Source organism: Benincasa hispida, chromosome 3 (genome assembly GCF_009727055.1).
Source record: "Benincasa hispida cultivar B227 chromosome 3, ASM972705v1, whole genome shotgun sequence".
Lineage (NCBI taxonomy): Eukaryota > Viridiplantae > Streptophyta > Magnoliopsida > Cucurbitales > Cucurbitaceae > Benincasa > Benincasa hispida.
In genome coordinates, this window is record NC_052351.1 from 49,421,289 (window position 1) to 49,493,377 (window position 72,089).

General features: G+C 33.9%; 5 protein-coding genes and 1 pseudogene across 7 annotated transcripts; 3 read left to right on the forward strand and 3 right to left on the reverse strand.

Annotated features, from left to right (window-relative positions):
* Positions 1 to 11,736: 11,736 nt before the first annotated feature.
* Positions 11,737 to 20,264, forward strand: LOC120073180 (RING finger and transmembrane domain-containing protein 2). Its single transcript, XM_039025848.1, has 9 exons — positions 11,737 to 12,298; positions 12,490 to 13,133; positions 14,507 to 14,583; positions 16,277 to 16,445; positions 17,148 to 17,236; positions 17,470 to 17,634; positions 17,757 to 17,834; positions 18,867 to 18,970; positions 19,695 to 20,264. Exons 2-9 carry the CDS (start codon positions 12,509 to 12,511, stop codon positions 19,798 to 19,800), a joined length of 1,413 nt encoding a protein of 470 aa, XP_038881776.1. The 5' UTR covers positions 11,737 to 12,298; positions 12,490 to 12,508; the 3' UTR covers positions 19,801 to 20,264.
* Positions 20,265 to 29,052: 8,788 nt separating this feature from the next.
* LOC120073602 lies at positions 29,053 to 30,430 on the forward strand (annotated as a pseudogene).
* A 1,386-nt stretch (positions 30,431 to 31,816) lies between these two features.
* On the reverse strand, positions 31,817 to 35,630 carry LOC120074073. Its single transcript, XM_039027058.1, has 6 exons — positions 35,145 to 35,630; positions 34,525 to 34,683; positions 34,096 to 34,218; positions 33,685 to 33,879; positions 33,116 to 33,280; positions 31,817 to 32,555 (listed from the first exon to the last, which is right to left on the reverse strand). Exons 1-6 carry the CDS (start codon positions 35,370 to 35,372, stop codon positions 32,127 to 32,129), a joined length of 1,299 nt encoding a protein of 432 aa, XP_038882986.1. The 5' UTR covers positions 35,373 to 35,630; the 3' UTR covers positions 31,817 to 32,126.
* Positions 35,631 to 37,135: 1,505 nt separating this feature from the next.
* On the reverse strand, positions 37,136 to 40,693 carry LOC120074094. Its single transcript, XM_039027089.1, has 6 exons — positions 40,208 to 40,693; positions 39,588 to 39,746; positions 39,159 to 39,281; positions 38,748 to 38,942; positions 38,179 to 38,343; positions 37,136 to 37,618 (listed from the first exon to the last, which is right to left on the reverse strand). The coding sequence occupies exons 1-6, from the start codon at positions 40,433 to 40,435 to the stop codon at positions 37,190 to 37,192; spliced, it is 1,299 nt and encodes a 432-aa protein (XP_038883017.1). The 5' UTR covers positions 40,436 to 40,693; the 3' UTR covers positions 37,136 to 37,189.
* Positions 40,694 to 53,418: 12,725 nt separating this feature from the next.
* On the forward strand, positions 53,419 to 57,414 carry LOC120073372 (E3 ubiquitin-protein ligase Praja-2). 2 transcript variants are annotated; one of them, XM_039026191.1, is made up of 2 exons: positions 53,419 to 53,987; positions 55,371 to 57,414. In XM_039026191.1, exon 2 carries the CDS (start codon positions 55,371 to 55,373, stop codon positions 57,048 to 57,050), a length of 1,680 nt encoding a protein of 559 aa, XP_038882119.1. In that variant the 5' UTR covers positions 53,419 to 53,987; the 3' UTR covers positions 57,051 to 57,414. The 2 variants fall into 2 exon arrangements, with proteins under 2 accessions (XP_038882119.1, XP_038882118.1); XM_039026190.1 differs by having other exon boundaries at positions 53,420 to 53,967.
* A 328-nt stretch (positions 57,415 to 57,742) lies between these two features.
* On the reverse strand, positions 57,743 to 66,333 carry LOC120073373 (protein PIN-LIKES 6). Of its 2 annotated transcripts, none has more exons than XM_039026192.1 (11): positions 65,973 to 66,333; positions 65,265 to 65,598; positions 65,040 to 65,119; positions 64,815 to 64,939; positions 63,606 to 63,727; positions 62,908 to 63,093; positions 61,440 to 61,514; positions 60,920 to 61,020; positions 58,920 to 58,972; positions 58,303 to 58,491; positions 57,743 to 58,146 (listed from the first exon to the last, which is right to left on the reverse strand). In XM_039026192.1, the coding sequence occupies exons 2-11, from the start codon at positions 65,445 to 65,447 to the stop codon at positions 58,025 to 58,027; spliced, it is 1,236 nt and encodes a 411-aa protein (XP_038882120.1). In that variant the 5' UTR covers positions 65,448 to 65,598; positions 65,973 to 66,333; the 3' UTR covers positions 57,743 to 58,024. The 2 variants fall into 2 exon arrangements, with proteins under 2 accessions (XP_038882120.1, XP_038882121.1); XM_039026193.1 differs by having other exon boundaries at positions 65,265 to 65,622.
* Positions 66,334 to 72,089: the final 5,756 nt, after the last annotated feature.

The window sequence follows — 72,089 nt, forward strand, 5'->3', positions numbered from 1 at the left end:
TGCAAATAAAATAATGAGATTTGGGTACATTATTACTTTGCTAAAATCTGATTGGGTTTAAAAGAAATTTACTAATTAGAATTTGTTTATAATTTTAGCATGTTGAATTCTTCAAATTTACTCGTTTCCAACACTTTTAACGGTAAATCAACATGGAAATCGAATATACTCGCAATTGATGATTTAAACTATGTTTTAACATATGAATGTCCTCAATCTCCCCTGTTTTTTTTTTTTTTTTTGCAAAGGCACTTTTCAATGAGACATGCTTAGTAGAAAATGATAAGTTATCCTGGATAATGATTCATGAGTAACTAATCATATCTGAACTTTTGCTTAAGAAACTAGTTCCTGGAGATAACTTACAGAAGGCGAAGCAACCTTTAAGATAGGGATTGGGGAGGTTGTTTTGGCTAAAGTAATGGGAGATATAAAGTTATTTGTTGGAGATAGACACATGTTACTTGAAAATGTTTATTACATTCCTTCTAAGAAATTTAATTTATATTTCATGTTTGCTAGAACAAAATTACAAAGTTTCTTTTGAATATAATGAAATGTTCATTCTTTCAAAAGGTAATAAAGTATGTTTTGCAAATTTAGAGAATCTGTTAAAACTGACTGAGGTAGAGGTTGTTTTGAATGTAGAGATGTTTAAAACAGCTAAAACTCAAAATAAGAAAAAAAAAATTTCTCAAAATGCCTATCTTTGGCACCTAAGACTAGGTCGCATTGATCTCAATAGGATTGGGAGATTGGTTAAGAGAGGACTTCTAAACCAGTTAGAAGATAGCTTTTTACCGCCATGTGAATCTTATCTTGAGGGCATGATGACCAAAAGATCTTTTATTGGAAAAGGTCTTAGAGCCAAAAAACCCTTAGAGCTGGTACATCAGACATTTATGGTCCGATGAATATTAAAGCGAGAGGAGGGTATGAATATTTCATCAGTTTCATCGATTATTATTCAAGGTATGACTACATTTACCTAATGCATCATAAGTCTGATACACTTGAAAAGTTCAAGGATAAGGCAGAGGTTGAGAATCAATTAGGTAGAAATATTTAAACGCTTCGATCAGATCGAGGTGGTGAGTACATGGACTTAAAATTCCATGACTATTTGATAGAACACGGAATTCAGTCACAACTCACAGCACCTGGCACACCTCAACAAAATGGTGTTGCAGAAAGGAGAAATAGAACACTGTTGGACATGGTTTATTCTATGATAGGTTATGCTTAGTTGCCAAGTTCTTTTTGGGGTCATGCAATAAGGATTGTGGTGTATATATTGAACATTGTTCCCTCGAAAAGTGTTTGAGAAACATTTTACAGGTTATGGAGATGACATAAAGGTAGTTTATGTCACTTCAGGATTTTGGGTTGTCCAGCTCATGTGTTGGTACAAAACCCAAAGAAATTAGAACGTCATTCAAAGGTATGTCTATTTATAGGTTATCCCAAAGAGACAAAATGTGGTTACTTTTGTTGGGTTTCATGTCCTAAAACTCGTGGTTTGTAAACAATAAACTTATTCTTAAAATTCAATAAGTTGTTATTGAATATATGAATTGCTTATTTTGTTTTAGAAATAAATCCAATAAAACAAAAGATCCATGACTATTATATGAGTACTTGAACTTTATGTGGAGACATAAAAGTGGATCAGATTCGAGTAAATAGTCAAAATGATCTATAGTATATGAATAAGGTTGGGTGCCTTATTCTGGTAACACTATTGGATGCGACCCACTCTGTAGTTGTTACAAGGAGTTGTAAAATGCTACAGACGAAGTGATCCTAATTCGTACATGTGATGATATGAGAAGTGAGGTGTCTTGTGCAATGAATTTGCATAAGATCGGACCACGAAATAAGTTACTCTTACTTTATAATCTTGTTTACTGTTTAAGACTGACTATTTCAAAATGATGACCTAGGTAACTTGACCTTAATCCTGAGCTAACTATGAAATCCTGTTTATTTGGGATTATCCTTAGATTTGCATAGGTGAGGGTTGGCTTAATAGGGCCGACTCAATAAGCCTCCCATTTCAGGGGTAAGATCGGGTAGATAGCTGGGGACATAGGGTGTAAGATGAAATTCACTCCTACCCGCTTTCAGGGATAGTAGAGAGATTGTTCTCTTAATTTTTGACTTCAGGTCTTGAACAAGGGGCGTCACCTTCTCATTGGCCCGAAAAAGACTCGGTTTGATGATTGGATCACAAACCAATTGTTCATTAGAGGATCAGTGGGACTTAAGAAACAAAAGGTAATCTCGGGGGTAAAACAACCTTTTGACCTAGTCGTTATTACGAACAACCTGTGAAAGGTTAACTTACTAATCATGGTTATATCAAGTGGACACAATATATCTACAGTGATGGGAGTTGACCCAGTATTTAACGAATGGGGGTTAATGTGGTATAAAGAGTTTAACCAATTAATCTCGGATCGTTGGAGCCCATGATCTGTAGGTCCACTAGGTCCTCCTACTAGCTCACAAATGAATTAGTCTTAGAGTAGCATGATAAGTTGATTTGAAACATTCAAATTAGAATTAAGGGAATTAGTAATTATATGTGATATAATTACACGTTTAATTTTGGAATTAAATGGAATTGGAGAATCGATTAATATTTAAATATGATTTAAATATTAATTTCATGAATAGGAATTCATAAAGGTGAAATTGGTGTTAAATTAATTTAATATTTGATATTAAATTAGTTAAGTTAATTAATTATTAATTTTATTAGAAAATTAATTTTGTAAAATTAATAAAATTTCATTTTTTAATTAAGGAATTAAAAAATGAATTGTTTTTTTTTTAATTTTGGAAATCAAAATTAAAAGGGAATTTGAAAATGGAAAAAATCCCAAAAGTGGGAATTTTCCACTTTCAAATTGTAGCAGCTCACACATAATTCCATTTTTCTTCAGCTCAATTATTCAAGCATGAGTTGTGATTCATGCAAGGCTATTAATTGCATGAAATTCATGCAATATAAAACTGGAATTTTTAGTGGAATGGAGGTAGAGCAATCATTGCTGAATACTGAGAATTTGTGTTTGAAGAAGTGTTCTTCACACTGTATAAAACTAATAACCTCCTTTCCAATTCCCTTCAATTCAAGCTTATTTTGAGTCCCACAACTCAATCTAAGACATCAAGAGAATAGTAGGAAAGACCTTGTGGTGGTTCACATCTAAAGAAGAAAGAGATTGCAGCCGAAGGTCGTGATTCAAGAGGTACTTCAAAGGTTAGTGTTGAAACTCTGTTTTTAGTTTATGAGCATGCTAAATTTGAAGCCAAAATTAATGAATTAGAATGCTTATGATCTTGTTTAGCTTCAGCTACTTGCTTCTTGATTCCAACAACTTTTATGATCCTCGGGAAGATAAAGTATTGGTGTCAAAAAATGCAACATCTCTAAAGGAAGACCACATTAAAAATCATCAACCTCGCAGTAAGCTAGTATTAAGTGATATAACTAGAGATATTATAGGTAGGTCAACAAGAGTTGTTGATCGAACAAGTCCATCAACAAGAGTTGTTGATGGAATTGGTATTTCACATTCTTCTCGAGAGTTGAGAATGCCTCGACGTAGTGAGAGGGTTGTGCAACAGCCTGACCGGTACATGGATTTTATCAAAACTCAGATCGTCATACTTGATGATGGCTTAGAGGATCCATTGACTTTTAAACAAACAATGGGTGATATGGATAAGAACCAGTGGATAAAAGTCATGGACCTCTAAATGGAGTCAATGTACTTCAATTCAGTCTGGGATCTTGTAGATCAACCAGAAGGGGTAAAACCCATTGGTTGCAAATGGATCTACAAGAGAAAACGAGACCAAACTGGTAAGTTATAGACCTATAAAGCTAGACTCATGGCAAAAGGGTTTACCTAAAGAGAGGAGGTGGACTGTGAAGAAACCTTTTCTCCAGTTGTCGTGATCAAGTCTACTTTTTATGATTATGAAATCTGGCAAATGAATGTCAAAACAGCTTTTCTGAATAACTATCTTGAAGAGAGTATCTATATGTCTCAACCAAAAAGGTTTTTTACATAGGGTCAAGAGCAAAAGATTTACAAGCTTAATAGATCCATTTATGGACTAAAACAAGCATCTCAATCTTGGAACATGAGATTTGATACTGCGATCAAATCTTAGGGCTTTGAACAGAATGTGACGAACCTTGTGTTTACAAGAAGATTTTCAATAAAACTATATCTTTTCTGGTTCTATATGTTGATGATATTCTACTAATTGGGAAAAAAAGTAGAATTTCTAGCTGATATTAAGACATGGATAGCCACACAATTCCAAATGAAAGATTTGGGAGAAGCACAGTATGTTCTTGAGATTCAAATTGTTCAGAACCGCAAGAATAGAATGATAACCTTATCTCATACATCTTATATGAACAAGATGTTGTCTCGATATAAAATGCAAGATTCCAAGAAATGTATGTTGCCTTTCAGGCGTGGAATTCATCTGTCTAAGGAATAGTGTCCTAAGACATCTCAAGAGGTTGAGGTTATGAAATAAATTTCATATGCATCGGCAGTAGGGAGTTTAATGTATGACATGTTGTGTACTCATCCCAACATATGTTTTGCAGTTGAAATTGTCAGCAGATATCAGTCCAATCCTAGATATGATCCTTGGACTGCCGTTAAAAACATCCTTAAGTATCTTCGGAGAATGAGAGACTATATGCTCGTGTATGGTGCTAAGGATCTGATCCTTACTGGAGAATGATTCTGACTTTCAGACCGATATAAATTCTAGAAAATCTACTTCAGGGCCAGTATTCACTCTGAATAGAGGAGCTATAGTATGAAGGAGTATCAAGCAAAGTTGTATTGCTGACTCCACTATGGAAGTTGAGTATGTAGCTATCAGTGAAGCAGCTAAAGAAACGGTATGACTAAGAAAGTTCTTGACCAATTTGGAAGTCGTTCCAAATATGAATCTGCCTATCACTCTGTATTGTGATAATAGTAGAGCAGTTGCTAACTCAAAGAAACCTAGAAGCCATAAGTGCAGAAAACACATTTGGCACAAGTATCATCTCATCAGAGAGATCGTACATCGAGGAGACGTGATTGTCTCTAAAGACAACTTGATCGGTCCATTTACAAAAGCCCTCTCAGCTAAAGTGTTCGAGGGTCGCATAGTGGGACTAGAACTGCGAATTATATAGAACTAGGGTAAGTGAGAGAAGTACTGGGTATCTAATGCCCTAGTTTATTGTATTTATTCTCTCATTATTCAACATTGTATATATATTTGTATATATGTGTAAAATTCACTGGAGTTTTAGTCCAAGTGGAAGTTTGTTGGGTTGTATGTCCAAAAACTCACAATTTGTAATGTTAAACATATTCTATTATCAATAAAGATGTTATCGACGTTTATTCAATAAAACTGTTGCTAAATATGTGAATTGCACTCGTAAAGACTAAATCCAATAAACTAAAGATCCATGGCTATTATTTGAATACATGAACTTTACATGGAGACATAAGAGTGGATCAAGTTCAGTAAATAGCCAAAATGGTCTATAATATATGAATAAGGCTGGGTATCTTTTTCTGATAACATTATCAGTTGCAGTTCACTTTGTAGTTGTTACAATTTGTTGTAAAGTGCTATAAACGAAGTGATCCTGATTCGTTCATGTATTAACATGAGATGTGAGGGTGTCCTATGCAATGAGTTTGCATAAGATCGGACTAACAAATAAGTCACTTTTACTTTATAACGCTGTTTACTATTTAAGACTGACTATTTCAAAGCGATGACCTAGGTAACTTGACCTTAATCCTAAGCTAACTATGAACTCTTGTTTATTCCTTAGATTTGCATGGGTGAGGGTTGGCTTAACAACGCCGGCTCAATAAGCCTCCCATTTTTAAAGGTAAGATTGGCTAGATAGCTGAGGACATAGGGTGCAAGAAGGAATTCACTCCTACCCGCTTTTAGGGATAGTAGAGAGGTTGTTCCCTTAAGTTCTGACTCCAGGTCTTGAATAAGGGGCCCTACCCTCTTATTTTCCAAAATGGGACTCGATTTAGTGATTGGATCACAAATCAATTGTTCATTAGAGGATTAGTGGGACTTAAGAAGCAAGATATAATCTTAGAGGTAAAACAACTTTTGATCTAGTCGTTATTACGAACAATTTGTGAAGGGTTGACTTACTAATTATGGTTATATCAGGTGGACATAATATATCTACAGTGAGGGGAGTGCAACTACTGGGCTTTAATGGAATGACCCGATAGTTGACGAATGGTGGTTAATTAGGTTAAAGAGTTTAGCCAGTTAATCTCGGATCGTTGGAGTCCATGATCTGTAGGTCCATGGGATCCCACTACTAGCTCATATCGGACTAAACCTTAGAACAGTGTGACGCACAAATTTGAAGTATTCAAATTCGGTTTTTAGAGCAAAGCATTAAATATATATGTTATATTTAACCTAATGTTTAATTGTTAATTAAACATAAAGAGAGAGAAAATAGGAGATATTTAAATAAGATTTAAATATCAAGATCATGAATAGGGATTCATATTAATTAGGATTAGTGTTGGATTTAATATTAAATTAATTAAATTGTTTAATTAATTATTTAATACTAATTTACTTTTAAAATTGATTATTATAATTAATTTTGAAATTAAATAGAATTGGTCAAAATTGCATTAAAAGTCAAAATTATTGACTAGGTAAAAAATGCAATAATTGTTGACTTTTGACTTTGAAAGTCAAAAAGTCAAATTTGTTGACTTAAACATTTTATAAATAAAGAGTAAGTGGTGTTTTCGTTATTTTAATAAAGTGAATTCTTCTTAGTCTTAGAAAGAAAGGTACGATTCTATCGTGAAGAGGCCGTCCTCTGTCCCTGAAGATCTATTTAACGATCTCATACAGGTATGTCTAGATTTGGTTGAAAGGTATGTCCCCTGGGCTCTTAAGATTCCTTATGGATCTTGGACTGGACCTCGGTGGCTACCGAAATGGTCATCGTCACCTATTAAGGATTCGACATTCGGTGTATCAGGAGCTAAGAAAACTCCCTTTCACCTGGAGCTTTTTGCAGCCTCTCTATAGGATAAGGCTTATTTATTTGGTGCTGATGGTAACAGCCCGAGCCCGAGTAAGAACTCTAGACTATGACCATTTTCAGCCAATTTCGATTTCGATTTTCTTTCTCCGATCCAGTTCGTTTTGTCTTCTTTCCGATGGATCAACCCTATGAGATCGAGAAGGGATTCCAATTCTGTATGACAACAAAACGAACATTCGCTGGACGACCAAATATTGAATGAAATGTTGGCATGGGGTTTCGAAAATTTCAATTCCATTTCCAGTCTTTTTCAATTGAAATTGATCTTGTATACACCGATTGAAGCAGATGCTGGAGCATCCAAACAAACCAATAGAGGCAGTAGTGGCAGAGACAATAGCAAAAGCACTAGTCTCCGTTGATCAACTATCAACAGGGGAAGCTGCATAGGTGGCAGGAACTTACTAGGGTTTAGATACCAATTCGAAGAGCATTCGTTTACCTCTCCTTAGGGGTAGAGAGCTAATAATTTCTCTTTATATATATGACAACCAAAGATGTAAAGAGCATAATCACTCAACCAAAGGCGCTGAAGGAGGATATTGCAAGTGGTCCACTCTCTCATCTACAACAGTGGATCAACCCGTTGTCCAAACTGAAAAGTCTTTTACAAAATAAAGCGTGCTAGCTCATGCCCATGTCTAATTATTAGATGAAGATGAAGTGTGCTCTAACCCGATGTCAGAATAACAACTGTTAATGAAAATGTGGGATAAAGGGTCCAAAGCCTTTCTTCCAGAACCTTGATTACCCTAGTAAAGATATCACACGCAAGGAAGAAATCCCCTTAGGAGAAATGGAAAAAATCGATGTTATTTCATCTAGCTTGATAACATCCAATTCCACTCAAAAAAAGGAAGGGGATTAGATTGTTCTAACCGCCTGTGTTACGCGAATATCTATTTTTTTGGGGGTACCCGAAACGCGTCCTTAATCAGATGCCACTTTTCAGGAATAAAGAAAGCAATAGCTGAGAGAGACGATGTATCTTCCCTCGTTGTAAGATTACTTAAGGCTTCCTTCAATCCATTCGATAGCCTCTTGTCTTCTTACCTTAGGAAAGCGAAAGACATAGGCTTGAAAGAAAGAAAAGTGAAGACCAATGAAAATGGCTATCCATATAGTTCCATGGCAGTCTTAAATACAGGAGAGTCAGAGGCAAAAGGATTTGACACAAGTTGAAGCTAAGGATCGACAGAAAGCTAGGTGTGCTTCTCCCTTCTTATCCTAAGGAACTCGCAGAGTTAACGAGATCTCGCTTAAGGAGATATATAGCCAAGCGATTCACCACGCCAATAGGTGGGTTTGAGGATAGTAAGTAAGAAATTCACATAGAAGGCACCGCTGGAACTTGTGCATGCTTATACTAGGGAAAGAGCTATGAAATGCATTCCCTGCTCTCCTGAGGTCGAAAGAACCTTACCTGCGCTTTGGTGCTTTTGGCTATGCCATGTATTCAAAACCTTAGCTACTTTACTCGAAGTCGAAAGAGAATCGCTACATTAACATCAGCCGCTGCCACTGGCACTAACATAAGATCTAGCAAAGCACTTTTGTGAGGTGGGTAGCTTGTAACGTAAGCATTGTAGTGGAGCGAAGGGCTTTGGTTTAGAGGGATAGAGGGGATATGGGTGAGCTTGAAGCAGGGAGTCAATTAACAATACAACGAGGCCATAGTTTACTAATAAGAACTATTGTGACTAATATAGCTACCCGGCCACAAACAAGAGCATCTTTATTAGATATCCCCACAATGAGAGCTATTAGCTTAGCTGGAGTTTTGCTTGCGAGTCTCATGATATGCCGGGCCTTGATAGGGACCTTGTTGTGGAACATCGGCTACCCATTAAGGAGGGATACAAGCCATATAAACTACCACCGAGGAGAGTTCTTTACTGTGAACCTGTTATTCCTTCTTATTGATACTTAGTAAAGTAAAGCTCCATCTCATTTTTTAAATCCTATAAGCCAGAAGAAAGGCTATCTATTTAAATGACTCCTGCATTTTATGTGAAAGAGTGTTCTATGAAAAGTCTTTCCATTCGATATCTAGCGAGCCAATAGATAGGTAGGTTGCATAGTTTATTAGAGTTCCAACTGAGTTATCTTACCCAGCCTCTTAGCTTCCTTTTCAAAATAGCGCTTCTTGATACCTTTGGCCTAGGCCGAAGATCATTGGGAAGGAAAGATATTGGTTGGGAGGGGGCGCATTCCATTATTCTTCTGGTTCAATTCCATCTGCTTGCGAACCAGAGACTGAAATATTTTTTTTGATGAAGAATACTAGAATAAGGAGTTTGCTTAATCTAGGGGGAGTTCCCTGTAAGCTTCTTCACTATATGGAGATGAAGATGGAGAGAAATACAACTATTTACAGTGTAGGAGTATCTGATAGTGGCATTCAACACGTCTAGGAGAAAGGCTTAGCCTAACGTTATTGGCGGGATTTATGTTACAAGTTAGTTTCCTAGGAATTAATATATTTCTAGTCTCATGTGAAGTGTCAGATTTGCCTTCCCTTTTTTCTAGTCAAGTGAGGTAGTCCTCTCCTAGTCCTTCAATTATCATCCTTCATAGCAGCCCTTGTAGTTAGCAATCTTAATAGTAATAGTGAATAATGCCATGTCTTGATATTCTCACTCCTGAAAGCAAGTCAAGCCTACACCGAGCGGGTCGAAGACCTAGCTAATTTTCTTACTACAGGGATAAGAAAAACCTTTACCCTAGTAAGCTTCCTTTCTACCCAAGAGAGTCTCTTACTTATCTCACCTTAAGGCAGGAAAGAATAGGCAAGATAATGTGTACCCCCGTAGAGGTAGAAAGTCAAACTCTTCTTCTAGCATCAAAGTAAACAGTATAATAAAAAAGCAAAAACCATTCATATTCCTTCCCGAATCTGGAAAATGAAATACTAACAGTTACTCAAATAGCTTTAAGTAAATGCTTGAACTCTTTTCCTAAAGGTTATTCCTCACATACGAGGCTTAGGTTTTTTTTTCCTTAACTGGGAATCTTGCCCAACCCCGAGCAAGGGCCTAATTCACGTACGTAAAGGGAAGGGTGGGGTAGGTCTTTCACTCTTTTTTTTTGACGTCAATAGATGAGTGAAGAGAAGGGACGAGACACCGATAGGCACGAGAGGAGTTCCTTCCAGGAAAACATGTAATTGAAGAAAATCAAAACCATGTCTGGACTTTTTTCTTGTAAAGCTTGGCTAAAAGCCTGATTTTCTTAAATATTGGCTAGCTCAGATAAACATTCTAGCTATTCAAAGAAGGCGGTCCTGAGCGGATCATCTTCAGATTCCATAACAGCACGTCGGGCGGCTATTCAAATGGATCCAGTTCCTACCCGCCCGCAACCCTTCTTGGGAATGGAATCCTATCGACTAGGTACTTTTAGACCAAAAAGATTTAAGCAACTTTCACTATACTGGTCTGCTTCCTTCTTTTCTTTTGAATCAAGGAAATGATTCAATCTCGAACTGGGCCTGACTATTCAGTTGAAGTGAGAGTTGGTTCAACTATCGAGGATAGAAATTTTGAGGAATTCTGAAGTTGCTCGAACCTGGTGAGAGGAATTTTTTCAAGACTATTGTCTTTGTTAGTAAGTGGATCGGAATGCTAACGGCGAGGTGCCAACTAACCTTTGACCATTGACCAAGTGAGTGGAAAATGCTAACTATTACATTGCTAAGTGTTGTCTTCATTTGAAGACACTTGCCTCACTAAATCCCACGTTGAGTTAGTGGATTTTTTAGTGTTAAGTTCTCATCAAACTCAAAATTGCATGTTTTGCATGTAATGGCCTTTAAAAGGAAGAGTTTCTTGGCCATAGTAGAAATTGATGAGATTATTTGGTAATCTCATTACAATTTTATCTCAAATACTTAACCTTTTCCTCTCCAAATTAGTCATTCACCGGATTCTACCATCCCGTTCTAAGGCCAGAGAATAGTCAAGAGGACTCTCGTGGTGGTATACAAATTGTTTGTGAGGAGATTGAAGCTAATCTGGAGAAGTTTTGGAACTACAAAGGTTGTATTTCTTCTTCCCCTTTTATTTATTTTTGATTGCATGTTTATCCTTTGTAATTAACCTAATTAGAGTACTTTAGATCCGTTTTTCTTCCGCTGTACACATGTTCATTCCATCAAATCATGTGGTTTCATTAAGGCTTGTGATTGAATTAAATTTTTTGTTTTTCCTAAATTTTCATATTTGGAGGAAAGACGAGAGCGATGAAAATGGTAGGATCAAGAGGGAAGATAGAGAAAAAGAGAGAAGAGGGAGAAACCATAGATATCTACAAAATAAAAAATAATTTAATAAAAGGGACCGATTGCATCAATTAGTAAACCACATTGGTATAACTAATCAAATTAAAACATCATGGATGTAATTGTAACTAATCTTATAATTTAGGACGATTTTTGCAATTTTTCCTAAAAGAAAAAATAAAAATCAATCTAAGTATTTAACTTTTGAATACGATGGGAATGATACCTAAATTAGATTAAATTGGACCAACCAAACATGTATTGCTCATATAAACCGAACCAAGTGAGTTCTACAAATTTCAGAAAGAAAAATTTCCACTCTTTTGATTTTTCTAGCTTGTATTCCACGTATGATTGGCAACAACAAATTGATTGTAATAGAAATAAAGGTATCGAATTCAAGCCTGTTTGAAAATTGCGATCGGATATTGATAATGGAGAGCTGACCTCCTTTCTCCCTTTACCCTTTGTTTTTCCCCTTTCTCTCTTGTTCGCTCTCTTCCTCTTCTTCCTTCGAGCTTCATAGGGCTCAAATTTCCGCCATTTTTGTATATTATCATCACCATCGAAACCCCATTAAAACATTTTTTCCATATTCTTTCATCTTCTTTTTTACTGCCACCATTTTCATCCATTTATTCAATCAAACCCTCCCCCTCTTCACTCCTTTTCGTGATTCGCCGGTTTCTTTGACCTTTTTTTAATCCGATGATCGTGCCCCACTTGCTTGATTTCTGATTCAGTGTTGTTATCGTGTTCTTGTTGTTGCTAGAAGTACTGTAGATCGAATTTTCTTATCTGGGTTGTTGCCATGTCGTGATTTTTCTTTATCTGAGGTTCTCCACGGAGTCTCGTTTGCGGAGAAGGTAATTAAGTTCTGTTTCTTTTACTGGTTCTTGTTTACTTTTGATAGTTTTTAGCGCCCTTTTCATGTAGATTTCTACTTCATTATCTTTAGATTGCTTCTTTTACAAGGAAATTTGTATTCTATCTTTATGTTATGGTCGAAACTTTCGTATGTTATTGTATTGATTGTCAAGAATATTATGGCGATTAGGGTTAGGCCATTCACCCGAATGGAAGGGTCTGGTAGCGACCCCGACTCTCATAGAGCTGCTTCCACCAGTAGTTCAAGGAGGTTTGGAATGTTAGCTGCCTCGAATATTATTCAGGCTCCGCTTTCTGCACTATTAGAGTACTCGGGTCTTCTTCGTGGCCGCCCAAGTCATCAAGAATCCGAGGCATTGATAAGTGCACGATTACCTTCGGGGTTTCGAGACCATCTTCGCAGCCAGATCGAAGAATCTTCGGGTGCTACTAATGATGGAGAGGTTTCAATTAGGATAATTGGGGCAGGGGAACCAGAACATGGTAGGGATGGTGCTGGACTAGTAGTTGGGCAAGCGAGGGAAGGTAGCGGTCAGAATACGGTGTCTTTGCAATCTGTTTCGGGGTTGGCATCTGTGACCTTGGCGTCGGAGCTTAGCCAGGGTGAGTCTGCTACTGAACGTGGTGCAAGAGAGGGCATTCCTCAATCAATAAATGCAAGTGCTGATGGAGATGCCTCGGAGGCAGCTGGAGGAAATAGCAGGGATTCTTCTTATCAAAGGTATGATATTCAACAGGCTGCTCGGGGGATTGAGCAGATTCTCCCTTTTAGTTTTCTTCTACTGGTGGTCTTCATTCGACAGCATTTGCAAGGTACTTGCCTTGACTTTAATCATAATTTTAACTTACTATGGGTCACCAAATATTTATTTACTTCAAATTTAAATTTTCATTAATGTGGCTAGTTTATGGACAGTAGCCAGAAAGATTTGGACAATCATGAACTGCTGCATCATCTTTATGGAGCAAGCATATGTGCTCTCTAGCTTTATTTCCATTGGTTGTTTTCTATAAGAAAAAAAAGCTGAATAGAGTTGACTGAAATATTATGGGGCTTTTGATAATCAATGGATTTTAACTCTTATGATCATATGGTGACCTTCCTATTACCAAATGCAACTGAGAATAGAAAAGCAAACAAACTAATGGGTAGAAGTTACAAATTATCGACTTGGCAAAACAAGCTTCCAATATACAATCAATGTCATATTAACAGCAGCGAAAGGTCAACTTATCGAAGTCAATCAACAATTATACCTCATTTAAGTTGCTAAACACTTTAAAATTTTGAACTGAACTGCATGAAGACAGGAATAGATAAATGGACAAATCACTAATAATTAAAATTGATTTTTTTTTGCATAAAGATAAATGTGAAGCTCATATCATCTATATTATCATGATTTTTAAGGGTTAAAATAAATTTTAACTGATCAATTTAGATGTAAAGTTCCCCTAAATCTATGAACAAGGATATTAGTTTTTTTTGTTAGATTCTCGAATTATGTGCAGTGTTAGTCATTTTTTTTGTAAGATTCTTGTATTATATTGTCTTTTAACTATTTTTATATCAATTTATGGTCTTGATGCTAATTATTGGTCATTTTTTTGGGGGTTTTATGGTCTTGATGCTAATTATTAATGTTTAAGCATCGTGGTTTTTATGCAAAATTTACATGCGTTTCCTTGAGAAATATTTACGTGCTTTTATGTGTATATTATATTGTAACTCAGATGTACTTAACATCATCTTTATCAACCTAATCTAGTTCACAGAAATCAAAGCATGTAAATATCTTTCCCTTCAAAAATATACTTCAACTACTAATTCTTTTTCCCGAAGAGTTACTTATGTCAATGTAATTTAGATGTTGAACAACAAAAACATGGAAGGCAGTAAATTTTTAATTAAAATTAAAATTCAGAATGAAAGAAATGAAAAGAAGTAAAATCAAAAGTCTCATCTTTAATCAATATTTGAGACAGAACTAATTAATAAACCTATGAGAGATTTTTTAATGAAATAAGAAAAAAAAAAAAAATCTGTACATCATTGGTTATAACGTATAGATATAGAAACATTCAAGAATGCTCTCCTTATTTTGTTTTGACATTTATAGAAGATTTAATTGTTCTAATATTACATGTCTCCATCTGATGTTGATATTTGCTCCCTAAACTTGCAGGCTTCTTTGTGACTATATGGATTGCTGCTTTCATGTACAAGTCAAATGATATTTTGCGAAAACAAACAGCTTTGAAGGTGTGTTATGGCATATTTTAATGTTTGGGATCCATATCTTCTTTGTGTGTGTATTGGGGGAGGGAGGTTATAAAATAGAAGTGACCTTGGATGTAAACCATCCTAGGTTACCCTAGTGGTCAATAAGTTCCAATGTGAACCGTAAATGGCTTAAAGAGAATGCAATGGCTTAAAGAGAATGAGGTCAAACCATGATGGCCACCTACTAAGGATTTAGTATCCGAGTTACTTATCATATATTATTTTTATTTTTATTATAATTAATAGCCAAGCTTTCATTGAGGGGAAAAAATGATTGTATACAAGAGCATACAAAAAAGAGACCCACAAAAGACGGAGGTAGCCTCCAATCAAGTAAGATAAAACTAAATGTATAATTACAAAAAACCTTCATAATGGATTCCCACAAGGAAACATGGAACCTAGCAAAGGACTAAACATTCTAAATGTTCTATTTTCCTCTCACCCCCACATAATAGCACATACTCTTGCTAGCTAGATTCTACGAATTGCTTGACAACCAAATGTGAATAGAGTTAGACGGTTGTCTCATGAGAATAGAGTTGGCACATGGGGCACTTAAAAAAATAAAAATATAAAAAGATTCATTATTTATTTATTTTATAAAAAGAAGTAAAGAAGATAAGAAATCTTGCCATTAGGAGATTACAAGGCCTATGGGGAATATATAGGCCTACTTCAATATCCCACCGCAATTGTTGGTTGTTCATATTGATGATAAGTTAACCTTTATTATTAGGTATCTTGAAGAGTCATGAAAGTTAATGCCTTGGACATCCTCAAATCTCTCCTTCCCGCTTAAGTCACCTTAAACAGAAAAACTTTGAGGAACCTGATCTTCCCTTTATATCAGAGGATTGATGCATCTTGAGCTAACTTTCATAACTATTTTTCTTTTGATGCGATAGAGCTACAAAACTATAATACCTACCTCCAGGTTTTAGCATTCCCTGCCTTATCAATTGAAATTAATGAGATTGGACCTCCTTTCCGTAAAACTCTCATAGAGCTCATCTTCAATTTTTGGCCTCCATTAAGAAGGATAGAATAGCCGACATCATATATTTTCATGGTGGTTGGATTTCTTTTTCCTCTTTCTGAAACTATTTGGCTCATTTCTCAACAATTCTGCACCCATAAATTCCCTGTCAACACTGTTATAGATTTTTTTGATGCTATAGTTAACACTGTTGTGACTTGGTGTAAATGCTCCCCATCTCTATAGCTATTCCAGTCTGGTCACTTGTAATCTCTCTATTGGGGCTTCCCCTTTTGTAATTTCATTCCCTCAGTAAAATTGTTACTTATCCCAATAAATAATTAAAAAAAGGAACAAAAGAACGTCCCAGTCAACACTATCATTTGTCTTCTTAAGATTGACTACAGAGACCAGGCCATTCACAGGGTAGACTTTCTTATACGTAATCGTTCTGTGCTTCCAGTTAGGGTCGGATGCAAAATTTTCCTCCTGCAATGAATCCTTCTGGTTATCAGAAATAGCATCCTGAATCACTCTCCTTATTGGTTTGGCTAATACCTGATCACTTTATATATGGCAGTGACCAAACTTGTCAGATTGCTTTCCTTGGAATGGCATCAATCTTGCTGTACTATTGTTGTTGTTTCTTCTTTATTCCATTTTTCAAAACGTGGGTTTTGTTGGTTCCTGCAGGGAGAGAGAAAAATCTCCGTTTTGGTTGGCATTTCTCTTGCATTCACTATTCATGTTATTGGTGTGTACTGGTGGTATCAGAATGATGACCTTTTATATCCGTTGATCATGCTTCCTCCCAGAGCGATTCCTCCCTTTTGGCATGCTATTTTCATCATCATGGTGAATGGTAACCTTCTGTTGAAGATATTACCAATTTCTACTGTATGTTCTCGATGATCATAATCTATAACTGTTATTGTGACAAAGAAGTGGTCTACTATGCTATGCTGCCCAATCACATAATTTTCTGCATATCATTTATTTTCTCAATATTCTCTGAGTGATTATTATTTATTTATTTTAATACGAGTCTTAAAGTTAAACCACTTCATTCAATAAACAAAGAACAAAAGAGGACAATCTTACAGGCCAATAGTAAATTTGTATGAGTTAGAGTTGAAGGCATTATCACAATCATTTCTTCCTCGTGTTTGTAAACTTTGTTGCCTGTGCTTCATATTCCTTCTCTTATTGTGTGGTTTTTCATTGGGGTGGCAAATATTTCTTCTTTGCTTAAAAATGAATATTGTGTTTACGTCAGTATCTTACCAGTTGTGATATTGTTTTTAATTATCTTTTCTATGCGGCACACACTCCCACCTACCTGCTTATGATAAAAGGGCTTTTTTGAAAAAGGATTTTCTAGGACTTCCATTCATTTATTTATCCACATTCATTGAATTAAAAGCTCCACTGTATTAAACTAAAAACTGGAAGTGTATGTTCAGCAAGATTTTTTTCTGCACTTCTGCCTTTCAATTTACAAAAACAAATTATAAATGTGCATAACTGGTTTGGTGAATTGTATGCTTTTGTGTTGGTTTCTCAGACACTTTGGTCCGTCAGGCAGTGATGGTGGTCAAGTGTGTTCTATTGATGTATTACAAGAACAGCAGAGGCCGCAACTATCGTAAGCAGGTGAGGTAATTTAGAAGTTGGCTCCTGTTTATTCATTAAACTCCTTTTTTGAATCAGTAACAAATATTCATACAAAAAGTGGACTTTTGCTACAATGCTATTCTTTAATTGAGCTCATAGTTGACTTCTCTTTAAGATTCTTTTTTCCTCTAGTGAATAAAGTGGCGACTTTAGAATTTGTAAATGTTTGTCAGTTTGTGAGAACGCACTGTTAACATTCACATTATCTCCAGGGTCAAATGCTAACTTTAGTCGAATATTTGCTGCTACTGTATCGTGCCTTATTGCCTACTCCTGTCTGGTATCGTTTCTTTTTGAACAAAGAGTACGGGAGTCTATTTTCGTCACTATTGACAGGACTGTACTTAACTTTCAAACTCACATCTGTTGTTGAAAAGGTATGTTTTCTAATTCTTGTTGGACTTATTTTTACGATTTTAGTGAGTATTTTGTCACTAGATGGTCTCTCTTGTCTGTTATCTCCCTTCTCTATCTCATTTCTTTTCTATGCGAATTTCAGGTGCAATCCTTCTTTGCTGCTTTGAAAGCACTGTCACGTAAAGAGGTGCATTATGGGGCATATGCAACGTCAGAGCAGGTAAATTGGATCTCATTTATGCATGCCTTTTTCCAATTGACCAAACTTTCTTACTGAAGGATGCCATTTATGTTTTCATTTTAATGCATTTTATTTTATTTTTCTGGGTATCCATGAGTGTCTGGGCGCATCTCAACTAATCTCAGGACGTTTGCATTTTATGAAAATTTGAAGGTTTATTTTCTTATTATTAACAAAAAAAAAAAATCAATTGAGTTTTGATAAAGCAACTGGGGATTAATTTTAAGCCATAAAATCTGTTTTGTGGGAATATTTGGTAGGAAAGAAAGCAAAAGACCTTTTAGGAAAGTCCTTGGGAGGAGTGGAATGAAAAGTCTTGCTGAAGGCAAGCAGCTTTGTGGAGTGCGATCCTAAGTTCTCTTTGTATGTATGGCATGTTTGGAAGTGGCTCTAAATGGATTAAAATCACTAGCCATTTTCAAAAGTTACTTAGAAAATGTCTTTAGTCATTCGAATTCCATTTTTAATAGTATGTAAAATGTGTTTAAAAGCGTAAAATTTAACATTGAATTGATTTTGAGTGGTTAAAGGTGGGTTTTGGAGTGATTTTAAACATGACAAAACTGATTTTATCTGTTTCAAAATCACTTCCAAACTTTTTTTTTTTTGACGAACCCAAACATGCACTTGGTCATATAATGTATATGTAATTCCCAAATATCTTTAGCGGTTGCAAAAGAGGTGACGGTGTATATGGGGCTCATATAATGTATATGTAATTCTCTTCTAGATTTTGTTTTTTGTTTTTCTGTGTATGTGTGTGTGTTAACCATGGACTGAACCATAAGTTCTTTGAGCAATTGAGCCGTGTGCTCATGTTAGTGTCATCTCTTCTAGTTTCGGGCAATTTTTGTCATGTTTTTTGCCTTTTTGTTTCTCTCAGGGGTTCCTTCAAACTTCTCCTATAGGGAGTTATTGGATGCCGCGATATTTGTAACTTCTTTTTTAATAAAATAGGAAGGGAGATAGCAAAATGTCCTTGACATCTAACTTGTTATTTGCCTAATGCAGGTCAGCGCAGCTGGTGATTTGTGTGCTATTTGCCAAGAGAAGATGCATGCTCCTATCCTACTCCGATGTAAACACATATTTTGTGAAGATTGTGTCTCAGAGTGGTAAGTTTATTGCACGAAATCCTTGCATGCTTGAATACCTATCACAATCTGTGTTCTACATAATATTAAACTATTGACTCTTTTCCAAGAGGATAGGGTTTCGATTTCAGTATCTCATCACTATTGGCTTCCTCATTTTATGGTGTGGAGCCTTAAAGTTCGACCATGTTGTGATGTTCAATGGTTAAATTACTGCATCCATCATTTTTCATGTGTGAAATGAAAGCATGCTTGAGTTTTTGCTGGAATATTTTTAACACCATCATTGGATTGTGATAGTCGCATGTTGTAGTCATAGCTTAGTGGATGAGACATGATCTTGTTAGGACTCTGATGATCTTGTTAGGACTCTGATGCCAAAGATAAATAAGGTAATTAGAACTTTTTGTTGTAAGTAGATGGATAGAGATGGGGGAAGACAAGCCAATATTCCGGTGGTTTAATCCTGAGCGAACTTGGGAGGGTCCAATAACCTATTTTTTTATCTTTCATTACAATTTTCGAGTCTTGTTATCGAGTTCCTAAGAAGATCTCAATCAACACTAGAACTTTTTGTCCCACTTCTATTAACCTAGACGTCGGAACAAAAATGCCCAAAGAAAGGAGAAATGATGGGCCTGGGGGCATATGTATATGCACGTGTTCTGCAACATACTTAACTTTAGTGTTCTTAATATATTGTTCATGTCAATGTCAATTTCGAATTGGATGGTGCTATGTGCAGGTTCGAGCGGGAACGAACATGTCCATTGTGTAGGGCTTTGGTTAAACCCGCGGATCTCAGATCATTTGGTGATGGATCAACAAGTCTGTTTTTCCAGGTTTTCTAAGCCATTTTCTCCAAGCCCCTCAGAGACATTGTGGTTTGAAGAGCTGAAGCCAGCCATTGCATTTTTACCTACACAAATTGTAAATCTAACTAATACTGTGTAGCTGCTACCCTGGAGGAAGCAAAAGACTGGCGCTTGTGAACTCGGAAAGGCGAATTCGAAATCGACATGTATACATAATAGTCCTTTTTATGCTAAAGCGGAGGATGGTGGATGTTCGAGAGGAGGGGTTTAACCCTTGTATGCAAATATTATGAATTATGAGTTTGGGGTGTAAATTTAATATACCAAAGCCAGTTGCTATGTTGATTTATAATTTTAGTCCAAAATGCATTATAAAATGAGAATGTTTTGGACTTCTAGAAATTGTTATATACACAAACAGAATGTGAAACACGTTTTTGGCTATTCAGTTTGTGCCTTGTGGATTTGAAAATGAAGGAAATGAATATGATGAATTTTTAGAATGGGTGTTAACAAGAGTGTAGCTCAGCTGACATATTAATCTCGTTCCACACTTTAATTACAATATCTTTGTAAAAAAAAAAAAAAATAGAATTGGATAATTTGAACATTTTTTATGAACCCATCTCCAATGAGATAAAAGTATTTAGGTTAATTTTGATTTAATTTAGACCAACATAAATATAGTGTTGATTAGAAAGAAACTCTTCTCCTTGAAGGTAAAATTAAAAAGCTATATGTATCCTTAATAATTAATTTTTAAAGTTATTTCATTCAATAGTTTATTTAGGTTTTATTATTGTTGTAGCAAATTTTATAATACAATTTCCAAGTCTCAAGTATATTTTATTTTGTATTATTAAGACCCATTTGAGTACCATTTAGTGTTTGATTTTTGTTTTTAAAAATTAAGTCTATTTCATCCATATTTCATACAATGATTTACATATTCTTAAGTACAATGATTGAATTCTTAACCAAATTTAAAAAACAAAAACTATTTTTTGAAAGCTACTTTTCTTAATTTTCAAAATTTGGCTTGATTTTTTAAATTATTGGTGAAAATTAGATAACAAAAGAAGAAATATAGACGTAGAAATAGTGTCCATAAACTTAATTTTCAAAAACAAAAACAAAAAACAAAATGGTTACCAAATGGGGTTTGAAAAAATTGATACCTAAATTTTAGTTCTATAATTAAAAACTCAAACTAATAATTGTGTTAATTACTCAATTTTATTTAAATGTAATATTAGAAAGGAATGAATGCTAGGATAAAAAGTAGATAATAGTTATTTATCGTCAAATAGGAGTGATTTTGCATCTTTGGTCTAAATTGATTTTCGTATGAAAGTGTAGAGTTTAAATTGAAGCAAATTTTAATTGATACAACTTAAAAAAGTTTAAGATTGCACTCGGATGATCTATGAAAAAAAGTATTTTTCAAAGATACATTTTTTATAAACACTATTTATGAAATGTCTTTAAAATTTAACCACTTACATGTTTGGTTATATCTTTTCATAAGCGTTTATATACATAAGTTTGTTTGGTTTATCCTAACCAAAGATGTTTATACTTGAGTCAAATTATCATAAAGGACTATTAAATACTATAAACTAATTTAATAAAGAAATAGATATATCTTGATTTTTTTTTTCCCAAGAAAGATATATATTTTGTAATTAATCGCATGTTATCTTGAAATTATTGATTTTTCTTTTTGAAACTTGAAATTATTGAAGATAAAACCAAACATTAATTTCTTTTTTTCTTTATATTAAAAATAAATTAGAGAATTAAATTTTAGAAGCACAAATATTTTGAAACGTTGAATACATAATCATAATATAATATATATATATATATATCTTCAATAACAAAACATAAATAATAATATTTTTTCCTAGACAGTTTAATATCAATTAGACATAAGAAATTGTGCAATTTGATCACGTTCTTCATCCATCTCCATTTCACGAACCAAACCCCCATATTTTTCATTAGCATCATCGTGATTTCTCTCATCATTTGAAGGTAGTAGGTCATAAGGCTTGTATTCAAAGTCAAACACAAACATGATTCCATGTAGGGGTGAAATCGGTTCGGTTCGGTGGCCAAATCGAACCGAATCACTTTTGTTTATATATGAAACCGAACCGAACCGAACCGGTTCAATTCGGTTTCAAGAATCGGTTTTAGTTTTTTTTTTTGCCTTTTTTTCCTTCTTTTTACGTAATTTGAAATTTGTATATTCTCTTTTTTTATACTCTAAACATAATTTAAATATCAATCCAGTAATCCACAATAAGAACATGTCACATAGCACAATCCAAATGACTACAATAAAAAGTTAAACTAAAAGTTCTCCAAAGTAGCTAAAACATAGTGTTGAATTCCAAAAGTCCAATAAATACAAACAAATTTGTTCGCTTGTCAATCATGATTCTCCTTCTCCTTGTTTTTTGCATTGCCACTCCATTCAATCCCATTATGAAAATTAAGAAACAAATCATAAACTTGTTAGTAGTTACTATAATAAATATATGAATAAATATGTTTAGAATATACGAACCTTCCTCTTCATCTTCAATTTCCTCGAAGTGTTGTCGTATACCAGTGCTAATTTGTTCAGAACGTAACCAATTACAAGTGCCTCAACAGTGGTTGGAGATAATGAGTTACGAAAAGGATCAATTACTCTCCCACTAGTGCTGAATACGGACTCAGAAGCAACTGTGGATACTGGAACTGCTAAAAGATCTCGTGCAATTTTGCAAAGAATCTTATATCTAGAAGAATTCCCCTTCCACCGATCTAAGATATCAAAGTTATCTTCACGTTTAACACGAGGCTCCAGTAAGTAAATATCAACTTCTGAATCCACATTTTGCGAATCATCTTCATCCAAATCTTCAAAATCAAGATAGAAAATCTCTGAAGCATTTGCACTTGAAGTTCTAATTGGAGAACTTTTAATGGTACATGAAAATTGACCCTTATTAGCAACTATGACAAATTGTATTCATTGAACAATGCTATCAAAATACCACTACAAGTTTCCTATGGCTTTTGCCATCAACATCAAATAATTGATTTAGGTAATTCAAAAGAAATTTATCTTATAACGAGGGTCCAAAACGAAGACAACATACAAGAATAAATTTGTTCTATCTCTTTTTCCCCAATACTTATCAAACTTTTCTTGCATTTTCATTGCCATTTCTTGCAAAAGCACATCATTAGGTCCAGTTGCACTTGAATATTTTCTGATGCAATTCTGAACAATACTAATCTCATGGAAGACTGTATTGGAAGTAACATACAAAGATCCTGAAAGCCTAACAGTTACTTCATAGAACACTGACAAGAATTTGGTAAATATTCTTAACAGTTACTTCATAAACACTGACAGGAATTTGGTAAATATTCTCGCAATTTCCCAATCCCTGGTGGTTAGTTTTTCCTCCTCATTCATGTAGATTGTGTCGTAGTCTTCTAACATCTCAAATGGCTTTTCAAATTTTACAGTGACCTCAAGCATCTAGGTAGAATTTCATCTAATTGGAACATCAAGACACAACATACTTTTACTTTCTATGTTCTCTCTGTGATACACTTCTTACATGTGACAAGTCTAGCAGGAGAATATCTAACAAACCTCACAGCATCTCGAGTTCGAATCAATGAATTATTAATATCTTTTAGGCCATCGTAATTAAGTTCAATATATGTGCACAACATCTAACATGCAAGAACTCACCATCTAACATCAACCCATGCTTAAAACACTTCTTCAAATAAGCAATGACAATATCATTTGATGAAACATTATCAACTGTCAATGTCATAACCTTTTTTTAAAACCCTGTTTTAGACATTTCTCAACCTCTTTTCCTATCGTCTTCCCTCTATGATTCTCAATTTGGGTGAAGTTAAGAATTCTCTTATGTAATTTCCAATCTTTATTGTGCAGTCAAAACGAAATAGTTCATATTTTGGATTGATGACCACGTATCGGTTGTGAGTGACACTCTATATCCTTCTTTCACAAAAATGCTCTTCAACATCTCTTTTGTGCTATCATAAATTTCCAAAATATTCTTAGCAATTGTTTTTCGAGAAGGAAGAACAAAATTAGGTTTTACTAACGTCAAAGTCCCATTCACAAACCTACCCTTGGTTCTCCATGAAGCATCTATAATAATCATCTCAGCAAGTAGTCTACGAGCACTCTCAATAGTAAACATCTTGTAACTAAGGGATGAATGTGATTGTGAATTATCTCCAAATCCCTCATTGTTCTTAAAAACCAACGTAGTTTGTGTTACATCTAACTTAGACTTATTAATCTGATAAGGATTTTTTTACAGTAGTGTTCAATATGCATTCTCATAGTTGAATTTCCATTCCTTCTAGGATGACACACATACACCATATCACAATAGTTACATTTAACATGCAGATCATCATCACTACATTTAGAACATTTAGTAAAGTGATCCCATACTATAGATGAATTTTTCCTCTTTCGTCCACTTGTATGCTTTGAAACTGTCTCCTCACTTTCGTTTTTTCGTGGTGGTGTTGGTAGTGATGGCATCACAACAACATCATCATTGGAATCATTGCTCTTACTCAAGCTCATTGTGATAGATAGATGATACCTATAAAGGGAAAAATAGAGAAAACTTATTACCATCAAACAAAATCATTTACATTTTACTTAAACTAAAAATTCAAACACAACAACAACAAATTATTTATCTAAAATTTTATTTTAGTTACCTAAAATTTCAATAATTCAATCGGATGAGGACTGGCTCAAACCAAATAATTCGGATGAGGGCGAGCTGCGGCCTACGGTCGCGATCTGAGCACGAATTTTATTTACCTAACATTTCATTATTAATGTGGTACTAGAGCTAATCAGATGAGTACTAGAGTTAAATTTTATTTTAGTTACCTAAAATTTCATTATTTACCTCTGTTCAAAACGAAAGAAGCTATGATCTGGTTGACGAAGAAGAACCAGACGAAGAACTCTGGTTCACGAAAGAAGTGAATGGCATCCGTGAGGCGTGAGCGACGGTCTGGTTGACGAAGAAGAACGGCGACAGTTTGGTTTCTTGCCATGAAGGTCGACGAAGAAGAACGACAGTGATCTGGTCACGAAGGCCGCCGTTCTTCTTCGTTACCAGACCGCTGTCATTCTTCTTCGTCGACCAGACCACCGCTCACGCCTCACGAACGTCGTTCACTTCTTTCGTGAACCAAAGTTCTTCTTCGTCAACCGGACCGTAGCTTCTTTTGTTTTGAACAGCGGTAAATAATGAAATTTTAGGTAACTAAAATAAAATTTAACTCTAGTACTCATCTGATTAACTTTAGTACCACATCAATAATGAAATGTTAGGTAAATAAATTTTGGTTCGTGCTCAGATCGCGATCGGTAGGCTGCTGCTCGTCCTCATCCGAATGGTTCGAGGTCGCGGCAGTTTGGTCGAGGTCGACGAAGAAGAACGACGACGATCTGGTAGACGAAGAAGAACGGCGACGGTTTGGTCGACGAAGAAAACGGCGACAACGACGACCTTCGTGGCAAGAAACCAGATCGTCGCCGTTCTTCTTTGTTGACCAGACCGCCGTTCACGCCTCACGAACGCCGTTCACTTCTTCTTTCGTGAACTAGAGTTCTTCGTCGACCAGACCGTAGCTTCTTTCGTTTTGAACAGAGATAAATAATGAAATTTTAGGTAACTAAAATAAAATTTAACTCTAGTACTCATCTAATTAACTCTAGTACCACATCAATAATGAAATATTAGGTAAATAAAATTTGGTTTGTGCTCAGATCGCGACCGGTATGCCGCCGCTCATCCTCATCCGAATGGTTCGAGCTAGTCCTCATCCGATTGAATTATTGAAATTTTAGGTAATTAAAATAATTTTAGATAAATAATTTGTTGTTGTTGTGTTTGAATTTTTAGTTTAAGTAAAATGTAAATGATTTTGTTTAATGGTAATAAGTTCTCTCTATTTTCCCCTTTATAGGTACCATCCGTCTATCACAATGAGCTTGAGCAAGAGCAACGATTCCAATGATGATGTTGTTGTGATGCCATCACTACCACCACCACTACGAAAAGCCGAAAGTGAGGAGACAGTTTTAAAACATACAAGTGGACGAAAGAGGAAAAATTCATCTATGGTATGAGATCACTTTACTAAATGTTCTAAATATAGTGATGATGATCCGCATGCTAAATGTAACTATTGTGGTATGGTGTATGCATGTCATCCTAGAAGGAATGGAAATTCAACTATGAGAATGCATATTGAACATTACTGTAAAAAAATCCTTATCAAATTAACAAGTCTAAGTTAGATGTAACACAAACTAAGTTGGTTTTTAAGAACAATGAAGGATTTGGAGATAATTCACAATCACATTCATCCCTTAGTTACAAGATGTTTACTATTGAAAGTACTCGTAGACTACTTGCTGAGATGATTATTATAGATGAGTTGTCATTTAAATTCGTGGAGAACCAAGGGTTTAAGAGGTTTGTGAATGATACTTTGACGTTAGTAGAACCTAATTTTATTCTCCTTCTCGAAAAACAATTGCTAAGGATATTTTGGGAATTTATGATAGCGCAAAAGAGATGTTGAAGGGCATTTTTGTGAAAGAAGGATATAGAGTATCACTCACAACCGATACATGGTCATCAATCCAAAATATGAACTATTTGGTTTTGACTGTACACTTTATTGATAAAGATTGAAAATTACATAAGAGAATTCTTAATTTCACCCTAATTGAGAATCATAGAAGGGAGACGATAGGAAAAGAGATTGAGAAATGTCTAAAACAGTGGGGTATTGAAAAAGTTATGACATTGACAGTTGATAATGTTTCGTCAAATGATACTGTCATTGCTTATTTGAAGAAACGTTTTAAGCATGGGTTGGTGTTAGATGGTGAATTCTTGCATGTTAGATGTTGTGCACATATATTGAACTTAATTATATGCGATGGCCTAAAAGATATTAATGATTCATTGGTTCGAATTCGAGATGCTGTGAGGATTCGAGATGCTGTGAGGTTTGTTAGATCTTCTCCTGTTAGACTTGTCACATTTAAGAAGTATATCACAGAGGAGAACATAGATAGTAAAAGTATGTCATGTCTTGATATTCCAACTAGATGGAATTCTACCTATTTGATGCTTGAGGCCGCTGTAAAATTTGAAAAGGCATTTGAGAGGTTAGAAGACTACGACACGGTCTACATGAATGAGGAGGAAAAAGCAACCACCAGGGATTGGGAAATTGCGAGAATATTATCAAATTCTTGTCAGTATTCTATGTAGTAACTGTTAGGCTTTCAGGGTCTTTGTATGTTACTTCCAATACAGTCTTCCATGAGATTAGTATTGTTCAGAATTGCATAAAAAAATATTCAAGTGCAACTAGTCCTAATGATGTGCTTTTGCAAGAAATGACAATGAAAATCATGAAAAGTTTGATAAGTATTGGGGAAAAAGAGATAGAACAAATTTATTTGTATGTTGCCTTCGTTTTGGACCATCGTTATAAGATGAAATTTCTTTTGAATTGTCTAAATCAATTATTTGATGTTGATGTGGCAAAAGCCATAGGAAGTAAGGTAGAGGGTGTTTTGAGAGCATTATTCAATGAATACAATTTGTCACTATCAGTTGCTATTAAAAGTTCAGAGATTTTCCGTTTTGATTTTAAAGATTCGAATGAAGATGATTCACAAAGTGTGGATTCAGAAGTTGATATTTACTTACTGGAGCCTCATGTTAAACGTGAAGATAACTTTGATATCTTATATTGGTGGAAGGAGAATTCTTCTAGATATAAGATTCTTAGCAAAATTGCACGAGATCTTTTAGCAGTTCCGATATCCACAGTTGCTTCTGAGTCCACCTTCAACACTAGTGGGAGAGTAATTGATCCTTTCCGTACCTCATTATCTCCAACCACTATTGAGGCACTTGTATGTGCACAAAATTGGTTACGTTCTGAACAAATTAGCACTGGTTTACGACAATACTTGGAGGAAGTTGAAGATGAAGAGGAAGGTTCGTATATTCTAAACATATTTATTATAGTAACTACTAACAAGTTTATGATTTGTTTCTTAGTTTTCATAACGAGATTGAACGGAGCGGCAAATGCAAAAAAATAAGGAGAAGGAGAATCATGATTGACAAGCGAACAAATTTGTTTGTATTGATTGGACTTTTGGAATTCAACACTAGTATTTTAGCTTGTTATTTGCTTTTATGTGACTTGTGTATTGTGTATCTGCCTGAAGTCGTGTAAACCAGAAATGAATTAACAAATATGAAGCATACTTCTACTTTGGAGAACTTTTTAGTTTTTAACCTTTTATTGTAGTCATTTGGATCGATATGTTTTTATGAGTTGTTGTGGATTGATTTGATATGTTTTATGAGTTATTGTGGATTGATATGTTTTTATGAATTATTGTGAATGTGGATTGATATGTTTTTATAAGTTATTGTGAATGTGGATTGATATTTAAGAAATTTGTGCTATGTGTACTTTGGAGAACTTTTAATTTTTAACTTTTTATTGTAGTCATTTCGATTGTGCTAGAGATTTGTGTTATGTGACATGTTCTTATTGTGGATTACTGGATTGATATTTAAATTATGTTTAGAGTATAAAAAAAAAAGAGAATATACAAATTTCAAGAAAAGGAACAGGAAAATAAAAGGTTATTTAAATTATGTAAAAAATTTGTAAAATAAAAAAAGAGAATATACAAATTTCAAATTATGTAAAAAGAAGGAAAATAAAAGGAAGAAAAAAAAAGGTTTTAAAAAATGGCAAAAAAAAAAAAGACTCAAACCAATTCTTGAAACCGAACCGAACCGAATTAAACCGATTCGATTCAGTTCGGTTCGAACCGCACAGACAGTACGGTTCGGTTTCATGTATAAACAAAAGCGGTTTGGTTCAGTTTGGCCATCAAACCGAACCGAACCGAACCGATCTGTCTCTTATACACATCTAGATGTGTATAAGAGACAGTATATAAACGGTTCGGCTCAGTTTAGAAATTGGTTTTCAAGCTTTGAACCGAACCGAACGGTTTAAATTCGGTTTCAACAACCCAACCAACCGCATCGAACCGAAAAATTTAGTTTTGCTTATAAATCGGTTCGGTTCGGTTCTACAATTTTGGTTCGGTTTGAGCAGTTTTTTGTCCACCCCTAATGAATATGGATGAGTTTCTTGCTATTTATATGGAATGTTGAAGATATTTAAATTCAAGTTCACTCACAATCACAAGAAAATGAACCTCAATATCACCCTTTTATGGCTCCCAATAATTGAAGGGCAAACCTTTGTCGCCAAGGCTCTTTTTCCATTCCAATTCCACTTTGTGGTAAAACTGTGGATGAGATTTGGTCTCATATTCATAAAGATCAACAACACCCACATCCCCAAAAGTTCATTAATGTTCAGCAAAATCCTTGCCAAAGTCAGCAAGCTTGAAGGGAAATGACTTTGGAAGATTTCCTGGGTGAAAGCTGGAGTGGTTCAAGAAGCATCCTCTTCTTATTCAATGAAGCAACAACTATGTTCTGTGAACAACAAATCAGTAGCTGTCTTCCAAGAATCAGAAATATGTTTGGAAAATTGCTTTTCAACTAATCAAATGCTCACCCAATCAGTTGGGATTATCTGATAACAACTCAGTTCAGAAATGCCAAAGCTTGATGACTGATTGGGTTGAGCCTAGCAATAAGAAAAGGATGATTGATGGTCCTACCGAAGTTGTCATATACATATTGTAACTATCAGAGGTTGACATTGATTTTTACAAAACACTCCTCTGGGGGAAAGCCAAATCGAGGGCACTTTAGGGCACGAAGGCAAAGAATGTTGTAAATCAATGCTGAAGCTGATACAGTGTTCTAAATCCATTTGAAACATGGCTTATTTTCAAATCCCGACGACAAATCAAGAATCTAATGCAAAACTCAACTAAACAAAACTTCAACCCCAAATTTAGAAAATTCCATCAAAAAGTCACCGACCATTACGTTCAACAAAGTCTTTATCCATTGAAATTTTGAAGTGATTGCATTTGGGGAAATAAATCTGTTTGAGAAGAATTTCCATATCAGACAATGATCAAAACGCCCGTTAACAGACAAACTCTTCTCAAAAGAGTTTCCCTATCACTCATAAGCATGAATGTAGTTGTTGATTGGGTTGCTTTTGAACAGACATATAAATAGAACAAAAATCAGTATTACTTACGCAGATTCCTGTAAACATTGGTAGCTATTAAACCAAAGCACGATGAAAAGAAAAAAACGCAATAAAACGCCATCAAACCAAAGGAAATCTAATCCACTCTAATCCAAACACCGTCAAAAGAAGAAAAAACATAACCAAAAATAATCCCAACATAGAAGAGAAGCAACAATCAAAGTCTAATATCAAATTAAAGCAAAAAGTAACCTCAAATCGAAGCTACGAACTGTAAGATCTCAGTGAAGTTCTTGGGCAAAATGAGAAAAAGAGAGGTAATAGAGAGAAGAAATTTCCGACTAGGTCGACTAGGTCAAAATGTGGGAGGAGGAGGGATAGTATTAGGGGTATTTTGGTCAATATAACATAAAAAATGAAATTCATTCCCGGTCAGTCTCTTTTCTTAAAATCTGGCTTTGAGTGATTTCTTGAAAATAATTTATTTTTAAAACTCATTTAAAAAAAAACATTTTGATAAGTTGCCAAACACCACAAATTTTTTCAAAATGATTTTTTAATCTAATCACTTCATCCAAACACATCCTAAATTTTGAAAAAAATATTAATTTTTCTCTTAATTTTAATTCAATATTTTAATATAAAGTCATACCTAATCATTAATTTCACTATCCTTTAATAACTTAATCCAATTCAATATACAAACTTTTTTTTACTCGTCTTTTTTATACCCATATAACTTTGTTGCCTTTGTAAATTTAGTTTATATATTAGTGATCAATATTAAACCTTTTTTTTAAATTTAAAATATGTTATATCATATCATAAAGTATATTATAAAATAAAAATTTTATAAAATTTAAAAGTATAAAAAAATATTTAAAAATATTTACATTTTATAATAAAAAGTTCCAAAAGTATTCTTTTGGAACTTTTTGTTATAAGATGTAAGTATTTTTTTTAGATTTTTCTATTTATAAGAATTTCCCAAATTTTAACATAAAATATGTCAGTTGGTCAGCAATTGCAATTAGTTTATAGTTTATAAATAAATATATTATCATACACATTTTGAATAATTATTTAAATCATAAAAAAATTTATAAACACTAGAAAATATTATATAAGAAAAAACATAATTTTATTTTCATTAAATCCCTTATTTTAAAATTTAAAAATATTAGCCTTAATCGATAAAACATGAAAACCAAGAATACAATTGAATGTTGGATGAACTATAGATATCTCTTAAACAAACAAAACATTAATTTCTTTTTTCTGACAAAAACTCTACGAATCACGAATGTTTGAAATTATTCCTAAATTAACAAAAAGTTACCATGTTGGCTCTCTCAATTATGCAATTACCCATCAAAAACAAAAATAAAGCTCCTACTAATCAAACAAACCAAAATATTATATTTGAAAGTTTCGATTTCACCACTCCACGTATTGTTAGAGAAAAAAAATCAACCTAACACGTACTTGTATTATCAATCTCGAGATTAGAGTTTCAATTTTTCGATCCCACATATTGTTAGAAAGAAGTGCCAACATTTCTAATGCTACGAAATATTATACTCTTTTATTCACACTATAAATATGGCTTCATACATATTGGTGGGTTCAATATTAATGTCGGTAGATTTCACTTTATTTTTAAAAGTATGCTGATGTGACACACAATAAATAGAGAGAGTATGAAAAATTGTCCATCCTAAATAATATAGGAAATGGTCTCAAAAGAGCCATACTATAAGCAAATACAGGGTGCCATACTTTAAGCAAATACAATAAATATTTCAATGCATCACAATCTTTGTTTGTGGGATACAACAAAAACAGAATAAATTGATATTTTATTATTTTGCAACAATTTTCACATGGCATTGGCATACTCTACAATTCTCACTTGTTAATTTTAGTAGCAAAAAAATGGTCAATAAATGAAAAAAAGAAAAAAAGAATCAAATCACCACCAACCCTCCCCAATGGAAGAAAAAGAACAAACTCTTTTTTTTTTTTTTTTTTTTTTTTTTTTTTTTTTTTATAGTTTTTTAGTTTAAAGAACAGTAAAATTAAACTCCATAGGAAGAAGAAGTACTAGAAGGCAAGGGTTTTTTGTCAGTACCTTCTTCTTCTTCTTCTTCCTCAAAAACTGTAGTGGGAGATGGGTGTCCATCACTGCGTTTGTGATGATCCTTGTCTTGTTTAGGAGGAACAACAGGAAGATCTTCCATGGCTGCAGCTGAAGAAGGTGAGTTTGTAGAGGTTGGGGAGCGTGGGGAAACAGAACTAGAAAGTATTTTGGTGATCTCTGGAGAGGTGGATATGGGATAAACTTCTGTAACTTCTTCCATTCCTTCGTCAAAATAAACCACATCTTGCGTTGTCAGTTGGTGGTACTCCACAATTTCCCTTAAGAAGCGGTTCTCCCGGGCATATATTGAATTCTCATGCGCCAAACGAGCCTTCTCAGCCAATAGAGTCTCCAGTTGAAGCCGAATCTGAATTTAGAATAAAAGAATAGGTTTCCAAACAGTTAAAATTTTGGTTAACATAGATTTTGAGAAAATTAGAATTTAGTCCTTATAAATTAATCTCATCATACTCTATAACATTTGGGTATCAAAGAAACTCGTAAAATATTAAATCATAATAGGTGGTGTGACCACCATGGATTAAACCTATGTACTCTTAGCTCATAACTTTGACCATGCCTCCTAATTACCACGGGGACAATTCATAATAATTAATCCATGTAATTTTAAGAGTTAGAATTTAACTAATGTGATTTGGTAAAGTCTCCTAAATAATCTTTATGATTTGATAAAATTCTCATAAATAATCTCTATCGAAGACTATTTATAAATGGTTTAGTTTATCAAATCAAAGGACTAAAGTCTAATTCTAAACCAAAATGACTAAATTACTAAATTCTAACTTTAATCGAATAATAGGGACCAAATTTGCAACACGTTAGCACGTTACTATCCATGTTTCTAAATTGATGTTCAAGTGTTAAAAATCCTGGCAGGAACTGAAAGAGGAAAGTAAATGTATATACCAAGTCATCATCAGCACGATTGTCTCCCTTCTCCCGATTTTCTCTGAGAATTTTGTTTTCTTCCTCTAATTGTGCACATCTTTCTTTAGCAAAAGCCAGATCTGCTTTCATGGTTTTCAGCTCCCGAAGTAATAGCTTCGCTTTGGCAGCTGTCGCCATCGCCACCTACAGTCCACAAGTAATTGTTACTCTCTGTTATCCCATTGATGCACTCTACCACCAATGGTAAACTTTTTCTCTTCTAACAGAAATTCGTGCAAGTATGAGTGAAAAATTAACCACCAAAATTCACGATATTTCACATTGAAAATCCCAAGCATAGGGAACAGTTTCAACTGGGACAGACATTGAGGCTTTAATCTTTTGAATTCCTTATTGCAGAATTCGAAAACTTCCTATTAAGCTGTGAAGAAGAGACATGTAAGCCAAGCTACTTTATCAGAGTAAACTTAGCTAAGATAATGACTCAATTCCAACCAAGTTGACTTCAATTCGTGAGAGAAAAGGTGTGAGGGGGGAAAAATTCAATAGTAGCATTACGATACATGATTACAAAGTTGGCACCTTACGTCTCGAGATGCCTTCAGTTGAGTTTCATGATGTGTTTGCATATTTGGTTCTGGAGACTGTATACTCGGTTGCTGCCATGGATTATTCAGAGCAGGAAATAATCCTTCAGAATTATTGCCCTTTTTCCTAATCTGCAATTTACGAGTTTCTTGAATGATGTCTGCAGTCTTAGTTTCCACAATTGAGCGACCTTCCTGCAAACAAGACGAGGTGTTGAAAATGGTAAGATAAAAGCTATCTGTTCAGTAAGAAGCCAAGTCTGAGATATTCTTAGATGGATTTTTTCGACTCGACTACAGCTGGAACATGAAAGACAGCTAAATTTACTCTAAAGGATGCAGTTAGGCTTTTAGATATAGTAAGCTTTTCGTATTAATCTGTGAGAAGGGACGCCACTGATCTGTTCTTACCTCAAATGCCTTTTCAAATGTGTCCCCAAGTTGATTAAGCGAAGTTGAGATTGCATCCAAACCCTTTCGTACTGCAGGATTGTCTGATTTTTTCGAATCGTAATCTGTAGACTGACATGGCTCCTAGAACACCAGGGACAAGTGAAATTGCATACAAGTTAAAATCTCTATGTTGGTATGAGATCTTTTTTGTTGTTGAAAATACAACAATACATTTTAGGGGTGAGAATTCAAATCCTTAGATGTTGCATACACATAACATAAATCATTATCACAATAAATTGTGCCTATATCTATGTAATATACTGCCGCTAGATAGCCAGTTCCTAAGATGTCGATTACCATTGCTAAGATTGATAATAATTCAATTCTCCATCCTGCAATTATTGAACTCGAAAATAGTAAGGACGCCGGATAGGTGATGCTCACCTGGCTACAGGTTGAGGTATTAATGGACTGGAACCTACTTGTTTCCTCTTCAATGGGTATATCATCTTCTTCAAGAATGGCCTTAGCTTTCCGAGCCAGTACACCCCAAAACCCCGATTTCGACTCACTTTTGAATGTCACATGTTCACCAGCAAAACTCTGGAAATAGAGGTAAAGGATCAGACACAGATTACGTGGCAGCCATTTAAAGCATATTTGAATGACCAACAAAAAACAACAGAGCTTGCTGAAGAATTCCAATACGGAAATGAATCATAATCAGCTACTATTATTCTTCTGATAGGACTAAACAAATAGAAAAGAAAAAGCCGTCCGATGAAATTCTCGATAAAATCAAAATGAACCTCTAAGAAAATGTAATTAGTAAATTGATCATCACTTCCTCGGAAGAATTTGATGCTGAGAAAATCATATTGATCTGCAATAACTTAATGTACCGATGAAAACGTAGCAATAGACACAATCAAATCTGAGATTTCATGAAATTCCTTATTTCTTATCATGATCCAAATCAATCAAACAGAAACTCAAAGCGATTCATTCAACATTATAGAGTTAATTGAGAGAGAGAGAGAGAGAGAGAGAGAGAGAGAGAGAACCTTAGATCGCATGTGGCCAGCGGAAAAATTGGAGGAAGAACCACCAAGGGCAGAGGAAAGCGAAGAATCTCGATGAGCACCAGAAGCTCGGATCGCCTGAGCGGCAAGAGAAGAAGAGGAAGAGGAAGAAGAAGAGATGGAATTATGATCAAATTCATCGGAATGATGATGGATCTCTTCTTTGAAAGTGGAAGCCCTGGTGATTCCTTGTCTCCTTCTATACGCCATTATTGAAACTGTGTCTTCTTTGCTTGGGTTCTCCGAATTGTGATCGTCGTAGTTGCAGAACAATCACAAAACGACTCTCACAGCCACCACCACTGCCGTCGCCGCCGTCTCCGCCGCCAGAACCACCGGAAATGCAACCGATTCCGCCACGATAATGATGAGTCGAATTCCGAGAGAATTTTCCGTTTTTGTTGTTCCTTTCGTTCTTTTTTCCTTTCTTCCCCTTTCTTTCGTCTCTAACTAACTTCCCTTTCTTTCGTTTTCCATTTTCTTTTTTTAAATTTATAAATTTAAAATATTCCCTCAATTATTTATTAACAAATTAAAAAGAAAGATAGCGCGCGCTATTCTTATTCTTTTACAGTTAAGCTATTTTCTTTTTAATATATACATTTTAGAAAAAGATATTTAACAATATTATTATTATTTTATCAAGAACGACATTATTTTTAGAGTTATTGTCAAATATTGTAAAATATAAATATCTATCCGTATCTATCATTATACATATTTGAGAGTGATTTTAAAATAATCAAAATCACTTTTGTCATTTTGAAAATCTCCTTTTAATTATATTCAAAACTAATTCTGATGTTATGAAAATTGTATTTGGAAATATAAAATTAATTTTGAGTGATTAAAGACGTATTTCACAAAAATGTGATTTTTAGCAATTTTAAAATCACTCTCAAACAAGTAAGAATGACATTTTATTATATTTAAAAATATTTTTAATAATTTTATCATTTAAAATAATTATTCTCCTCAATTTAAAAAAATGATCAAAGATCAATTGATGCATCGATTCCCGAATTTCTGACCCAAATTATTATCGGTATAAGTTGAATTAAATATAAATATTTAATTTGATCTTAATTCTACATGGAAATTATTATTTTATCAAAGATTTTTTAGGTTAAAATACTATAATGGTCCCAATAAGAGTCGAAAGATTTGAATCAAAAACCTCTTCATTAAGATATACTATATACCTTGGTTTTGATAGCCAAATTCATAAGGTTTAGAAAGGTTTTCAAAATTTGAAATGATATTAAGTAGGAGAACTTGTATGATTTTTAATGTATTTGTTAGCTATTGGATTAAATATATATTTGCGACCAATAAATTAAATTTCAATGAGTTCTCATCCCAATCCTAGAATATTATTATTGAACTAAAATTAAATATAAATTTTCACATTATGCACTATCATATTATTTAATTTCAATCAAAATAGAAATTTCATTGGAAAAATATAAAAATTCAACCAAATTGAAATTTCTATGAATTCAAAGATAGAAATGATATTAAAAAAAAATGGTGAGGTTTGTATGACAACTCATAAAGGGTTGCATTGAATTGCAAAGTTAGCTTCATGTTGACCTTTATGCCCCCATTACCACCTCCCAAATCAAACTAAATAATTCACATGACAACACATATCTATGTGGATATTTGTTCATTCTTTTGTTTTGCCTTTAAACTCACTTTTCTTTCTTATATAACTATTTTCATACATCAATAACACAATTTGTTCATACATATCAATCTAAGAATAACACAATTTATTAAAATATATGTACATACCATCAAAAGATTAGAAATTTGAATTTCTCACTCCATATGTCGTTGAACTAAAACAAATCTTATTTAAAAATGACATGATTTTCTTTTGTGTTTTTAGTACGTGCACGAATGTGCAGTGATATTCTTGAGTTAATTTCGGTAAAATTTTCCCTTTTTGAAAAATAACTCTACATATGTTTTTTTTTTTTTTTNTTCTTTTCCATAGTTTTTTAGTTTAAAGAACAGTAAAATTAAACTCCATAGGAAGAAGAAGTACTAGAAGGCAAGGGTTTTTTGTCAGTACCTTCTTCTTCTTCTTCTTCCTCAAAAACTGTAGTGGGAGATGGGTGTCCATCACTGCGTTTGTGATGATCCTTGTCTTGTTTAGGAGGAACAACAGGAAGATCTTCCATGGCTGCAGCTGAAGAAGGTGAGTTTGTAGAGGTTGGGGAGCGTGGGGAAACAGAACTAGAAAGTATTTTGGTGATCTCTGGAGAGGTGGATATGGGATAAACTTCTGTAACTTCTTCCATTCCTTCGTCAAAATAAACCACATCTTGCGTTGTCAGTTGGTGGTACTCCACAATTTCCCTTAAGAAGCGGTTCTCCCGGGCATATATTGAATTCTCATGCGCCAAACGAGCCTTCTCAGCCAATAGAGTCTCCAGTTGAAGCCGAATCTGAATTTAGAATAAAAGAATAGGTTTCCAAACAGTTAAAATTTTGGTTAACATAGATTTTGAGAAAATTAGAATTTAGTCCTTATAAATTAATCTCATCATACTCTATAACATTTGGGTATCAAAGAAACTCGTAAAATATTAAATCATAATAGGTGGTGTGACCACCATGGATTAAACCTATGTACTCTTAGCTCATAACTTTGACCATGCCTCCTAATTACCACGGGGACAATTCATAATAATTAATCCATGTAATTTTAAGAGTTAGAATTTAACTAATGTGATTTGGTAAAGTCTCCTAAATAATCTTTATGATTTGATAAAATTCTCATAAATAATCTCTATCGAAGACTATTTATAAATGGTTTAGTTTATCAAATCAAAGGACTAAAGTCTAATTCTAAACCAAAATGACTAAATTACTAAATTCTAACTTTAATCGAATAATAGGGACCAAATTTGCAACACGTTAGCACGTTACTATCCATGTTTCTAAATTGATGTTCAAGTGTTAAAAATCCTGGCAGGAACTGAAAGAGGAAAGTAAATGTATATACCAAGTCATCATCAGCACGATTGTCTCCCTTCTCCCGATTTTCTCTGAGAATTTTGTTTTCTTCCTCTAATTGTGCACATCTTTCTTTAGCAAAAGCCAGATCTGCTTTCATGGTTTTCAGCTCCCGAAGTAATAGCTTCGCTTTGGCAGCTGTCGCCATCGCCACCTACAGTCCACAAGTAATTGTTACTCTCTGTTATCCCATTGATGCACTCTACCACCAATGGTAAACTTTTTCTCTTCTAACAGAAATTCGTGCAAGTATGAGTGAAAAATTAACCACCAAAATTCACGATATTTCACATTGAAAATCCCAAGCATAGGGAACAGTTTCAACTGGGACAGACATTGAGGCTTTAATCTTTTGAATTCCTTATTGCAGAATTCGAAAACTTCCTATTAAGCTGTGAAGAAGAGACATGTAAGCCAAGCTACTTTATCAGAGTAAACTTAGCTAAGATAATGACTCAATTCCAACCAAGTTGACTTCAATTCGTGAGAGAAAAGGTGTGAGGGGGGAAAAATTCAATAGTAGCATTACGATACATGATTACAAAGTTGGCACCTTACGTCTCGAGATGCCTTCAGTTGAGTTTCATGATGTGTTTGCATATTTGGTTCTGGAGACTGTATACTCGGTTGCTGCCATGGATTATTCAGAGCAGGAAATAATCCTTCAGAATTATTGCCCTTTTTCCTAATCTGCAATTTACGAGTTTCTTGAATGATGTCTGCAGTCTTAGTTTCCACAATTGAGCGACCTTCCTGCAAACAAGACGAGGTGTTGAAAATGGTAAGATAAAAGCTATCTGTTCAGTAAGAAGCCAAGTCTGAGATATTCTTAGATGGATTTTTTCGACTCGACTACAGCTGGAACATGAAAGACAGCTAAATTTACTCTAAAGGATGCAGTTAGGCTTTTAGATATAGTAAGCTTTTCGTATTAATCTGTGAGAAGGGACGCCACTGATCTGTTCTTACCTCAAATGCCTTTTCAAATGTGTCCCCAAGTTGATTAAGCGAAGTTGAGATTGCATCCAAACCCTTTCGTACTGCAGGATTGTCTGATTTTTTCGAATCGTAATCTGTAGACTGACATGGCTCCTAGAACACCAGGGACAAGTGAAATTGCATACAAGTTAAAATCTCTATGTTGGTATGAGATCTTTTTTGTTGTTGAAAATACAACAATACATTTTAGGGGTGAGAATTCAAATCCTTAGATGTTGCATACACATAACATAAATCATTATCACAATAAATTGTGCCTATATCTATGTAATATACTGCCGCTAGATAGCCAGTTCCTAAGATGTCGATTACCATTGCTAAGATTGATAATAATTCAATTCTCCATCCTGCAATTATTGAACTCGAAAATAGTAAGGACGCCGGATAGGTGATGCTCACCTGGCTACAGGTTGAGGTATTAATGGACTGGAACCTACTTGTTTCCTCTTCAATGGGTATATCATCTTCTTCAAGAATGGCCTTAGCTTTCCGAGCCAGTACACCCCAAAACCCCGATTTCGACTCACTTTTGAATGTCACATGTTCACCAGCAAAACTCTGGAAATAGAGGTAAAGGATCAGACACAGATTACGTGGCAGCCATTTAAAGCATATTTGAATGACCAACAAAAAACAACAGAGCTTGCTGAAGAATTCCAATACGGAAATGAATCATAATCAGCTACTATTATTCTTCTGATAGGACTAAACAAATAGAAAAGAAAAAGCCGTCCGATGAAATTCTCGATAAAATCAAAATGAACCTCTAAGAAAATGTAATTAGTAAATTGATCATCACTTCCTCGGAAGAATTTGATGCTGAGAAAATCATATTGATCTGCAATAACTTAATGTACCGATGAAAACGTAGCAATAGACACAATCAAATCTGAGATTTCATGAAATTCCTTATTTCTTATCATGATCCAAATCAATCAAACAGAAACTCAAAGCGATTCATTCAACATTATAGAGTTAATTGAGAGAGAGAGAGAGAGAGAGAGAGAGAGAGAGAGAACCTTAGATCGCATGTGGCCAGCGGAAAAATTGGAGGAAGAACCACCAAGGGCAGAGGAAAGCGAAGAATCTCGATGAGCACCAGAAGCTCGGATCGCCTGAGCGGCAAGAGAAGAAGAGGAAGAGGAAGAAGAAGAGATGGAATTATGATCAAATTCATCGGAATGATGATGGATCTCTTCTTTGAAAGTGGAAGCCCTGGTGATTCCTTGTCTCCTTCTATACGCCATTATTGAAACTGTGTCTTCTTTGCTTGGGTTCTCCGAATTGTGATCGTCGTAGTTGCAGAACAATCACAAAACGACTCTCACAGCCACCACCACTGCCGTCGCCGCCGTCTCCGCCGCCAGAACCACCGGAAATGCAACCGATTCCGCCACGATAATGATGAGTCGAATTCCGAGAGAATTTTCCGTTTTTGTTGTTCCTTTCGTTCTTTTTTCCTTTCTTCCCCTTTCTTTCGTCTCTAACTAACTTCCCTTTCTTTCGTTTTCCATTTTCTTTTTTTAAATTTATAAATTTAAAATATTCCCTCAATTATTTATTAACAAATTAAAAAGAAAGATAGCGCGCGCTATTCTTATTCTTTTACAGTTAAGCTATTTTCTTTTTAATATATACATTTTAGAAAAAGATATTTAACAATATTATTATTATTTTATCAAGAACGACATTATTTTTAGAGTTATTGTCAAATATTGTAAAATATAAATATCTATCCGTATCTATCATTATACATATTTGAGAGTGATTTTAAAATAATCAAAATCACTTTTGTCATTTTGAAAATCTCCTTTTAATTATATTCAAAACTAATTCTGATGTTATGAAAATTGTATTTGGAAATATAAAATTAATTTTGAGTGATTAAAGACGTATTTCACAAAAATGTGATTTTTAGCAATTTTAAAATCACTCTCAAACAAGTAAGAATGACATTTTATTATATTTAAAAATATTTTTAATAATTTTATCATTTAAAATAATTATTCTCCTCAATTTAAAAAAATGATCAAAGATCAATTGATGCATCGATTCCCGAATTTCTGACCCAAATTATTATCGGTATAAGTTGAATTAAATATAAATATTTAATTTGATCTTAATTCTACATGGAAATTATTATTTTATCAAAGATTTTTTAGGTTAAAATACTATAATGGTCCCAATAAGAGTCGAAAGATTTGAATCAAAAACCTCTTCATTAAGATATACTATATACCTTGGTTTTGATAGCCAAATTCATAAGGTTTAGAAAGGTTTTCAAAATTTGAAATGATATTAAGTAGGAGAACTTGTATGATTTTTAATGTATTTGTTAGCTATTGGATTAAATATATATTTGCGACCAATAAATTAAATTTCAATGAGTTCTCATCCCAATCCTAGAATATTATTATTGAACTAAAATTAAATATAAATTTTCACATTATGCACTATCATATTATTTAATTTCAATCAAAATAGAAATTTCATTGGAAAAATATAAAAATTCAACCAAATTGAAATTTCTATGAATTCAAAGATAGAAATGATATTAAAAAAAAATGGTGAGGTTTGTATGACAACTCATAAAGGGTTGCATTGAATTGCAAAGTTAGCTTCATGTTGACCTTTATGCCCCCATTACCACCTCCCAAATCAAACTAAATAATTCACATGACAACACATATCTATGTGGATATTTGTTCATTCTTTTGTTTTGCCTTTAAACTCACTTTTCTTTCTTATATAACTATTTTCATACATCAATAACACAATTTGTTCATACATATCAATCTAAGAATAACACAATTTATTAAAATATATGTACATACCATCAAAAGATTAGAAATTTGAATTTCTCACTCCATATGTCGTTGAACTAAAACAAATCTTATTTAAAAATGACATGATTTTCTTTTGTGTTTTTAGTACGTGCACGAATGTGCAGTGATATTCTTGAGTTAATTTCGGTAAAATTTTCCCTTTTTGAAAAATAACTCTACATATGTTTTTTTTTTTTTTTTGGTTATTTTTAAAGTTCAATATGTAAAGAGTATATGTCTAGGTGAACTAAGCTTAACTCTACATAGACGTTGGTAAGGCTAATAAATTATATTAGATTTCTTTTATGGCATATTCTTTTTTATATTTAGGTAATACTTCTCTATACAAGAGATTCAAAATTGAATGTGAACTGTGGGATGGGAACTTCATTTGATTTCAGTGGGAAAATTAAAGAACCCTATTAGTAATTTTTTTGTTTTTTAAAAATGAAAAATAAAAATATATTTGATCATTATTTCTCGTTTATGTGTATATATATTTGTTCTCTCAAACTTTAGTTTAAAATAAAAAGAATCAAACATTTCACAAACGTTTGTGCTCTTCAAACATTAGATACAAGAAATAAAAAATGAAAACATTGCGGCCAAATGATCCCCTCTAGTAGGCAGCTAGGCAACATCATTTTGTGGGCTATTTTTTCATAGCTTAAATATTGTCTTCTTTTTTTTTTTTAAGTACGATAACTACGATGATTGAATCTCCGACTTTTAGAGATACAAGTTATGTCAATACCTTTGAGCCAATCTCACTTTGACGTAGCTTAAATATGATTGGTTACGTTTTTTTTTTTTTTATATATATAATTTTAGACTATTTTTACACGAGTATTTATTAATTTTGTAGGAATCGAAAAATTCAAAGAAACTACCAACGTTAATAAGATATTGGGAAAGTCATACATTTTAGACTCTACTATATTGAGATCAAACAACTATCAAGAATCAAACAACTATCAAGAATCAAACAACTATGTCTCGTTTGCTAATTATTTAGTTTTTGTTTCTAGTTTTTGAAAATTAAGCATATTTTCTCTCATGTTCTTACCATTATTTGTATCAAACTTAAGTAGAATTGTTGAATTATTAGCTAAATTTCAAAAATAAAAACAAGTTTTTAGAAACTACTTTGTTAGGTTTCAAAAATTGACTTGGTTTTTTAAAACATGGATAAAAAGTAGATACCAAAACAAGAAATTTAGAGGTGAAATGAGTGTTTATAAGCTTAATTTTCAAAAACTAAAAATAAAAAACAAAATGATTACCAAATGGAGTCTTCATTTTTTGTTTTTGGTTTTAGAAAATTAAGTCTATTTTCTCACAATGATTTACATCTTTTATAAGTTTAAGAGTTGAATTCTTAGCCAAATTTCAAAACACAAAAATAATTTTTCAACAATACTTTTTTTTAGTTTTCAAATTTTGGCTTGGTCTTTTGAAAACAAGGGTAAAAAGTAGACAACAAAGGAAGAAATCTAGAGACTATAAAAGTGTTTGTAGGCTTAGTTATCATAAACTAAAAATTAAAAATCAAATGGTTATCAAACGAGACTATAAAAGTTGATTGGAGCTAAATATATTTAGAAGAGTATGATCGAAGCACTATTTAGAGCGTCTCAACACTTGTAGATAGAGATGTCCATGGGATGGGAAGAGGATGGGGAAGACTTTCTCGTCCCCATCTCCATCTCTGTTCCCTATTTTAATCTCCATCTCTATGAAATTTTCCACAGGGATCGGTGTGGGGATTCCCCATGGGGAATTCGAAGGGATCGCATTCTCTATGGGAATTCTGCATGATGGGATGTAGAAACATGCAACGGAAGCAATCAGAATTAATAAACAATCTAGGTTCTAAAAACATGCAAAACAATTTTTCAAGATAAAAGGGTTTCTAAAATACAAATCTTTGAAGAATCTTCCAAATCTAAGTTACTCTCCTCGTAATTGACCTTCAAATCAGTAGTAGACCACCAAGAATGTTTTCTCTACTATTCTAAGTCTTGGATTTGAGTGATGGAACTCAATATTTTAGTCAATTGACTATAGGAGATGGAGAGGGTTTCAAAAACAATGAAATTCTGCAAAATTTCTATTAAATTCCAACAGCCAACACTTCAATCTGAGAAAAATGATGCTTTTATATATTTCACACATGCATCCACTAAGCCTTCAGTCACATTAACACTTCAAACAACATTAGCAAGAGTGCTAGGTGTTTCAATTTGGAGTTGAAAAATGGAATTCCATTAAAATTTCAAAAAATTAGAAATTTCCACTAACCATTTTTTTTTTCAATTTTCTTTTAATTAATTCAAAATTAAATAAAATCCAAAATTTAATTTCTAAAATTGAAATTCAATTAGATTTTAATTAATTAATTAATTACTACTAATAATAATAATTTAATATCAAATATTAAATTAATCAAACACTTAATTTTAAACATGAATCCTATTCATGTAATCAATATTTAAATATTTTAAACTCTCCAATTTCGTTTAATTTCTATAAATTAAATGTTTAATTATATTGAATATAATTATTCAAACTTTAATTGTAATTTGAACACTTCAAACTGAAAACTCTAAATTCAATTTGAACATTTCAAATTGAGAATTTTATTCAATTTGAACATTTCAAATTGAAAAACACTCAATTTACTAATCCAAGGTGTTCATGTTTTACGAGCTAGTAGAGGGACCTTATGAACCTATAGATCATGAGCTCCAACGATTTGAAATTAATTGACTAAACTCTTTAGACCGAATTAATCAATATTCGTTAATTTCCTAGACATACCACTATAGTTCAATAGTTGCACTCTCCTCAATGTAGATATATTTATGTCCACTTGATTTAACCATAATTAGTAAGTCGACCATTCACAGGTTGTTCGTAATAATAGTTGGGTCAAATGTTGTTTTACCCCCAAAATTAAATCTTGCTCTTTAAATTCCACTGATCCTCTAATGGACAATTGGTTTGTGATCCAATCACTGAACTGCCCTCTCACACCAATGAGAAGGTGGGGCCCCTTCTTCAAAACTTGGATTCAGCACTTATGAGAACAACCTTTCTTCTATCCCTAAATCGGATAGGTGTGAATTCCATCTTGCTGAATTCCATCTTGCACCCTATGTCCCAGCTATCTACCCGGTTTTACCCCTGAAATGAGAGGCTTATTGAATTGGTGTTGTTGAGTCAACCCTCACCTATGCAACATCTAAGGATAATCCTGAATAAACAGGAGTTCATAGTTAGCTCGGGATTAAGGTCAAGTTACCTAGGTCATCTATTCGAAATAGCCAGTCTTAAACATAAAACAACATTATAAAGTAAGATGACTTATTTCTTGGTTCGATCTTATGCAAACTCATCGTATAGGTATCAGTCTAACCCAGGCCAGGGTCATTGGACCGCAGTTAAGAACATCCTCAAGTATCTTCGGAGAACAAGGGACTACATGCTTGTGTATGGGGTCTAGGGATTTGATCCTTACTGGATACACGGATTTTGACTTTCAAACTGATAAGGACTCTCGGAAGTCCACTTCAGGGTCAGTTTTTACTCTTAATGGAAGAGTTGTAGTATGGCGAAGCACTAAACAGGGGTGCATCACCGACTCCACGATGGAGGCCGAGTACGTAGCGGCTTGCGAAGCTGCTAAGGAGGCCGTCTGGCTCAGGAAGTTCTTGACAGAGCAGAAAGTTGTTCCAGATATGTCTAGGCCCATCACCCTTCATTGTGACAATAGTGGTGCTGTGGCGAACTCTAAGGAGCCAAGGAGCCACAAGCGCGACAAACACATAGAGCAGAAGTATCATTTGATCCGCGAGATAGTGCATCGAGGGGACGTGATCGTCACGAAGATCGCTTTGAAGCACAACGTTGTTGACTCGTTTACGAAGGCTCTCACAGCTACAGTGTTTGAGAGTCACCTTCAGAGCATGGGTCTATGGGACCGCTCGCAGCTGGACTAGGGCAAGTGGGAGATTTTATTGTACTGAGTTTTAGTGCCCTAGTTTATTGTTTTGTACTAGTTTTTGTACACCTCACTCACTTTAGGATAAGTGGGAGATTTTGGGGATGATGTCCTAAAGTCTTGTGTCCTGTAGTTTGTAAACACAGTTTGTACAATCGCTTATGATGTAATATATGATATTTTCTTCACTACTTAACTTTGCACATTGGATGTTTTATTTGTTTTACCACAAACCAATAAACTAAAATCTCTGGTTGTCATTATGTAACTTAAGTATGTATGTGGTGACATACAAGTAGATTATGTCTTAGGTAATAACCAAAATGGTCTGCATATATGGATATAGGAGGGAACCCTTATCCTGGTAACGTTACGAATGCGGCCCGCTTTGTGGAACAAGTTATAAGTGTTGTGACTTGCTACAGATGGTTTGATCCTAATCATTCATATGGGGACGTGTGAGCGGGGACGTCCTATACAAAGAGTTTGTATAAGATCTGACCATGAAGTGTTAATTTCTTGTTATATAATGTCGTTCATGACAAAGACCTCACTTCACTAGGATAACCATAGGTAACATAACCTCAATCCTGAGTGAGTTGGGAACTCCTACCTTTGAGGGCGGTCCTTTGATTTGCATGGGTGTGAGTGGTCAGGTCACCGACTCAAACCTACCACTTTGGGGATTCATCTGATTTAGGAGTTAGGAACTCAGTTACATAAGATGGAATTTACTCCTTCCCCGAAGTAGGGGTAAGTAGATAGATTGCTCTCTTAAGGGCTGATCCTGAGGCTTGAACAATGTAGCGCCACACATCTTCTCATGCTCCGAGAGGTGTCTACCATAGTAGGACTATGTTGTATTGTTCATTAGAGGGATCAGTGGTACTTAAGGAGTTAGATGTAACTACAAGGCAAAATGGTAAATTGGTTCAGCTGTACTTACGAGCATCTATGAAGGGTTATCATAATGTTGATTGGTTATATCCAATGGATACAGAAATATATCTGTGGTAAGGAGAGTTCAGTTGTTAGTCTTTAGTGGAATGCCTGACAGTTAACGAATAATGGATCTCGTGGTTAAAAGGTTTAGTCAGCTATTCACGTACCGTTAGAGCTTCGAGCCATAGGTTCATAAGGTCCCTTGGTAGCTCAATGTTTTCAAGTTAAGAATCAATTTTTGGGTCAGTTTGAAATGTTCAAATTGACAAGAGAGAGTTCGATTATATATGATATAATTGAACTGGTTAATTATATATGATATGATTGACTTTATGTATGAGATACATTAATTGACGAAAAATGGATATAAATATGATTTATATCTAGTGGAGGAGAAAACACTATGGTTGATATATGATATTAAACTATAGGTTAATGAATATAATATGATTACATTTATTATTTTTAATTTTGACAATTATGGGATAATTGGCCGCCTTTTCTCCGCAACCATGCGTTAGTGGGAAGTTCCAATCAGTTTTAAAATTGTTTTCATTTTGCAAGAGATGCGGGTTAATTGCTCACAAAGGTGTTTGCTGCCTATCGCTTAGTAAATCAGAGACTATATGATAGCTTGAGTTTACTATATGATTGCTGACACATGTGTGTTGTCTTCTAAATGATCGCTTACCTTTTCCTAAACGATCGTTTAGCACTGAGCTTTTACTAAATGATCGTATAGGCGATCACTACCCTTTTCCTACACGATCGTGTACTTCATCTAAACGATCAAGCACTTTGTCTATACGATAGACTTAGCTTTCTCCCACTTGCTTGATCATTGTATACAATCTCTTTTCCTCCTCCCCTCTACCAAATTCGAACAGAACCCACACTTTGGATTCTCACACAGAGAATACTAAGGATTCCAAGTGGTGGTGTCGTCCACTTTTCCTGCTGTTCGTGTGGAGGGCGTTCGTGGTAGATGACCAGATTTTTGGTGAACGATAGCTTGCCATTCCAGCGAGAGCGAGAGCGTCCGTTCGTGGAGAGAGCATCCTCTGTTTGTTTGAATGTAAATGTGGTAGTTCTGTCACAACGTCTTTGAAAAGATCCGCTTCCACTCAGAGGTTCTCTTGTATAAGAGTTCCTTCAGATCTTATGCAAACTCATCACATAGGACGCCCCCACTCCTCATGTCAATACATGAACAAATTAGGATCACTTTGTTTGTAGTACCTTACAAAAAATTGTAATAATTATAGAGTGGGCCGCATCCGATAGTGTTACCAGAATAAGGCATCCAACCTAATTCGTATACTATAGATTGTTTTGGCTATTTACTCAAACTTCATCCATCTTTATATCTCTACATAAAGTTCAAATATTTATGTAATAGTCATGGATCTTAGTTTATTGGATTTAGTTTTTATAAGTGCATTTTACAAATTCAATAACAACTTTATTGAATAAATATTGAATAACATCTTTATTGATAATAAAATATGTTTAACTTTACAAACTACGAGTTTTGTTGGATTTAGTTTTTGTAAGTGCAATTTACAAAGTCAATAACACCTTTATTAAATAAATGTTGAATAACATCTTTATTGATAATAAAATATATTTAATTTTACAGACTGCGATTTTAGGACATTCTACCCAACATTGCGGAGATCAGATTCCCCATAGAGAAAAATTCCCCATTAGTTTTTTTTTCTTAATTTATTTATTGTTTAACAAGTTTTTTTAATTTGTTCTCAACGATATAAAAATCTTTGAATTTTCTATATTAAATAGGTCATGTCCAATACATTTCTATTTAAATAAAACACTATAAATATTTCTTATAAAAACATGAATATTTGATGTGCAAAAATATAATTAAAATATTCCATTTCATGATTTCTAATAGTTAAAATTTAAATATTGATCGCTAGCCTTCTATTTCAACATTATAATATATATGTCTTAATAGTTAAAAAATAATAATAATAAAATAACATCTTTATCCTAAAAAGCATTAAAGTACGAAAAAATTATCATGAGAATTAGGAAAATGCTATTGGTAAAAAATTAAACGTTATATATATATGAGCAAGACGGGGAGTCGAGGCGGGGCGGGGAAGAGGACGAGGAATGTACTCCCCACCCCGTCCCCGTTTGGCCAATCGTAAGAGTAGTATTTTTTAACCTTTTTTTTTTAAGTTTAAGGATATTTTTGAAACATTTTGAAAGTTCAGGGGTATTTTTGAAACAAAACTTTAACCATTTCCATTCAAAACTAACGACAGGGATATTTTTTGAACTATTTTTGAAAGTTTAAAGGTATTTTTAAAACTTTTGAAACTTAAGGAGCAATTTGACACAAAGTGTAAAGTTTAGGATCATTTTTATAGTTTAACCTTATATATATGTATGTATGTATGTATGTATGTATGTATTGGTAGGATGGGGAGTCGAGGCAAGGGGGCTGGGGTAGGGGAAGGAGACGGGAAATATACTCCCCGTCCTGTCCTCGTTTGGCCAACGGGAAGAAAATTTTCCCCACTCTCTCCCCTATTCCTCGTCTAATTGAGGATTTTCCGTCTCGATAGGCCTCAACCCTATGGAGAATAAGGACATCTCTACTTGTAGATGAATTCAAGTAAAAACCGATGAGGAATGGTTTACTTTGTTCACAAAGGTTGAAAAAAGAAACCTATTTGATACTCTTCCAATTGGTTTTGATCTTAGAGTTCTATTAGATGAAAACAAAATTAGTTAAACGACGTTATTCTACTCAAAATTCCCTACTAGAAAACACACACACACACACACAACGTCTTAACCTTTAAACTATACTTATATTGATAATAGATTATTCAACGAGAGAGAGAAACAGTTGAGAAGAAGTCTATTGTTAATGCATGTATCTCTCATACATGATAGTCTAATCAACATAATTTCTTTTAGTATAATTAGGGTAGGAAGATTTGAACCAAGAACTTTGTGATTTCTAACACACTTGAATGTCAATTGAACCATGCTAAATTTGGCTAATAATAATTAGTATGATCCTTAATTTATTATTTTTCTATCTATTATTCACATGCCAAATGCTTGAAGTCATGCTCATACACTATGCTTATGTTATTCAATCTTACACAATAATTTGTTAAAGTCAAAATAAAAGTAAGGACATAAATGGTTACTTTTTGAAAGTTTAAAGACTCAAACAAACAAGTTTAAAATTTTAAAATCAGAATATAAACAATTTTAAAGTTCAAGAGCTAAAAAACTTGTCGAAAGTTGATGGATCAAATGAAATTTAAATACTTTTATAAGGCTAAAAAACATATTTGGTCAGTTACTTTTATCAAAGTAACAATTTAATATCTGAAATTTAGCTAATAATGACTTAGTCTATTTATTTTCATATTGGTAACAATTTAGTCCTTAAACTAACTATAATAAGCAATAATTTAATCCTTTTACTTTATAGTTTTATCATGGGCCTTGAAAATCAGTATAGTTCGAAAAAAAGAGTTATTGAGGATTCAAATTCCTCTCTCTCCTTTTGTTTGACGGGTTTGCCAAATGGATGGCCTAAAATTTTAGTGAGAAATGAAATTTACCCTACCTTTCGAAATTGGTTTTTTTTTTTTTTTTTTTTTTTTTAACTTTTTGTTGACTGTCATATTAGGCATAAATTGGGCCTCTCTGTCACACCCCCTCCCAGATTACTCTCATAACCTGGAAGAAGATGTGATGGTAACAGTTACTAGCCCTGTTGCCAGCACTTACCACCCTATCTTTCTCACCTGAGTGCCAACCAGATAACTATTATTAATGCATACAAACAGCTTGCCTTCAAAAGGCTTCATAATATACATTATATGATCACATGCAAATAGTCATGACATAATATCTACAAGTAAAATATTTACAGTTGGACCCAAACTTCACTAACAAAGCCCTGATCCCCCCTCAAAACATGTGTACATAGATATAGACCATCAACCTAAGTTCTTCTTAACTAGCTGGGCCTTTTAGTGGCAAGTAATAGCAGGATCAACCTTGAGGAAACTAACCGCTACCTGGAAAAGGAGAACATAGAAAATCTGTGAGCTAGTAGCCTAGTGAGTGACTATAAAAATCATTTTACACCATGCTTTACATTATTATAAACATATAAATATATTGAGAAACATTTCAAGTAACTTCTTTTAAACATAAACATCAATAAACATCCTTAAATATCATTAAACCTTAGTTGGAAATTAGCATACATCGCTCTAGCACTCAACGTCTGTATTTGGTTAAGAGATCCATACTTCGGCCTCTCTTGCTAGTATATGGTTTAGGAGACCCATACTTCAGCCTCTCATTCAGAACTACCTACGTGCACGTGGAGTTTTCTAAGTATCTTCAACACCTTAGGTACTATTACTCGGATACCTTCTTTGTGTCCTTCAGTACCGGGTTATTTTCTAGCCTTAAATCAAGCTTTAATTGCATACCATTTACATAAAGAATCATTCTATCATAGTTTTTCTCCAGAAACACATGCTTCATCATAGGAACTTAACTTTTGTAATGAATTCACAATATACCTTGGCATGCGGTTAAACATATACAAGCTGGAGAAGAAACGCTATGCAAATCATTAACCATTTGTTGCTCGAGAAAGTATAAACTCATCATCAATATTACTGTAAATTGCATGGTCTTTTATACATAACATTGAAAGCATAAAGTTCATTTTAGTCACTCACTACTCGTTAGAGCTCTTAATGGGTTATATGCCTTTCCTAGCTCCTCTTGGCCTGAAAGGACATAATTCCTGGTTAGATTTCTTAAAATTCCTGTCAAAATGCTTCAAGTAGTTTGTTTACTAGTGAAACCTTCATCAACAAGATCAGCATTACTAGCGAGATAGTCATCATGAGCGAGAGTATCCTCATGAGCAAGATCAAGCATTTTACTAGCAAGGCTTCATCATAGTAAGATTTACCACTTTTAGCGAGATTTGTGTCTACACCAGCGAGATTCTCTTCTTGAGCGAGATTCAACACAAAACTAGTGAGATTATCATCCTGAGCGAGATTCACATCTTTCTTATCTCGTTCTTGCTCTCCATGGTGAGCTGCTTGCTTGATCTTCCCAAGTAGCTGCCTGTTTACACACCAAATTCCGGTTTCAACTTCAAAAATTTATAACTCAAAATCCATAACTCTTTTCAAGAAACTTCCTTCTACAAACTTGTTTAGAATTGAGTTAACTTTCTTACCTTAAAATATCAGCCCTAAATTACTTGTAATTTGGTCTGTAGCTTCCAATCTTCACCCCTGCCCTTGATTAATATGAGAACCTGACCCTTCTGCAAATTCTTTACTTTTTGTTCTTCTTCCTATGAGATCTTTCTCCGGTAGACCAACCTCAAAAACTAGATTCTCCTAGTTTTCGAATGGCACCGATCTCACTTAATTTGCTCGAGTCATTTGCCAAAACCGAGCTTCTGAAGTTCTTCTTCCTTTTTATACTTTCTGCCGCCTTCCATGATTGAACATCAAACCGCCACCTCATCCAGCATTACCTTAGTGCTTCCGGCCTTTCAATTAATGGTTCTCTTCAATTAATTTGTTTTTCCTTTCTTTCATTCGTAATCCCTTGTAAATAACCATGGATCTCCACTTCAATTATTTAACATAACATTCTCATGGCTAAACACACTTATATGGGAAATGTAGAATTCAGGGTTTACACTCTCGCTCTCTCTTTCCTCTCTCTCACGTAGATGGATCTTCTCTCACTCTACAACACATAACTGCTAAGATCAAAACATGCACGCGTAGCAGAGAAATTAAAAATCCATGAAGAAGACCCTCAACAACACAATTACACGAAGAAGAAATCCCATGGAGCAAATGAGGGAGAGGAAGGAATAAAAAAGAAGAAAAGAAAAATGGAGATGAGGAGATTGACAAGGAAGGGGAAGGGAGAAGAAGAAACAAAGAGAGAAAATTGGTAAGAGGAAAGTGGAGGGAGAAAGAAATTAAAGGTAATTTTGTAAATTTAATTGATGATGATGTAAATAAGAGGATAAAATTAAATTTAAAAATTAGGACAAAAATTTGAATAATTGTTTATATAGTAAAACTGTTGAAAATATTTTCAAGTATAGTAAAATACTATCTATCATTGTTAGATGTTTATCACGGTCTATCACTTATAGATTTTAAAATTTTGTTATATTTATAAAAAGAAAAAGTTTACCAACTTTCCAAATTTAAAATGGAGTCTTTTGTACCATTATCTCCGTTCGGCGGAGGTTCGAATTTCCACTCACCACCATTTGGGAAAGGAATAAAGATGGGTTAGACAAAGACCAAGCAGCCTGAGTGCAGTGGTTGAAGCCTGCTGAGGCTAAGTGTGGCCCATAACAGAAGAGCCAACAATCAAACGGACCCATTTCAAAAGACGATATTTTGTAATCATCAGATCAACAAATCCAACTTTTTCTCCACACAAACAAACCAATTAGATCAAACCATCAACACCCAGATACAGAATTGAATCATTCAACCCCACTGTTCAAAATTTTTGTTCAATCTTCTTTCTTTTGAGAAGAATGTTGGTGGGTCATTGTCAATCACGCTTAAGCGCGCTTTGAATTAGGGAAGTTCTCGTTTTCCATCCTCCAATGGCGGCTGATCCTCCAACAGTACAAACCGCTTTTCACGAAGAACCCCATTGACCTCCTCCGCTTGAAAATCCCACCGTTTTTCGTTTCATCCTCTGATTTCTGTTCTTCTTCGTACCCATTTTCACCGACCCACGACTCATGTTTGTGAACAGCGTTCTTCAATTATTTGTCTCTGTCTTCCCTTTTTTCCCTCAATCACTTTGCCCTTTTCGTTGATTGTCTTATTTTCTTCGTTTTACTCGAGTTTTCGGTTCCCTTTGTTCGATTGGATGAGCTTGAGCCGAATGTTGGAGTTTTGAAGGACTGGAAGCAAACTAACTGGTAATAATCGCAGCACATCTGTATGTTCTCTGATCTCTTTGATGCATTTTTAAGTTTTCCCTAGTGCCGTTTTTTTGTTTCTCTATGCAAATCATTTGGTTTCTGATTTGGAATTTTTGGTCTTGGCATGCTAATTTGACACTCGAGGGAGTACGATTGTTGTGAGAATCGTCACATTAAGTGGTTGCATCATTTCTCCTTGAAGAAACCATTAGTTTCCTTTTGCCTTGTTTACTGATTGAACTTCTGTAACTTCTCTTGAACCCTTGAATTCCGTGTTAGCAACTGTTGAACACTAGTTAATGAGGTTGTTGTTCCAGGGTTTTAGTATCAAAATTGGGGATGGACCTTGTGGTTGACATTGGTTCTTTATTAACTCCCATCATGGTGCGAGAAGATTTTTCCCTCAATTTACCATGTCTCTGGCCTTAGGAGGTGTTTGGGGCACTGAGTTATGAAATTTGAAGTTAATATATCTAAGTTAGTAAATTTGTGTTGGGGGTATAGAGTTGTGAAGATGAAGTTTCTTGATAAATGCGCATGAGAGAGAAAGAGGTGAAGATGGAGTTTTTCAATAAGTGTGCAAACTTCAATAGTGAACACTTAAGAAGTTGGTGGAGTTGAGTTATTTAACACCGATTTAAAAGTTTTCACAGCATGTGTATTGATCAAATCTTTTCATCACTGGGGAGGCAACGGAGGAATATTGGACTTATACCATGCTGTTGATGAAAGGGCAGTTCAATTTAGATTGAGATAAGAATATGGTTAAGTTTGAAGTAAAAGAGAGTGAACTGAGGTTAGGAATGAAGGGTAAAGGTGTTATCTAATGCTGCTTATCTGATGTTCTTCTCTCTTTTAATATTTTCTCATCCACGGGTTGGAGAGTGTGGGGAGTAGTTGTCAGTCTACTCGAGGAAACACTGATGAGGAGCGGCTCGTGACAGGTTTCTTCTGAAGTAATAGATAAATGAAACTCTATCAAATGAGAATGAGAATACAAGACAACATCGATAAAAACATGGCCACAAGTGCAGTAAACTATGACAAGGCAGCGTTTAATTTCTTTGCGACAAGTTCTTATGGCATATTGTTGAACCAGTGTGGTCAATCCAATCCAACAAGGCGTTTGATGTCTCTTATTTAAAAGGGTTGTTTGTCTATATAACTTGCATTATGTGTTCTATCTTTGACTGACGACTTTATTTGAACAAGATCTGATCTATACGTTGTACAATCGTGTCTTTGAGTTCTAAGGAGACAAGTATTCCATCTTTGACTGGACTTCAACTTATTTAAATCTAATTTGGTCTCTCCTTTAATTTAGGTTATTGTTTCACCACCTTTTGAACTTCATGTTGGGTTTCTGCTGTTCATTATTGTGCTTTCTGGTCTCATTTCAGATGGACATTGACTTGCAAAGAATCTTGGAAGAGTTTCCTCAATCGACTGCTCATGTCATCATGAACAGCAACCAACGAGTCGACGAACATAGTCCAATTCAGCTGCCATCTTGTGCATTTTGCCAAAGAGTCCTAGTACCTGACAATGATGCCACTGGTGAACCTGAAGCCATTGATGTATGTGGCGATTGTAAATTTTTGTTACTTGAAGATGTTGAAACCCCTGTACGGGATTCATATCACAGGACGACGTCCAGAGGAAGAAGAACTAGGTATGGTAGTGTAGAGTCTGCTGAAAATCTTTTTTCACAGGAATTCACCCATATGATTAACTTGGTGAGGCAAAGGCAATCTAGCATCTCCAGCCATGGGGATCGATATGCAGATGGTTCGAATGCTGCTGATTTCATGCAGCACTCGAGTTCCCATACAACCCCTAATCAATCTAGAAGATGGCGGCAAGTGTACTCTGATTCTGAAAATGATGGTTTAGATAGTTTTGACTCTATGTTTGGGGAAAGTGAATCAAATTTCAGTTTTGGGCCTTATAGACATTCTTATGGTGATAGTGATGCTGTTTCCTATAGAACTTATGGGGGTGATTCTGATGCTTCCTTGGATGGACATAGTTTCTTGGATACAGACATTTTTGTTCTGCCAGGTGAGGGATCTGATGTCGATACTGATACAGACATTGATCCCATGCGTGCTGGTGTTGGCCATTGGGACTCAAGTGACGAGGAGGATGATCATGGTGAATTCACAGAAGCGGACACAGAGCAAGAAGTAGAATCTTCTGAAGCTAGACCTCAACTTCAAAATTTTCATGTTTCTAGTGCTCCTGGGAGAGGTATTTCGAGCAATTGGAATGAACAGTTTTCTTCACCTGAATATGAGGGTTCAGCTCCTGGGCAAATCAGGAGGAACAGGCGATTTTATTCGATCACCAACTATGCACAATCAGAGTTACTATCTTATATTGGGGATTCTGGTGAATATCTTGACAGACAGGTTTTCGAAGAACTGCTCGAGCAAATTGCCGAGACTACCAGCTCAAGACGGGGAGCACCTCCTGCAGCCATTTCTATTGTGAAAAATCTCCCACGTTTGGTGATTTCTAAAGAACACTTGAAGCATGACACTATATCCTGTGCAATTTGCAAGGATTTCTTACTTGTAGGCGTTGAAGTGAATCAACTGCCTTGCCTTCATCTGTACCACCCTTCCTGCATCTTGCCGTGGTTGAGTGCCCGGAACTCATGTCCCCTTTGTCGTTATGAACTTCCAACCGATGATCGGGATTATGAAGAGGTAAAGCGAAGTAGTATCAATACTGCAGAGATTCATGGACTTCAGCCTCGAGTAGTTTCACTCGAAAATCCCCGTGACTTGAATGTTGGAGCAAGTCCAGCGTTTGAAACTAGCCAAGGAGAGGATCAGACGAACATAGACTCTGCAGTTAATAATAGTAACAATTCAGGCAGAGGAGGTAGACGACGCTGGCTGTTTGTCGCTGCTCCGATAGTTGGTCTTGTAGGTATAGCCCTGATGTTATGGTTTGGCAATCCTTTATGTGATCAAAGAGTTTCGGGAGGTCAATTTACAGACAGAAGGCAGCTCAATGCTCGCATTGCAGATTCGTCAAACCAAAGAGAGAACAGAACTAGGAGATGGTGGTAAATCGCCTAGCAATCGCCAGGTTTAGTTCAAAAAGTCGATCTAACATGAGTTTTCTTGTTTTGTTGATTTTCCAGGATTGAAATCTAAGGTTTTCAGCATGTAGTTCAGTAAATTTCAGTTTTCCCAAGTCTTGAAGTGGAAAGAGTTGATTTAAACCCACAAAACAACTTGTGGCTTGCTTGTGGGCACAATGGGGCAGTAATAAACAGGCCAATTGGTTTGATTGTGAATGTATATACTTCCTACAATTTGTGTAAATAGAACTATATATTTGAATCAAATAGATTTGCTATATGATCATCATCATAAGGATGTATTGTTAAGAAATATTTTAATAAACTTATTAAAATATAAAAGGTGGCAATAGATGTCCATGGATGGCTTCTCCATCCTTGATCCCCATTTTATTCTCTACCATCGTGAAACTCCTCATATAACTTCACTAGAATTAGAGCAAGGATCCCTTGTAGAAAATTCGAGAGATTAATTTCACTTTAACCAACTAAATATATATATAACCTAAATTTAGATGACCAATTCAAATATATTCATTATCTTAAATTATTATAATAAACATTAAAAAAAGAAAAAAAAAAAGAGAAGAAAAGAAGAATCCATGGAAAACATATGGCAACCTATTTTGGGCAAACATTTATATTTCCCAATAAGTTTATGATATAGGTGGCAATGTATACCAAGTACAATTAACATAATCTCTCTATTCACATCCCCATAATCTGTTTTTCCATGTGATCTACAAAGCATGAATTATTCAATAATAGAACATCTCTTCATACCGTATTGAAACAGCTACTAATTCGCTTAGCTTTATTATGATGCAATCATCTCAAACAAAAAAATATTATTTCTAGACAATATTGGTCCTCTCTATAAGTAACGAATGACAAATACTTAACAAAAAGTAATTGCAGATGGATTGGAATATGAAACGTATTCACAATGTTGCAATTTCTTTAGAAGAGTATCCTGAAATAGAGGATGAACCACCCAGCCATTGAGACGACAGCAAATATATGAACCCAGAAAAGAATAGCAGCAGAATCTCTACCACAACCCCTTAAAGTAGCCACAGCGCCTACAAACAAGAATTTGCTTCATGAGTTTTAAGCCTTAACAAGCTTCACTATCTTTTTCAGGAAAGGAATAATGAGGCAAACATTGCCAATCAATTTGTTTCGACTGACCAGAGTATTGGTTCGTCTGTTCTTAGTCGTCAAGATTGGAAACTTACTCGAGAGGACAGACGTTGGCATTGAATGCTGAAGAAGAAGAACGAATCGGAACATCTTATCATCAGGAGGAAGGAAGCCAAGCTTGTCAGCCAACATGACAATGCCAAGTCCTGCAGGAGGTACCAAAACCAACCGTGCAAAAATAATAGCAGCAGTTGTCCGTAGCCCGAGTTTCGAACTTCCAGGACCTGCCAGAAAATTGAGAAGTTGTTAAGTTCTGTCTTGAAATCAAAAGATTTTTGGGTGGTTTACATGATTCTACTAAACTAGAGAAATGGTTAGATCACTAATCAACTCAAAAGCTTGAGCTGATGGGTTATAGTAAATTTAATCATATCCAAAACTTCAACATTCTCCTTCCTCCACACGAGACTTGAAAATTTTGTGAAAGACCTAACAAATAAAAAAGAATATTAATTGGAAAGGAATGCCATTATAAGAGTTCGAACACAGAAATTGCTACTCTGCTATCATGTTAAATCACCAACACAAAAATTTAAGTTGATGGGTGACAATAAATTTAATTATATCAAAGTTACGTGTAAAGTTACTCATGAAGATGATGTTCTTACTTTGCAAAAAACGTCTCTTCAATTATAATTGGAACGGCACTAACCTTCAACGAGGTTTCCTCCCAATGCCAACAGGATGCATGGAATCATAGCCTCCCTGACAACCACAAGCGCTGTTAGATTGTATTGGTAATGAAAATTTATAGTTATATACCCCAATAAATTTCCCCACATTCTAGTTTTCAAAATCATCTCATCCATAACCTATCTTTAAAGATTACAAGTCCATATCTGCCTTGAAATCCAACTCAAGGTTCAAAAACACACTATTTTAGGAGATTACAATATTTGCTCATATACTACAATTACTTTATCATATATTGCTTAGTTTACTATAAGAAGTATGTACACTTTCTCCATAAATATAGGTAAGGTTATATATCTAACTGCATGTATAATGATTTTTATATCCTCCTACTTAGTCATTATTTTGTTCACTGTTGTTCTAAAACCTATTCAGGAACAGAATCTACGAATGACATTATAAACACGGAGATACACCTGATTAGAGACAAGTCTTAAGGTGGAGCATATATGAACTCTGTTCCTTCCCCGATGCACTTTACTTTTGCAGATGCAATGTGGGACAATGCCACAATTTGAACTAAAAAATCTTCCTCCTACAAGGAACCAAACTTCAATCTCTTGTGGGACAAAACTTTTTCTGCAGGCTCTAGACAGGCAAGCTTCAATCCATTCTTTTAAGCTCCTTTCCGAAGAAAAAAAAAGAAAAAAAGCCACACTAAACACTTACATATGATGCAGCAACCAAATTGGATAAACCATTAGCAAATGTCCAATCATTACCCATCGATCATGAAAATCACAGCAGACTCAACATGTTAGGATCTTCCACAGGTCTAATGCTTGAGATGCATGCCACAAATGATCCTTTTATCACGCAGAAAATATAGCCTCATCTCCTAAATAGCTAGTGGCATGTCAAACAATTAACCCTAACCATGAAAGCGTCTCCTAACAGAAGTAATAATACTATTATCCCAAGAGTCTCCTGACAGGCCAACCAACACTAGTAACTCAATAGAAGGAGCATTAGAACAGGAGGAATATAAGAGCATGTAAGCAACACACACACAAAGGACTGATAAAAGACTACAGGAGGCTCAAAACAGCAGAAGTCTACTATCCTTTTTACCATTGTTTTTTTTATTCGCAACAAAATAAGCTCCGAGAGTTCCCAATCTTTTCAACCTGGTAGACACGGATGGCAAACCTTAATTTCCAAAACAAGCAGACGTTGGAGAGTAGGAAATGAACTCCAAATAATAGACACAAAACCAGAATGCAGATCTCAAGTCCAAAAAAGGAAAGGATCTCTTGTTTTAAGATTTTGAAATCTAGATACAAGCTGCTCTAAATTTTTCTTCATATGCCACCTTGAAGACTTTGTTTTTAACCTGAAAGCTGCAAGAATAATAATTTCAGAGCACCAAGGGAGGACTTGTAACTTAAACAGCACCGTAACGACCTAAAAAGGAAGCACAAGGAGGCTGGAGAAGAAGAAGGTATTAGGACAGTAGGCCTCTCGAGATTTCAATAGGGTACGATATTACCCACTTCGTGAACCCACATGGTTTTGGTTTTGGATTTTTCACAAAAATCCTTGTACCAATAAAAATGTTGCCTTTACCAAACCTTCTCCACTTCAACCTGATTGTGATTTGGAACTATGCCGGCATCCTCAACCAGAGGAATATAGAAATTAGCCAAAGCAATACATGGAACATCTGTTAATGGCTAATTCGAATCCTTACGACACGATCATCACAAACTCTAGGTATTTGAGCTCTTGACTTGAAACAAAAACCCAAAGAAAACCTTAAGATCAAATATTAGATCAAATATTTAGGAATATAGAATTTTATGTGTAGGCATCTAGCAGCCATTCTAAATAATAGACTAAAAGAAACCCTCCAAGAAAAAAACCACAGTGAGTTGGTGCAAACTCATCGATGAGCAAAGCAAAAGAATTACAATACTAAATAAAAAGAAAAATTGCTCTTCACAATTTTCCAGGATTTACCCGAGCATTATGCAGCTATCAGTGAAGAAAAATAGTGGAGCATCAGGAGTAAAGACCAATCGCCTTAAGAATGGTGTTGCACCCAAAATCATAGCTAGGACCTGTAACAGATTGCATAATCAATTAAGAATGGTGACAAAAGAATGTGGAAAGATGTCTGAATCTGGAAGTTCAGAAACCTCACCAATTTAACAAGAACCCCAAAAGCATTAGTAGATGAACAAAAAAACATTACTCTTTAACTTTGGGATAAATATCTGTTGTCCCCAAAGGGACAACTTTAGGATATATCTTCTCATTTGAAACTGTCTCATATTTATCATTATTCTTTCTTTTTCCCCCTTCATAATTTTTGCCTTCACAAGAGAACAAACCCAACTCACTTTTCTCGAGTACATCATTTCAGTTTACAGTTTCAAAAGAGGATGACCATGAAATTTAACTAGCGTTCACTAATTATAGTGTGATTCGTAAAACCAATTATAGACTACAATACAATAGAACACAGATATATACTAACCGAAGCAACAATAGGAGGCTGAAAAATTTGCTTGAGCTTCAATTTCTCATACCAATACACAAGGAAGCCCTTAGTCTGCATCCAAAGGAAAATTATGAGAGACGGCGCCAAGTTTGTATTTTCTTTCTGATGTAACGCATGCATGAACAAACTGACATTTAAGCTAACCTAATAAAGCCCAAAAAGAAAGTAGTGATCTAAATCTTCGTAATTTTAGAAAGAATGATTTTCTACTGCTTAGCTTGAACACAAATAAGAAACATGAAGCCAAGGACTGACACAAGTGATCTAAAATTCTTCTGACAATTTAACAACATATTAGTTTGGATAACCAAGAGTAGGTTTGTTACCATAAAACCATGACTAAGGCAACATAATTTAACTGATGAATAACCCAAAAAAAACAGAGCTTAGTTTTCATTACACTAAGAGTAGATTTGTTTCCATAGAACCATAACTAAGGCAACATAAATTAACTGAATAACCCGAAAACAGAGAAGCTGCTCAAAATCGAAGATGACAATATTTACCTCCATTATGTTAGGTGCAGACTAGCCTTATATTGGTTAAGGAAGGGAGAGATCCATGGTATATCAATTAGGACAATTATCTTCATTGGAATGAAGCCTTTTGGGTGGGGTCTTAAAAGCAAAGTCATTAGGGTTTATGCCCAAAATGGACGATATCATACTATTATGGAGATAAGTGGAGGTTTTGTTGTCCTTGTCCATTGGTATCAGAGCTATGGTTTAAACCTAGATGTGTGGGTGAGACCCTCAGCGATTTCAACCAAAAGGAGTGAGTTTTGTGGATGAATTCCAAAAGTGGTTGAGATGCAGTAAACAAGTAGGTTTTTATCAAATCAGATGGATTTGTATAGAAGGTAGACCTATCAGGTCGGGTAGACTGACAAGACTATATCTTTGTTTGAGGGGAGGAAATTAAGGGTGCGATAGGTGGTCGACACCAAGTGTATTCCACAAAGATGAACTATGGTTGTGCTCTATTTGGCTTTGCTATGGGCCTTGATAAAGAGCAAACTCTTGTAAGCGGTCAGGAGTGGACGACTGAGGAGGAGACTAAAGATGGTACTTTATTTGAGAGGATGATTGTTAGGTGCAAACAAAGTCCAACATTGATTAGGGAAGGAAGAGACTCATAGTATATAAACGAGGACAATTATCTTTATTGGTATGAGGCCTTTTGAGTGGTTCCAAAAACAAAGTCATGAGGATTTATTCTCGAAGTGGACAATATTATACCATTGTGGAAATAGGTATAGCTCCCGTTGTCTTTATCACTTATTCATATTCCATGTCATATTAGTATAAAATAATGTCATTTTAGTCTTAAAATTCTAAAAAATATAAAATATGCTATTATAAACTGATTAATAGAAATGAGCTTCACCGTGAATTCATTAAACTGAATACGACAATGCGCAACAAAGCAAAATAAAGTCTCTCACCCCTTCCTTCTTAGAAGCATCTGGATATGTTGAAGCTACCTCCTGAACGAGCAAGGGAACATGCGCAGGTGTACTATCCTTTAGCAGGTTCTTAACTGGAATGCGTTGATCTTTGATGTCAAATGTACCCTCAGGAGGAGGTGCCAACATAGCATAAACATAGGTGTAGAGGATAATTGCACCAACCTTGACATTAGAAATTAATTGTATAGGTATTATATAGTATTTCAGTTGAGTAAACTTAGCTAAGGTTGATTGTTAGGAATAAACGTTTTTTCTTTTTTTGTTATTATTATTATTATTATTCTAAAAAACACAAAGACATTGATAAGGTAAAAATTTCCTGAAAGAGTTACAAAAAGGCACCCCATCTTGAGTTAATTGCAAGGGAGAGAAAGTAAAAAAAGAATTTGATTGTGAATATCAATTAGAATAATGGTACATATCTATCAATTACTTCATTCCACTCTCTTTCTTTTTCATTAAAGCGTATATTTTTTTCCTTCACGCCATGGGGCCTAAATTATAAAAAGAATTTGTTACTTAGGAATGAATATTAGCCAAGTCATGGATGGGATAATCGGTATTTAGAATGATATATGATGGAAAGTAATTAAAAGTTCAACACAAAATAATATCCAATCTTAGATAAATGCACTGGTCCAAACGAGTCGAGCCAAAAATGCAATAAAACCCACCCACTGGCCAAATGAAATATAAGCAATCCCATCAGTGCTACACTTCTCTGCATCACCAAAAGGATTCAACTCGTCTCTACATAAAGCTGCAATGAGAACGAGAGGCACATTTCCAATGTTCCCTGAACCAACATCAGAACGTATAATTGCAATAAGAGGGCATAAATAATACGTTCACGTGTGAAAACCAAATCATGAAGATCAAGTAAACATTTTCACAGCATATATACAGCTACTGTATTTTAAAGTACAGAAACTCTATGATGATTTTTTCAATCCACTCTTCATCTTTCACATGGAAAAGGGAAAAAAACGGGTGAATTAAGACACAAGTCCAAGGATGTTGGAATTCATTCGACACAACAGGAAGTGTTTATTGACTATTATTACTTAAAAACTGATTATAAAATGCACGTACGATGTACATTTCAGGAGAGGGAAAGGGGAAAGGAAACTCATCTTTATTATTCAATCATTGTTATTTCCATAACATTAATGATATGATTATGCCATTAGCACACTGCCTTTGGCAGGCTTAGTAACAACTTGATATTAACTAACTTCTAACTAACAGTCAGTAAAGATTTACAAAAACAAGACTGAGTGGAGGCAATGGCGCAGGCATGGGTACCCGAATTAGTCAGGGTGAGGGTCTCAGTACCGGATTATCCAAAAGAAAAAGAAAGCAAAAGACTACAAAAACAAGAAACTACTAGTAGGAATAAACTCATCTTGAGTTTTAGGAAGGTAAGGAAAATGTATCAAGTGGATAGTATATACTAGCATCTGTCACATAAAGCCATTTCGATGGAAATTCCCTATTAAACTAGGTCTGCCTTGATTGAATTAGCAATTTTGGAACCCTCAGATTCGTTCCTTGGTCCATTAAGTTCTTGATAACGTATACTCATTTGAACAACTCTCCTAACTTATTTGCCTGCAATTGTCAATTGATGTCTGGCCAGCATGATTGATTCATGTCACATGCAGCACGAACCACACAGTGCCATTTAATTAGTGCACACAAAATTGATGCACAATCCGGGAGAAGAGAAATATTATTCTAGTTTTTTAACTATAAACTGACAAGCCATAGGGACTAACAGATGTCTGAAATAACCAGCCAGCCAAGTGACAGAAACAGGAAACAACTCATACTCCATACAAACAAATTATGTCCAAGTACTATTGCAAGATCAAGCGGTTTACCAATTCCAATTTGTACAATCGTGAACTTGAAGAAGGGGTATGGAGGACGAACAATTATTGCAACAATTAATCCTATAAGGGAACCTGATATGGAAGCCAGAACAACATTTGCAGGAATAAACCACCTACGTATAAGGCCACAAACGAGATTAGATAGCATGTTCTCTGTAAAAAAAAGATTCAAATCAAAACAAGAACGTGTGTATATGTATATTTAGCACCCACCATTTAAGCATTTTCTCGAGAGTAATAGTTTGCCCGAGCTGAGAGAATATTAAACATGGAAGCAAAAGCGAAAAAACCAACTGCAGCATAGAAGTAAAGAAAGAAAAATCATTCCGAGTCCATCTAAATACTATTCATCAGAACTTCAAATCAGCAGCTATGCATCTGGAAAACAATACAGAGTTCGTTCAGTGTACAGATTAGATGAAATTTAAGCAAACATACCCCATTCAAAAGTTTCCTTCCACTTGCAGGCAAGATGTTGACATATTTAGATGCCATAACAAAACCCAGAAAGCACATGGTGAAAACTTTGGCTATGGGTAGCACTGCAATCTTAATAGTGACAAGCAGAGAGTTCCCTCCCGCCTGAACTTCTGAGACGATGGCTGAAAGAAATGTTTCCATATTCACCTCCACCAAACAAAACTCAAAATCTGAAAGTCGTTCTATATGAAATACGGGTTTCTTTGTAAACCCCAAAGTCCAAACGGGAACAAATCTCAGAACCCAAGCTCAATCAAAACATGAAGTTCGGGAACTTTGTTTCTCAGTTTTCCTGATCACAAGACGAAATTTGAACCTATCAAAATAATACCCAACAAAAAAATGAACAGAATAATTTAAGAATCAGAATAAAAAAACGATGAAGTAGAACGATGAAACCATTTCGGAACCGGAAGTAGCATCACAAACAAAACAACACAAAATAAAAACTTAATCCAGAAATAGAATGTCGAAAAAGAAATGTTGACAACGACACAAATTTCTTGAAAAAAACATTCAGGCACTGGGACAGAGCTTCATCAAACACACATATTAAACCACAAACAGCCATAATTATTAAAACAAAACAAACCCGAGAAGCCATAACAACAAATCAAATCAGTGCCAGACAAAGAGACGATTAACGATTAACGAGAAAACACTTACAGAGAAATAAGAACAAATCCTAATCTGAAATAAAGAAAAACAAATTCAAGGGAAAGTGGGTAAAGAGGATGAAGATGAAGAGTTTGAAAACAGCTCTGGCCTCTGGCAATGACGATTAGCGGTGCCTGGTAGTAAAGCAACCGCGCGCCAAATATTACGCTGCTTAATTCCCCCTTTTCGTCGTTGAAGTGGAATCTTTCACAGCACAATCCGTAGATTGAAAACGACTTGCGAGATTTGACATTCGTATGCCACAAACTAACGATCTTATGAAGCTCAATACAATGAATTTAGTGGTTGAATTACGAATTTAGCTACGAAAGTTCAAAAAAATTTCGATTATGTTCTTGAATTCTCTCGGTTTCAAATTTACACCAAATGCCAACAATTAGCACAAAAAAGTATGCTCAGATGAGAGATTTAGTTTAGTTTAATGGTTTATTATTATTATTATTGTTGTTATTATTAAAAAGTTGTTTTAAATGGGAGATTTAGTTTAGTTTAATGGTTTATTGTTTTTATTAAAAAGTTGTTTTAAATGGGAGGACGACGGAAAGTATTTTTAAATATAATAAAATGTCACTATTTATCTTAATAGACATGGATAGATATTCTATATTTACATATATTCTAGTTCATTTTGTCATATTTAAAAGCAACTTTGTTTTATATTATTTTAAAATGAAAATGAAATTCAGCTAACAATTTTAGTTTGAATGTACTTTCACTTTCTTATTGGCTAAGTTTACCTTTAGAGTTTTCACTTTTTTATTTTCGTCTTTTTTGTTAGGATAATGAGAAATGTATATATCAAGTATTGTTGGGCTAAATTTTCTTTTTTCCTTCGATCGAATTTTTTTAACTAAGAAACAACATTTTTCTTCTCATAAAGAGGTCAAAATGAGAAATTTCTAATTGCATGGAAACAGAAGGTGATGGGAAAAAAATTATCATTACGGAAACCGTCTGTTCTTGACCATGATGGTCCCATTAGCCACTATTGTCTCATATACTTTCTTTTCTAGAATATACAAACATGTATAATATAGACATGGTTATGTTTGAATTATTCGTGATTATGGATGGTAAGATTTAAATTTACATCCTCTTTTTTTAAAAAAATTATTGTTTTAAGACTCTAAGACGACGTTTGTTCATCTGTAATCGAAATTGTTCCAACCAAAATAGATTTTATTAATGTGTCAATAATAAGTCTCAATCATAAAGGGACTTATATATCTTTGACCCCATTTATATATACATGTTGTAGGCGTAGCTAGATTTCATTAGAGCCGTTTACATTAACACTTACAATAGAATAAAACATGTGTAATTACTATAATGCCCTTGAGATTGAAAACAAATTACCAAATGTATTAAGTTGTTGTGTTTCAATATATATTTAGAATACTTTTGACGGTTTTTTCACTACTTTACGTTCTCCTCTACTATTCCTTGATCCAAACATATCATTATCGTTGGTATTTAATATCTATCAATATTGATAATCGATCTCTTCGTATTGATGAAACAATATATGAAAATTTATATATACGACTACCAATACCAATTTTAAACAAACCAAAATCATATGAACAGTAGTTGATGACATATGATGGAAAATCTGAAAAATCCTCAAAGAATAACACAAAAAAGATGAATAGGTCCCACGACCCACCTAATCTAATTAATAATGATAATCAGATTGATCATCCTGATTACAAATTTTTTTGGGACACATTGTTCATTACAATTACAAAATATTGGTAAACACACACAAAAAGAAACATAATTAATTGACCCCACTTTTCATATTATCATCCGTTCATTATGTTTACAAATGAGTAATGTGAACTAAGATATTACACGAATAATTTAGTATTTTTAAACAAATTTGAACTCACAATATACCAAATTATCCATGTAGTATCTTAATTGCCCAAAAAATCCATTTATTTATGGATAATTAGATATGAAAATACTATCTTGTTTATGTTTGGAGAAATGAAATTTTTTCTCCCATTTAAGTTTTTTTTATTAAAAATTAACCATTTAAATGTACATTTCGAATGTAGAACTAACAATTTAATAAAAAAAATATTTTACTAAATCATCAATTTTAAATAAAAAAATGATGAACAGATCATTGTATCAATTCAAATTATGAATCAATTTTGATTCCTTTATAACTGGATTTGAAATTCTTAATCCATAAGATTTCTTTAAATGCAAGTGTTAAATTAGAATCCTATAATCAAATAAATGGTAGCATGCTATAATCAAAAGAATAATAGGTTTTTTTTTTCTTCTTTTTTTGGGTTATATAAGAGATATTTCAATGGATTTTTATTATTTGTCTTCTATTTTTCTTTACTTATTTATAAAGAATTACCTGATAATTTTTTCATACTAATTTGCCAAGATTTTGGTAAAAGAGATTTTTTCTTATTATGATTCCATTTTAAAATTATTAATACATAACAAAATAAATAGATTAAACTGATTTCCACTAAATTCTTTATTATACCTTTAGTCCTTATTCACCATGGTGATGGTTAGAATTCACAGGAGCAAATCAAATAAATTAACAAATCTAATTTATAAAAACATAAAACTAATACTCAAAACATTATCAAATACGACCTAAAATTTTTATTTAACCAAACTTATCATATCTTTTCTATTTTTTCATTTATTTTAACTTTAAACACAAAATTAGTCCCTATAATTTGGAAGAAGTTAGAAATTAGTCTTTATAATTTAAAAATTTAGAACTTAGTCCTTTTGATTTGACAAAATCTCATAAATAGTTTTTACGGTTTGATAAAGTTATCGTATATAATAATCCTTATGGTATGGATTGTTTATGAAAATTTTATCAAATCACATAAACTAAATTCTAATGGGCTAGTTGCATAAATAGAATTTAAGCCAAAAACAATAGAATATATAGTACAAGGATAAAATAATTGCAAATATAGATTAAAAAAAAATAGTAAAAAGACTAAAAAAAAAAAAACTCATGTCTAGCCACCATTTTTTTTTTTTGCCTTCTTCCCGGTTTTTCTCAAAATTAAAACTATCATTGATAGCAGCTATCAGTGATGACCATGATAGGTTCTATCAGCTGCTATCGTGATAGTTGCTATCAGCAATAGCTTTCAATTTTAGAAAATTAATACAATCCTGAAATATTAACTTTTAATTTGCTATCAATTATTATTAGTTATCATTGATTTCACTTTCATCAATTGGAATCAACGTTGAAATATTACTACTTAAGGCTATTATGGCTATCAATGATAGATTTATAAATAGTGATCAACTTTGAAAGAAGACCAAACAACTTTGATTACCATAGTAGTTATCACTAATAATCTTTTTATCATGGCTATCACTGATAGCAGTTATCAGTCATTATCACTGATAGACTTTCATCAATAAGAATCAACCTTGAAATATTAACACTTGAGGCTATTAATGATAGATTTCTATAACTTGTTATTACTTTGAAAGAAACTCGATATATAGATATCACTTTAAGTTTTTATCACCGATATCACTAACATCACTCATATTGTGGTTATCGTGATAGCTTCTTTCAACTGATAAACATCACTAATAAGATGCTATCAACAATCTCACTGATATCATGCTATCAGTGATAGTTTCTTCTATCACTGATAACGTGTTTATCGGATAACTTTTTATCATCGATAACATGCCAATTAGTATTAGCTCCTATCATTGGTAACATGCTATTAGTAGTAGGCTTTTTATCAATCATAACCACTGAACAACTTTTTGCCCCTTTCTTGTCCTTCTCAAACATTTATAAGTCTCTTTTTTTTTCGATGATAGTTTCTATCACTGATAAACATTCTATTAGTGATAACTTCTAGGCATTCCACTTAACATTTTAGTTCGAGATTCAACTTTAATTAAATTAAATTCACTAAGTTGGCTACCAATGAATAGATTTCTACAAGGGGCTATTAACTACAAAAATATAATCAAAGAGATTAGCTATCAATGATAGAAAATATTAGTGCTATCACTGATAGACTTTCATTGCTATTTTATATTTATTATTTGTTATAATAATCAAACTTGATGATTGGCTTGTTGGTGTTAAGTCACTTATGAATTGAATACTTTCAAGTCATGCGTATGGAACTCAGCCTCATAATTCTTATGAAAAAAAAGGGGAAGAAGAAAAATTCAAATAAAGGAAAGAAAAAATTTAAAAATAAGAGAAAGAGAAGAAACAAAAATTGAAGAAAAAGTAAGAAATTAAATAGAAAAATGAAAGAAAAACTAAAAAAGAAAGAGAAAGAGAAGAAAGCAAAAAATCAGAGAAAGACAAGAAAATAAAATAATAAAAAAAAGATAAGGGAAGAAGCAAAAATCGGAGAAATGGAAGAAAATAAAAATTAAAAAAAGGAATAAGTAAGAGTGAAGAAAGAAAAAAAAAAGAATAATAAAAAACGGAAGAAAATAAAAATAAAAATAAAAAGAAGAAGAAGAAGCAAAAATCAAAGAAGAGAATTAAAATAAAATAAAAAGACTAAAAAAAAGTTGTACAACAAAATAAGACAATGGAGGGCGAAATTGAAAATTTTAAAAAAATTCAAAGATTGACTAGTCAACTCATCCATATTTGCAAATATTTAAAAAATGTAATATATTTTTAGATTTTTTCTCTTATTCTACTATACATTACAAATATCTAATTATAAAGATAACTTTCTCTAAACCCTATAGATCATAGTCCTTAAAACTTTCAAATATTATAGTTTTAGCTTTCAAATTTATATCATGAAATATTTTTTGATATTTGCTAACACCTTTTAGTTTTTAGGTAAAATGTTTAATGTGTAATTTTCTTTATTTTTTTTAGTATAATTAGGAGTAGGGGATCCAAATCACAAATCTCGTGGTTTCTAGCACATTCAAATGTCAATCGAGCTATGATCGGTTTAGCATTGATTTTCTTTATCTAATTAGTAGATACATAACATCAAACATGCATAATATTGAAGCTATTATAACATCTTTTTTCTTTTGTTTATTACCATTGTCCAGTTTGATATTTTATTTATTTATTTTAATCACAACTTTTCTACAAGGATTTTATATTTTTTTTCTAATGCAATATTCTTAATGAAATTCTAAAAATAAATAAATATATATTTTTTTAAAAAATTAATTTGAATTTTAAAAGATAAATAACAAAAAGAAAAAAAAAACTTATAACTAGTATTTATGAACTTAATTTTCAAAAACAATTGTGAAATCTAATTAAATTAAAAATCTATAGTTAAAATTGATCTTGATTATTATTATTATTATTGTGTGTGTGTGTGTGTGTTTGGTTTTGTTTTTATTTATTGCTTTCATGTAAAATCAAGATAATAATATAAATATTGAAACTGTATGATTAGGACCCATTAGATGAAACTTTTGAAATGAAAGAACTTCCTCTATTTTGTTCTTTTATGCTCTTTTTAGTTCACTAGTTGAGAGTATTTTTTTTCTTTACCCTTATTGTACAAGGTACTCCAATAATGGAGCCAAGTCATTGAAAAGACAAATGAGTTAATGTGTTGTATATAGAAACAAACCAATCACCCAAAAAAATGGAATGTCCAAAAATCTAACCTTACTACATCATTGACCTAATAATCTTTAGAAAAATAAGAGTCTATATAAAATCGAGATAAGTATTGATTTTAAATATAAAATCGAGACAATAATTTTTTTTTCTTTAAAATATTTTAAAAACTTCACAATCTCCAAAAAATACATAAAACACTCGTAACATTGTCAATTGATTTCAAGATAAAACTTCATGGTTGTCTAATATTCATCCGTTAGAATGGTTTAATCATTTTGAATGTTAGGGGTCGTTTGGGGGCAACAACTAGAAACTGGTGGAATGGGTTATTATAGTCCACTCCATATTTGAAACACCAAATATAATGATGGCGTGTACAACTATTTATAATCTACAACTAAGTATAGTAAATATTATTTCAAAACCTTATTTGTTACACCCAAATATAAATTATTATAATACAAACTAAAATAGTTTGCATATTAAACACTAACTATTAT

Coding starts and splice junctions, on each gene's coding strand:
- LOC120073180 (XM_039025848.1), top strand. CDS start 12,509: ATGGAAGGGTCTGGTAGCGACCCCGACTCTCATAGAGCTGCTTCCACC. Junction 13,134..14,506: donor CATTCGACAGCATTTGCAAG/GTACTTGCCTTG, acceptor CTAAACTTGCAG/GCTTCTTTGTGACTATATGG. Junction 14,584..16,276: donor GAAAACAAACAGCTTTGAAG/GTGTGTTATGGC, acceptor TGGTTCCTGCAG/GGAGAGAGAAAAATCTCCGT.
- LOC120074073 (XM_039027058.1), bottom strand. CDS start 35,372: ATGGCGTATAGAAGGAGACAAGGAATCACCAGGGCTTCCACTTTCAAA. Junction 33,880..34,095: donor CATTTGAAAAGGCATTTGAG/GTAAGAACAGAT, acceptor TCTTGTTTGCAG/GAAGGTCGCTCAATTGTGGA. Junction 32,556..33,115: donor ATCGTGCTGATGATGACTTG/GTATATACATTT, acceptor TTCTAAATTCAG/ATTCGGCTTCAACTGGAGAC.
- LOC120074094 (XM_039027089.1), bottom strand. CDS start 40,435: ATGGCGTATAGAAGGAGACAAGGAATCACCAGGGCTTCCACTTTCAAA. Junction 39,747..40,207: donor CTGGCCACATGCGATCTAAG/GTTCTCTCTCTC, acceptor CTCTATTTCCAG/AGTTTTGCTGGTGAACATGT. Junction 38,344..38,747: donor AACTGAAGGCATCTCGAGAC/GTAAGGTGCCAA, acceptor TGTGGACTGTAG/GTGGCGATGGCGACAGCTGC.
- LOC120073372 (XM_039026191.1), top strand. CDS start 55,371: ATGGACATTGACTTGCAAAGAATCTTGGAAGAGTTTCCTCAATCGACT.
- LOC120073373 (XM_039026192.1), bottom strand. CDS start 65,447: ATGGAAACATTTCTTTCAGCCATCGTCTCAGAAGTTCAGGCGGGAGGG. Junction 64,940..65,039: donor CTCGAGAAAATGCTTAAATG/GTGGGTGCTAAA, acceptor CCTTATACGTAG/GTGGTTTATTCCTGCAAATG. Junction 58,147..58,302: donor GCCAACGTCTGTCCTCTCGA/GTAAGTTTCCAA, acceptor TCTTGTTTGTAG/GCGCTGTGGCTACTTTAAGG.